The 72,089-nt window shown below is 36.6% G+C and overlaps 3 protein-coding genes and 2 pseudogenes across 3 annotated transcripts; 1 reads left to right on the forward strand and 4 right to left on the reverse strand.

Annotated features, from left to right (window-relative positions):
• Positions 1 to 23,256: 23,256 nt before the first annotated feature.
• On the reverse strand, positions 23,257 to 43,901 carry LOC109172820. The gene is made up of 6 exons (XM_019322048.1): positions 43,579 to 43,901; positions 25,451 to 25,637; positions 25,238 to 25,337; positions 24,627 to 24,726; positions 24,005 to 24,090; positions 23,257 to 23,776 (listed from the first exon to the last, which is right to left on the reverse strand). The coding sequence occupies exons 2-6, from the start codon at positions 25,617 to 25,619 to the stop codon at positions 23,572 to 23,574; spliced, it is 660 nt and encodes a 219-aa protein (XP_019177593.1). The 5' UTR covers positions 25,620 to 25,637; positions 43,579 to 43,901; the 3' UTR covers positions 23,257 to 23,571.
• LOC109172819 (zinc finger BED domain-containing protein RICESLEEPER 2-like) lies at positions 34,666 to 36,523 on the forward strand. Its single transcript, XM_019322047.1, has 2 exons — positions 34,666 to 36,228; positions 36,353 to 36,523. Exons 1-2 carry the CDS (start codon positions 34,669 to 34,671, stop codon positions 36,389 to 36,391), a joined length of 1,599 nt encoding a protein of 532 aa, XP_019177592.1. The 5' UTR covers positions 34,666 to 34,668; the 3' UTR covers positions 36,392 to 36,523.
• On the reverse strand, positions 40,777 to 43,730 carry LOC109172821. The gene is made up of 5 exons (XM_019322049.1): positions 43,389 to 43,730; positions 43,174 to 43,273; positions 42,537 to 42,636; positions 41,904 to 41,989; positions 40,777 to 41,240 (listed from the first exon to the last, which is right to left on the reverse strand). Exons 1-5 carry the CDS (start codon positions 43,558 to 43,560, stop codon positions 41,099 to 41,101), a joined length of 600 nt encoding a protein of 199 aa, XP_019177594.1. The 5' UTR covers positions 43,561 to 43,730; the 3' UTR covers positions 40,777 to 41,098.
• A 1,132-nt stretch (positions 43,902 to 45,033) lies between the features above and the next one.
• Positions 45,034 to 51,975, reverse strand: LOC109172804 (annotated as a pseudogene).
• A 2,886-nt stretch (positions 51,976 to 54,861) lies between these two features.
• On the reverse strand, positions 54,862 to 57,861 carry LOC109172818 (annotated as a pseudogene).
• Positions 57,862 to 72,089: the final 14,228 nt, after the last annotated feature.

Here is a 72,089-nt window from a genome sequence, read left to right on the forward strand (position 1 = left end):
TGTATGATGAATTGAAGAAGCTAGGTATAACACAAAAAGGGTGTGATTAAAACCTTCTATAAATAAACAAACAACATTGTATATCTATCAAAAGTCCCTTACAACAATTCACACAAAACAATGAAGAACATATTTAGCTAGGTTGTTTAGTTTTTCTGACTTGTATCTACAAATTTGGCCACCTGGATATTGCAAAATATTGGTGATAATTTACAAGTGAGGTAAGAATTTTTTTATATTGTTTAACTGAAACTTAAATTTTTTAGAAGAAATTTCAATTTTGATCATATGACAATAGGGGTCTTGTTAATTCCAGTCCTTGACTTTTAAAAGTGTCAATTTAATACCCTGAATATGCAATTTTTATCAATTTTGGTAACTTCGGCCAAATTGCCGGCCAAATTTTGTCGAAAAATATTAACGGTTAAAAAATTAAGGATATTTTAGTCATTTCATCCCTCTTCTATTCTTCTCCCACCGTCCATCTTTTCGACGGAAACTTTGCCGTTTGCCGCCATGGCGTGATTTTGTTTTTTCCGACGGAAACTTCACCAAAGTCTTGTTGCTCGATGCTTTCCGGATATATATATATATATATATATATATATATATATATATATATATATTAGCATAATGCATCCACTGCACCAGCTTGCAATGGTTGCATCTTATATGCATTGGTTTAATTATGTACAAAATTGCATTACAGTTGCTGAACATAAATTATACGATGAGAAAGAAGCTAAAAGTAGAGACACCCGGCACTTCACGGTTCCTAACGATTACTTAATTCCGAGCAAGTTCCTACCGGCGGGTCATGTTTGAAGTTTAAGATAAGTTACTTCTCTGTTTCATAGTTTGTGGAGTGTCTCATGCGTTAACCTACTTATCTAATGTGTTCGCTACAGACATTGTATCTATATACAAAGATTTTTATAGAATTTTAAACTTTAACTTTATTGAAATTTGAGTAAAGAAAATTACCTTTGTTTTGCTGTTCATGTATCCTCTTAGACTCAAAGTAACTGAAGATGTAATCTTCCTCTGTAAAACTTGGAGAGAGTGTTTACCCAGGATTTTTTTATGTTTGTTTTTTCCCGTAGTTGAAATTATCATCTTTGTATTGAAATCTCTGCTCCAATTTTGGGCCATTTATTTATATGGCCTGTTTTAGAGTGTTTGTATTTGTTTGATCAGAATAGAATAAGTTCCACTTGGTGTATATTCAAAATATTTTGAGTTGTAGATGGATTAATATCGTTATATTTGACATTTCGTAAATTGTTCTTGTAAACGCGAAAAACTTGAATTGTATATATTCAAAATTCAAAGTATCGGTTACAATGAAGTATCAAGTATATATCAAACAGGAAGGGGTACAATCTCTGTATATGAGAAGTCCTCTGATTCTCTACTAGCAGTATGCCTATTGGAAGTGTGCCGAATTTGGAATATGCCAAATTGGAAGTGTGCCGGGTTCAGAGTATGCTGAACTTGAAGTAGTTCTTTGTTGGAAGTATGCCGAATCCGGAATATGCCGAATTGGAAGTGTGCCTAGTTCAAAGTATATTGAACTGGAAGTATGCCAAGTTCGGGAGTATGCCGAACTGGAAGTATGCCGAGTTCGGGAGTATGCCGAACTGGAAGTAGTTCCTTGCTGAAGGGCCTCCAGAGTTATGTAGCTTGTTCTTCAATGAAGGGCTAATATGCGGCTTGATCTTCAAAGAAGGGCTTCCGGTGTTCAAGTGGCGTGTTCCTCAGCGCGGTATACGCAGTACAACTGCGGGCGTGTTCCAGACGATATCCTGGAGAGATTTCGGCAGAGCTTCGATATGCAGATTTCCAGAGCCCCTTCTTTGAAAATGAAACCACTATTTATAGTGGTGAGGGTGAGAGAAAATCTCCAACCAACTCTTAATTCCTTATTTAATTTAATTTCTTTAATTAAATTAAGGAATGTATCGGGACTCTATTGCATCCAGGTTCATGATTTCATTAAATTTCCAAATAATATCAAATATTCAAATTCCTCAAAATTATATAACCCACATATAATTTTAGTGGGCCAAGACCAAGTCAAGCCTGCTAATTAGGCAACCCAATTCATTCAAGCAGCCTGGTCCAACTCGATTAAATATTTCATCATCTCGGGCCAAACAATCCAACATCCAATTACATTTAATTAAGTAATTAAACCAACTAAATATTTAATGGGCCATTTAATTAACCGATTAAATAAATATTAGTCCAATTAGCTTAATTAAAGTAATTAATTTAGCAACCAATTATCCACCACGATCCAATAATATTATTTAAATTTTTCAATGCTTACAAATTGCCCCTTCGAGACTTGGTTGACGTGCCTTAAATGCAAAGGGAAGAATGTCTCGAAATTAGCTGTTGTCCGGATGTCCATATTTACAAATTGCAACCCAATAAATGACATTTTGAACACAAAGGTCTATATTTGCATGTAGAAGCCCCAATTTGGCAGTAGCCCAGATACAAGTTTGACAACAACCCAATATTCAAAGCCCATATTGTATCCAACATCACATTAAAGGGCCCATTTCTTTTCCTTCTCATTTCCTTAATTTTAACCAAATGTTTAATTTAAATTCTTTTAAACATCTGACAAATTAATGTTCAGCTACATCCTACTACTTCGCTCGAAATTCCATCAATTAGTTTTAGAATCTCATCAGATTATAATTTGCACCACACAGTTCGCAGTCCAATTTGGATTAACCAACAAAATTTGAATCCTAAGCACATCCGAACTCATAAGACTTCAAGACTCTGCATCTATAAATAGCTCTCATGATTTTACAATTCCTCCACGCCAAGAACTAGAGTTGCCAGCATTTGAACTTCGGCTGAGCTGCAATCTCATTCATAAGGTAATTTTTTTTTGCGGTATACTATCTTCTTGATTTTTCTTTTGACAGGAGAGAACAAACAATATCCGTGAGTCATTGGGTAAAGACACCTGGGGATTGACCTTCTGAGGTGACCTTCACCATCGCTTGATCTCGCCGTCGTCAAGACGTTGCTCCGGCACGTCCCCTGCGTCTCTATTCCTATCGCGCTAGGTGATGAAGAAGAACGCCTTGCACAACTGCTTGGGTTCATGCCGCCGACCGCCATCACCGGGGGCAAAAAGCTGCTGGTACGCCGCCGGACACATGCTCACGAACTGCCACGCACTTGCTGCGGGGAGTACCAATTTGATGCTTTTGTACTCCAATGTGTCGTAGTTGCAGTCACTCCATTCCTCTAAACTTTTGACTCCGAGCCTGCCCCAATGACCGTGGCCACGGTTGCGAATAGGATTTTCTCCTGACTTACCGACGAAGTCGTGTGCCCTGACTCTTGTCTTCGCTTTCACGTGTTCTAGGAGTTCGTCTGTGCACTGCAGGATCGTCGCCGGAGGACCGAGCGCTTGGACCGACCGCCGGCAAGCTCGACAGGGAGGAAAGCTTGTTGAGGACTCACTTCGTTCGTCGACAGAGGTACCAAAATGACGAGTCTTTACTCTAATCTATATTCTGCTTTGCATTTAAATAGAGAATGCATAGAGCCCTGTGCCATTACTCTTTCCCATGTATGCTATGCGTGTGTCAGTATATATGCAGCTTGTGTAGTAGGTAGAAACCACTGATTTGTTTTCTTATTTCCCCTTGCCACGTGGGTGTATATACATGAACATATATATGACACATCATTCTGGTCCATGTGAAAATAGATATGGGGTACATATATATATAATATGTGTTTTAATGCCTTTGCTTTTGCATGGATATACATATATATATAAATAACATTCCACTGCTAGCGTAAATGTACATATATTAATATATAATATGTTTAATTCACCAACTTGCTTGATTAAATGAATCACATATATAATGTATATACGTGGCGTGTGTTGGCTTCGTTCATTGCCCTTTGCCTTTTTTCTTCACTGTTTGCATGGGAGTATACATAGTACTCCACTTGGCGTGAGTACATCTCACACACACACTACTATACTATATACACATGCGTGGTCAATATTTGCTTTAACTTGCATATGACGCACACATAATATATAAAGGACTATTTAAGTAGTGTGCATGAACATGTACACATATGTAGCATGCGATTTGCTCCAATATTTCACGGCCATGTATTATGCACACACATAATATATACAATCTATATTCGCCTCATATATGTTCTGTGCGTATACTTGCTTCCCATAACACCGTGGTATGTATATACATATAATACATATTATATGGGTTGCCTTGTGCACATATCATCACGTGAAAAATTTCCTTGAATAGTTTCATGGCGACTTCAGACCTATAACTTTGTCCTTGCTTTATAAATTTTGGACAACTTTCGAACTTGACATCTTGGTCCTTAATGCAGATTCATACACCGCAAGCTATTTTTGAACGATGGTCGTGTTTTGGGAAACCGTGGGAGCCGATCAGAAGAGGAGGCTCAAAGTATCAAGCGACGAGACTGGAAAAGATAGCATGTCGTTCATCGTTTACCCACCAATGGCGTCGAGAACTCGTCTTTCCCAGATACCGCCATATAAAGTGGAAAATTGGACCCATGACACTGACACCCAGCCATCGAAAACATGGGTTCTGAAGACCGGCTTAAGTCATGTGGACTACACAGACACGCTCCCGACTTTAGGGAGATGGATACTTGAAGGTGAGGCTTCATGGAATCAGCACCCCAGCTTTAAAGGTGAATTTAGCTTCACAAAGGGGTATTGGGAATGGACTGAGGCTATACTCAGTCGGCATCGCAAACTTCTAGAGGATGTGACCATCTACGACGGCGTATATGCCTCCTTATTCACATATGACCGCTCGACGCCTATCGTCCAAGCATTCTGCGAAGCGTGGTGCCCCATGACAAATACCTTGCTTACATCCCTCGGTGAGCTTTCAATCTCACTTTGGGATATGCATGTACTTTGCGGTCTACCGATATCTGGCGACATCTACGATGAATATGTTCCAACTGCCTCGCAATTAACAGGGGAAGACATCAACTCCGCCCCTCAATGTTGTAAGTATTTGTTCCAAGCATACTATCACCTTGGTAACCGAATTAGGCAACGAGGTGGTCGCCGTGGGCAACAGGAGAAAAGTCGTTCAGTTCACGTTGTTGAGTGGATAGAATTCTGGAGCAGAAGACCGCAAGTTTATGACAGGCCACCGCCTAGGAAGGAGGATAAGAAGAAGACTCGCCCGAGGAACACCCATAATCCAAGTGGCAAGATCCCCGCATTCGGGGGTTGGACCAGAACGACCAAAGCGCCTTTTGCTGAGCTTGGAATTCCCTCCGAATACGAGGAGGAGACCCATTTGGCGGCATACCTAAGTTGTTGGCTGTGCGTATTCGTGCTCCCCATCAAAGCAACGCGACTCATTCGAGCCCAAACATTCAAAATGGCTAGTCTAATGGCGACGGGCAAAACACTGAACCTCGGGATCCCCATACTTGCGAGCATTTACAATGGATTGAATGTAATATCGCACTCTAGTACGCCGGGGTCAGTTGATAGTCACTTTCCCATTCACTATGTGTATGGATGGCTGTCGTTCTACTTCGACACTCATTTCGCAAATGATCAAACGTCCGCCTCCCCGCTGATGATTGCCTACTCTGGAGAGGGTGGCGCGAGGTATTATGGACCAGTAGAGGCTCGTCGTAAGATGTTCAAAGCCGACAGCGCCAATTGGCTCTGCACGACACGCCGCCTAACTAAGGATATCCACTTCCTCGATAATGGGGACGCACACTCTACCGACCACGAGTACCTCATGTGTCTTCGTTCTAACCACCTCATATTGCGATGGGCAGATGCATGTATCGCAGAGCCTTACACTCCACATCGATTCAGCCGACAGTTCGGCTACTACCAAGACGGCAGCTCTGGCATACTGGGCAATGATGAACGTGAGGTCACGCTTCCGGAGGGTTTCCAACGTTGGCGCCACTCTACACTTAGGAGTTCAGGGTCGCGAGTGTCATTTCCCGCGACTCGAGTTACTGTCACCATGAAGAAGTATTTCTCGCCGGGCTATAAAGATTGGTGGGCCCAAGTCCATGGGGACTACCTCGAGCGCAATATCAAGGGTTTAGCTCCTGAGGATCCAGCCAACGTGCAGCAGGAGGCTGGCACCGCCAAGAAGAGCAAACATCCAGTCCAGGGAGATGAACCACCACCCAAGAAGAGAAAGGAGCATATCATCTCGAAAAACAGGGCCGACGTGGTACGGTCGGACTCGGGTGATGAGGAAAGCCATGAACGTCACTGGAAACGGCGACGAGACAGACGTTCGCCTTCTCCAGTGGAGGTAAATCATTGTTCTCGCTTGTCCCAATGATTGCCGGTAGCACTTAATTTACCCTCTTTTACTTCTTGACAGGAAAATGTGGCGATACCTGCTAGTGGAGGGGCTGAGTCATCATAAAAGGGTGGCAGCCAGCAATACTGGAGAAAGTGGACATTCAAACAATGCCTCAGCATCAAGCACGCACCAATCGGGGAATTCCCTCGACGAGCCACGCGTAGGTCAGCAAGATAGACCTGAGGTCTCTGTCTTTGATGGGAAAGACCTCGTACTGGAAGAATTTAAGGTGGTTGTCATAAATGTCTGGAACAAGCTTCGCAAAAAGTTGGACGACGCCTCGGTAGAACAGATTTCATCTTTGCAAGAGAGCTTTTTGAACGCTTTTGCAAATCTGCGGAAGTTAGACATTGATATCTCTCCCTTGGAAACAACGGTTGCAGACATTTTCACGAAAGCTCAAGCCTTTGATAACTTAAGGTCCACAATTTCTGACAAAACGTCGAGCGAGTCTCAGTCTTTATCCCTGGCGAAGGATGCGCTTAAGAATGCACAAGACAAGTTTAGGAAACTCAAGAAAGATCTATTGGGCCAACACAAGATGCTTAAGGCCACAAAAGATCGGGAAGAGGAATTGGAGAAAGAACTGAAGTTAGTTCGTGCCAAGGCAGAGGAATGCGACACTGCGATTGCCAAAATTACAGATGACCTGGGCAATGCTAAGACTGCCGTTTCGGAGGCTAGGGCAGAGGTCACCCGCATTAAGGACCTGACTGTACTGACGCCAGAAGATGAAACGAGCTTAAAGGAGGCAAAGAGAGGCTTAGAAGCGTGCAAAGATGATATGCTTAGCTTTAGGCTTTTTTATTGACTGATACTCTTTGTCATTTAGTTTCTCTTTTGATTGCAAGAACTTTTGTTGTTTCGTTTCTAACTTTTGATAATTGAATGCTTCTCATTTATGTGCCGGTCCTTTAGCGATAATATATACAACTTTTCTTTCACCCGTTGAAGGATTGTCTCCACTCTTGCAACATGAATTGGATTTGATTTTGTTATGACTGAACTTAGATAATTTGATTCTAAGCTGCCTACGTACTCCTATCACGGAGATCAAGTCAAACGTAGTTCAAATGATTTTTTTTTTTTTTTTTTTTTTTACAAAGTAGAGCCGTTCACAGTTTAGACTCATGCGGGCCATGAGCGTCTATGATTTGGGCCCACCCATAGACAAAGCGAGATGCATTAGCAGTTTAACCACGTGCTGCATTTTTGGTGGATGAGTCATTCATCAGATCTTCATGACTTGTGTTGACACCCCAAGTTTAAGGGTGGTAAAGCTTTAGGAACCTTCCATTAATTGGACCGATCTTCAAACCATCTTCACTAATCAGCTTGTAAGCCCCACCGGTGTAAACTTCTAAAATCACGTAGGGACCATCCCACCTTGAAGTGAACTTGTGACCGGTTTTTCTCGTGACGATGATGGGCCTGCGAACAGCTAGGACTTTGTCCCCAATTTGAAAGGAACGGGTCCTTACCCTTTTGTTAAAAGCTCTAGACATACGAGCTTGATAGCACTCCAAGCTTTGTTGTGCTTGCAGACGTTTTTCATCCAAGGCTTCTAACTCAGCCAAGCGTAACTTGGCATTCTCTTCATCAGTAAGACCCTCCTGTATAGCCAACCTTAAGGAAGGTATTTGGCGCTCTAGAGGCAAGACCGCTTCCACACCATACACCAAAGAATATGGAGTGCTTTGAGTAGGTGTGCGATATGTGGTTCTATACGCCCACAAAGCTTCTTCCATTCTGTCATGCCAGTCCCTTTTCGATTTTGAGACCACTTTCTTCAACAAATTGCATAGGGTTTTGTTAAAAGCTTCAGCAAGCCCATTTGCAGCTGCATAGTAAGCTGATGAGTTTCGCTGCTTAAAGTCAAAAAGCTTGCAGATCTTGTCCATCAACTTGTTGTCAAAGGGCTTCCCGTTATCTGTTAAGATATATCGCGGGATACCAAATCGATAGACGATGTGGACACGGAGAAAGTCTGCAACATTTTCTTTCTTCACCTCCTTTAATGCCACGGCTTCCGCCCATTTTGAAAAGTAATCGGTGGCAGCTAGTATGTAGGCATGCCCTGCAGAGGACTTAGGCGTAATTGGGCCAACCACATCAAGTCCCCAAGCATCAAATGGCCAAGATGCAACTGTTGGGTGCAGAGGTTCTGGTGGTTGATGAATAAAGTTTGCATGATATTGACAAGCTTGGCACCTTCGAGCATAGTCTATGCAATCCTTTACCATTGTAGGCCAATAATATCCCATTCGCTTAATGTGGAAATGTAACTTGGGACCGGATTGATGTGCACCGCAAACCCCAGAATGAGCTTCTTGCATAGCTTGTAAAGCTTCCTCTTCCCCTAGACATCGGAGAAATATTCCATCAAAGGAACGACGATACAATGTTTCTTTATAGTAGATGAAGCGAGGAGTTCTGCGCTTTATATCCACCCTTTTACGGGGATCTTCAGGTAACTTTTGATCAGTGAGGTAGTCAATTAACGGTTGCCTCCAGTCGTCTTTGCCTATATCATAAACTGAGGCAGTAGGGAGCTCAACAGTTTCATCAACTGAGCCGTCTTCATTAAAGATTGGTGGAACCACCCACCTTTGACATACTTGTATTTGGGCTGCAGGATGAGTAATAGTTGAAGCCAATGCGGCTAAGGCGTCAGCCTGCTTGTTTTCTTTCCTCGGTACATGTTCAATTGTGACGTCCCCTAACCATTGCATGAGTATCTTTGCATAGTTGTTATATGGGACTAACTCCGCCTTTTTCACTTCATATAGACCCAACACTTGGTTTATGATCAACTTTGAATCTCCATAAATGTTAATTCTTAGTTGCTTCATGTCAGCCGCTATTTCGAGCCCAAGTATCAATGCTTGATACTCAGCAACGTTGTTTGAACATTGCTCGGTCAAGGTGAATGAATATGGCAACACCTCGCCTTCTGGAGTGACGAAGACAACTCCAGCGCCTGCCCCTTCTCTATGCGAAGCTCCATCAAAGTACATCTTCCATGGGGGTAGGACTTCAATGATAAGCACATCTTCATCAGGCAAATCGTCAGACAACTCCCATTCAGCAGGTATTGGGTGATCTGCGAGGAAATCGGCCAAGGCTTGCCCCTTGACAGACTTTTGCGGCACATATATAATTTCAAACTGTTGAAACAATAAGTACCACCTTGCGAGGCGGTCGGAGAGAACGACCTTCGCCATAACATATTTCACCGGGTTCGCTTTGGAAACAAGCCGGATGGTATGAGCCTCAAAGTAGTGCTTAAGTTTTTTGATGGCGAATACCAATGCCAAACATAGCTTTTCAATCGGGGAGTACTTTAACTCGTTCGGGGTCATCATTCTACTAAGATAGTAGAGAGCATTCTCCTTCCCCTTGTCATTTTCTTGAGCAAGCAAGGCGCCCACAGAACAATCTTGGGCGGAGATATAAAGGATCAGCGGGCGGCCATGGGCAAGAGCGGTTAACACAGGCGGCTTCATCAAGTACGACTTGATACTCTCAAATGCGCTCTTGCATGCCTCGTCCCATATGAACGGGATGCCCTTTTTCATCAACCGACTAAAAGGTTGACATCTTCCTGCTAGGTTTGATATGAACCTTCGGATGTAAGCCAACTTCCCTTGTAAGCTTTTAAGCTCATGAAGGTTTCTCGGCTCAGGCATCTTCATTATGGCGTCAATTTTTGCTTGCTCGATCTCGATGCCCCTGTGTCGAACAGTAAACCTGAGGAACTTTCCAGCAGCAACCCCAAAAGCACATTTCAGGGGGTTCATTTTCAGTTGAAACTTTCGTAGGCGGTCGAAGACTTGCCTTAAATGCACCAAGTGATTTGTGCGCAATTTCGACTTCACAACCAGGTCGTCTACGTAGCATTCGACCATTTTATGGAGCATATCATCAAATATTGTCTGCATAGCCCTTTGGTATGTAGCACCTGCATTTTTCAAACCAAAGGGCATTACTTTATAGCAGTAGATGCCTTTTGGCGTTCGGAATGCAGTTAGGTCTTCATCTTCCGGCGCCATGCGGATTTGATTGTAACCGGAGGAGCCATCCATGAATGACAGGGTCTCATGCCCAGTCACGGCATCTATCATTAACTCCGTGATAGGAAGCGGGAAGTCATCTTTCGGGCATGCCATATTGAGGTCCCGAAAATCTACGCAGACGCGGATCTGGCCGTTCTTCTTGCGCACAGGCACAATACTGGATATCCAGGTTGGATATTTAACTTCACGAATGAAGCCAGCCTCAATAAGCTTATTAACTTCTGTTTCAATCGAGGGAATGAGCTCAGGGCGGAAGCGTCGTTGGGCTTGCTTGACCGGGCGACACCCTTTCTTCACTGCTAAGCGGTGCACAGCTACCTTTGGGTCTAACCCTGGCATCTCCTTGTATGTCCATGCAAAGACATCAATATATTCTTTCAGCAATGTGACATAGATTTCTTCGTCTTCATCAGATAGGAGTGCGCTAATGAAGATAGGACGAGGATTTTCAGGCGTTCCCAGATCAACTTCTTTTAATTCGTCCACCGCGGCTCGTACCCCTTCTTCTAACTCATGGGGTGCATCTTCTGCATCTTCCCCCTCAATCGGGGTTTCATCACATAACGTGATATGGAACGACGATGCCACCTCTTCCTGAGTGGTTGGTGGTACGTCATCACTTGAGCCTACGCTTTCCTCATTTTCCTCTTTATGTACTCGAGTGTGTACAATGGTCTTCGGTTGGACTTTCAATACTTCACCGCATGTAATATGAATATATGTTTCTCGTCTCATACGAGAAGGAATCATGCTTCTAAGCCTTTTTGGAGGTTCCACTTCAGCAGGAACATTGGCACTGTCGTTAACAACTTGGACAGCTCCAAGTCGATCATGCATCGACTTTCTCTTTAGGGCTTTAGGACTTGACCCCAGTCTATCAAAGACTGAGCGTCGAGAGTCCGCTTTACCAATTCGGTCGAAGACTGACTTCTTTTTGTCTTGCCCATTACCATTGGTAGGAGTGAGTTTTGGGTCATACTCGCTTCCCTCCGCGGAGATACAATTACTTGCAGCCCTGTTTATAAGAATTCGCACTGGTTTAGGGGGAACATAGCCCAACCCTTTGCGCGTTTGAGGTTCTTGGTGATTTGCTTTGCCCTTACCACCGGCTTCTGGGATAAGCTTTCCCAATTTCTGTGGCTCGTTGGGGTTATAGCCAGCCTTGGCTAGAAGCTTATAAGCGTTAGGGTCGAAACCCTCAGTACACTTGGCGGGGAATGTTTGGCCCACTTTATCACCACCTTTATCTTCAGATAATTTTGCTGCATTTGCTTTGAGTGTATCAATCCTTGCGAGCGGGAAGATGAGTTTCATGTTATGCTGATCTCCCCCTACAACTTGTTTTCCCTTTGACTTTGATTGGGAAGGTGGATCGTCATGGCTTTCCTCAATATCTTCAACAATAACTTGCCTTTTAATGTAGAACTTTGCGTCTGCAAAATAAGACTCAGCCTCTGTGAAAGGGCTTTCGTCGGCGACAACCTTTTCAACTACGCCGTTCTTTTCAAACATGAGGCACTGATGCCAAGACGAGGGTACCACCCCATTTTCATGTATCCATGGCCTTCCAAGTAACAAGTTATAAGATGTCCTCGCATCTATGACATGGCAGAGGACACCTGAACTTAGGCTCCCAATTCTTAAGTCAAGTCTGATGATGCCAATTGCTCTTTGCCCTCCCTGGTTGAAGCCTTGTATCATTAGACGACTTTGGGCAAGCTCATCTGTAGATATACCAAGGTCCTTCACAGCTCGGAGGGATAGGATGTTGACAGCTGAGCCTTGATCAACCATAATTCTTTTGAGTTTTTGCCCACGGGTGTAGCCTTCAACAAACAATGGGCGATTGTGTGGCGTGCCTCCAAGTAACAAGTCTTCATCCTTGAAGGTAATTTCTGTGGAGTAGGAGGTAGCCTTATGCATTAACACTTCCTCATCCTCGGTGTGTTTAGGAGATGAACATTCACCTCCATCTTCTGGCTTGTCATTTGTATTTAGGCAGGAGCTAGAAGTGCCTGCCCCTTGAAGATCAAATCTTTTTGGCATATATTGAGCCAAAGAAACTGGTGCTCGTGGTTACTTGACATGCCCCTTCGTCTTTGATTTGCGGGCATGAGTACTTTTTGAGGTTTTCTCAACCCAACTTTTCACTATGTGCTTTTGATGCTTCACAGGCTCGAATTTCTTCTTTCTATGAGTGACAATCACCCATTTACCTTCGGATGCGTTATCATTCCGCTGCGGTTCTGAACTTTGACCAACAGCGTGCTTAACAATGAAGGGGAGTGGACGCTTCCGTTGTTTCCCATCTTCCTTTTCAGTGCACAGCGGAGCGAACCGTCCGGGTGTAATCGAGATTTGATTTGAGCTCGCTTTGGCATCGGCAAGCTCGATTTTTCCATCTCTGGCCAGTGCCATTACTTTATCTTTGAAGACAAAACACTTCTCAATCGGGTGACCAAGAAGACGATGGTACTTGCAGTAATATGGGTCATCCACCCTTGTAGCTTCATCGGGACGTTTCATTTCAGGCAACTCAATGAGCCTAAGTTTGAGTAGCTCATCAAACATGGGAGATACATCGGAATCCATGAAAGGATAAGTCTTCTCCTGCCTTTCTTCAATTGTCGGCCTTCTACCACCCCTTGACGGGCCAGAAAATGGTCTTGGCCTAGGCCTTTCAGTTGCCTTAGTGAAGACTGTCATAGGAGTGGCCTTCACATTCATCACTTCTTTCTTTTCCTGCTTTGGAAAAGGTTTGTTCCACTTTTTAACTTCTTGTTTTCCAGGTGCATTGGAGGAGCTAGGCAAGTTCAATATGTTGAGCCCTCCGCTGGCTTCGATACTCAATTCCATGTCATGAGCACGACTGGATAACTCCTCAAAGGACTTTGGCTTAATCCCTTGTAGGATATAGGAGAGTTCAAAGTGCATTCCTTGGATGCACATCTCAATTGCAGAACTTTGGGATATTCTTTCTTTGCAATTGAGGCATAGTTCCCTCCACCTTTCGATGTAGGTACCAGCGCGTTCACCCTTCCATTGGCGAGTAGTGGTGAGTTCCAAGAAGCTGACCGTTCTCCTTGTGCTATAGAAACGAGTTAAGAACTCACGTTCCATATCATGCCAGCTATCAATGCAGCCGGGTGCAAGGTCAGTGTACCAATCAAACGCAGTTCCCTTTAATGAACGGACAAACTGCTTTACCAAAAAGATCGCCATAAGTCCCTGCATCATTGCATGTTTCCACAAAGTGGGCAATGTGCTGTCGGGGATTTCCCTTGCCATCGAATTGCTGGAACTTAGGAGGTTGATAGCCGTAGGGCATCTTCAACTCCTCAATTCTTTGTGTGTAGGGCTTAGCATAGGAATATGAAGGTTGTCCTTCATCCAACTTGCCTTTGATGGCCCCCATTATGTAGTCCTTCAACTGATCCACCGGTATCATACCTTCGGTAACTGGAATAGTTTTCTCAGTTGCAGGTAAGTGGGAAGCAGCTTCTCCTACCACATGGCTAACATGAGGTGGTGGTGATTGCTGACCAACCTCTTCTTGCCCTTCAGGTTGCTTTCTTGGAGCACGGCTTCCTTGCTCCTCCATGATGCTTCCTACCCTATTATCGAGGGTGTTAAGCCGTTTCTCTTGATTTTGGAGAGTGACAGCCATTCCTTCCAGAGACTTAGCAATTCTAGCTAATTGCTCCTCCACAGACTCCGTGTTTGTCGCCATGGCAGGCATGACATTGTAGACATGCGACCACTCAGGTGCAGCCCTCCATAAGGGATGAGGCGGAGTTGCGGGGGAAGTGCTCCCGCTACTAGCGTTCCCTTGCATAGAAGTTGGACTACCACCATCGGTAGCTCCCTTGGGAGAGGGTGGACTTCCAGCAAAAGCAATTGCCTTTGAGGCCGCAGGGGCCTTGTCGAGCCTTCGAACCACACGTCGTGCCATGGACTGAGGTTCAGGTACTCGGACCCCCAAATCCTTTGCGCGGTTCCTTGTCAGCGGACCTTGCGTTTTCTGGGTTGTGCCAGGGCTAGCTACAGGCGTAGACTTGGACTTGGTAGCTTGGGCATAGGTCCTCCTGAACATGGGATTGTTCGATGCCATTTGATGCGCAGGTAGAGGTATAGTAGTAGAGAGATGAGAGGCAGAGCGGTCCCACTGGGCGTGCCAAAATATGTAAATGCGAAAAACTTGAATTGTATATATTCAAAATTCAAAGTATCGGTTACAATGAAGTATCAAGTATATATCAAACAGGAAGGGGTACAATCTCTGTATATGAGAAGTCCTCTGATTCTCTACTAGCAGTATGCCTATTGGAAGTGTGCCGAATTTGGAATATGCCAAATTGGAAGTGTGCTGGGTTCAGAGTATGCTGAACTTGAAGTAGTTCTTTGTTGGAAGTATGCCGAATCCGGAATATGCCGAATTGGAAGTGTGCCTAGTTCAAAGTATATTGAACTGGAAGTATGCCAAGTTCGGGAGTATGCCGAACTGGAAGTATGCCGAGTTCGGGAGTATGCCGAACTGGAAGTAGTTCCTTGCTGAAGGGCCTCCGGAGTTATGTAGCTTGTTCTTCAATGAAGGGCTAATATGCGGCTTGATCTTCAAAGAAGGGCTTCCGGTGTTCAAGTGGCGTGTTCCTCAGCGCGGTATACGCAGTACAACTGCGGGCGTGTTCCAGACGATATCCTGGAGAGATTTCGGCAGAGCTTCGATATGCAGATTTTCAGAGCCCCTTCTTTGAAAATGAAACCACTATTTATAGTGGTGAGGGTGAGAGAAAATCTCCAACCAACTCTTAATTCCTTATTTAATTTAATTTCTTTAATTAAATTAAGGAATGTATCGGGACTCTATTGCATCCAGGTTCATGATTTCATTAAATTTCCAAATAATATCAAATATTCAAATTCCTCAAAATTATATAACCCACATATAATTTTAGTGGGCCAAGACCAAGTCAAGCCTGCTAATTAGGCAACCCAATTCATTCAAGCAGTCTGGTCCAACTCGATTAAATATTTCATCATCTCGGGCCAAACAATCCAACATCCAATTACATTTAATTAAGTAATTAAACCAACTAAATATTTAATGGGCCATTTAATTAACCGATTAAATAAATATTAGTCCAATTAGCTTAATTAAAGTAATTAATTTAGCAACCAATTATCCACCACGATCCAATAATATTATTTAAATTTTTCAATGCTTACAGTTCTTTAGTTGTATTTAAAAATAAATAAATAAATAAATAAAATCATAGGGCATAAAGGTAGATTATAAATTTGGCCTGCTTGTGAGGTACCTTATGAACAAATTTAATTTGAGTATGAAGTTTGAAATACCCCCTTACTTTATTTTTATTCCTATACTCATATTTTATATATATTTTCAATCAAAAGTGCAGACTTGGCATTTTGTGTCATGCCAAAAGTAAATGGAATCTTTTGAATAAAAATAATGGCACCTGAAAAGGCCATAATTCATTGTGTATTATTGATAGCACATAAAATATTGTTCACAAATAAATAATTATAACACAAATTATTCATGAAAATGGTCACAACAATTTGGTAAAAATAATAAGTTTAATTTATTTTACCATCAAAACTTAGAGAATAAATTCAATTACGTAAATTATATAAAAAAAAATTAGAAACAATAATATATGAATAAATAAATAAATAAATAAATATATTCGTTGCGAGTTCGCTGTGTCACTCGGGGGTTTCAAGATTAGCGGAGTGGAAACCACTCTGGGACCGCCGTGGACCACCGCGGAATGGTGGCCCAAGTGCACCGTGCTTGAGGCGTTCAGATTTGACAGGGGAACTAAGCAGTAGGAGAATCTGGCGCCGCCCATTTGATTTATGAGCGAATATGGCGACGATCCAAGAATGTTGTCGGGGAACGACGCGTTTTGTCCGATGAAAACTACATCTAACGTAAACGTATTCGTTGCGAGTTCGCCGTAACTGAACGACCCGTCGTTATACGTAGCAGAATACAGACAGGTGGTGTTATCAGCGGCGGTGGCGGCGCACCGACTTCCAGGTAGACTTGAGCACGCCTTGGAATCACAGGGACTGGTTTATACGTTAAGGAACCTTTGGGATTAAAAATGGGAGTTCATTGCATTCGTAAAAAACGGGAGACTCGCCGGAGAAGAAGAAAAGAGATGTGAAATGACTAAAATACCCTTATTATTTTAACTATTAAAATTTTTCGACGAAATTTGGCCAGCAATTTGGCCGGAGTGACCAAAATTGACAAAAATTGCATAGTTAAGGTACTAAATTGACACTTTTGAAAGTCATGACTGAGATTAACAATACTCCTATAGTTACAGGACAAAAATTGAAATTTCCTCTATAAATAGACATGCATTTGTCCTATACGGATTAATACAATATTTTGTCATTGTTTTATCCTTATTATCCATTTGTTATTTCCTTTATTTATCGGGTTTAATAATTCGGACTATCCGGGTTAATTAAATCCATCAGGTTCAAATATCTTGAATTTATACTTGGGCAAAAAAGAACATATCATCAAATATAATGAAGGAGGATTAGAGAATAGACTTCTAGCCCATAAAATTCTCTAACTCCACACCTGACATGAGAGTGAAGTAAATTAAGGTGACTCATCAGTCCATTAAGTGCAGTGAGTGAACTATTGTCTGGTGCCTATAAAGATACATGGGTCTCACACTATGACTAACAGGGCTTGATCTTGTATTCTTAACTACAATTTATCACCTAGAAATTAAATCAACTGAGTTGTCTGTGCGGACTAAAGACACTAGGGGTCAAATCTTAGACATGCAAAATTAACAATGAGTACGATGACAACCAGTTAGTCCACCTTATCTGTTGATAGACTTCTAATCTAACATGAATAAAACTCACTTGCACTGCACTAAAAAGGTTATTTAGTGGCAGTTATTTTGTTATTTAGCGGCGATTGGGAACCGCCACTAAATTGTTTAGAGGCAGTTCTCCAACCGTGACTAAATAGTGTGTCACGAAGGAATTAGCGGCGGTTTTAGACAACCCCACCGCTAAAAATGAGGTACTTTACTTTTGTTTTTAGCGGTGATTTTGTAACCGCCGCTAAATATATCTATCTATTTGTTCCTTTAAATCTTAGTGGTGGTTTATTAAGTGTCATTAATTATTTTTTATTTATTTTTAAAAATTCTAGTGGTGGTTATTAAATTTCGCTAAATACTTGTTTTTATTTATTTTTTTAAAACAGGCAGTTATTTAAGTGTGGCTAAATAATCTTTTGTGTTCATAATTAAGTGTCGTTAAATATTTTATAATTACATTATTATATCTTTATAATTATCATTTAATTATATTTCTTTAAAAAAATTTATATTCAAATGCGTATTGCAATTACAGATAAATTCTATGTACACGTTTAATTAAAAAAAAAATCAATTGTAACTAATATTTGTCAATTTGCCGAACCAGCAGAAAAGAAGAAAATCACATGCATGCATTCATGGCATGCCATCAAGATTGGAAGCAAAAGGCAGTTCCACCAGTTGGCTATTAATAATTACCATCACAAAATGGGGATGGAGGCTTAGGAAGGGCCCCATATATGAAAGAACAAATCCGGCCAGAAAGCTAATGTATATGAATGGACACCAGTCGATCCTGCTCTCCCATATTCATCTATCAATGCCAGCAATCCATGGCCCTCTGGTCATCAAATTAATTGAGATTTGGATGGTTGATGTGTACCTCAAAGAGTGGAGTTTGGACTAAGAAAATGTTGTACAAATTACCTAGCTAGACCCGGAAATGCACCAAGTTTAAATTTGTAAAAACTATATGTACATGATAGTAGTTAACCTGAATAGTTTAGAGAATATTTAAATTTCTAGAAAAACTTAGACATTTCAGAATGTCGGATGTTACAACCTATGTGTCCCTTTTGTTGGAAAGCGGGCAACAATGACTGGCGCAGAATTCTCTCACTAGGGTGTGTTTGAAAATTTAAAAAATAATTTTTGAAAATCATTTTTTGAGTTTTCAGTGCTTAGATGCGTTTGGAAAATCTGGTCAACGAAAAAATATTTTTAGATTCGGATTGAAGTTTTTAGAACATGTGAGCAAAAGTTTGAGAGTAGAGAGACAGAGTTTTTGAATGCAAGGAATTCATTCGTATGTAAAAACATCTGCTCAACACCATAGTATTTATAGGAGAGGTAGTCAAAAATTAGTAGTAGTAGTGCGCGCGGCAATTAATCTAATTTAAAAGCAATTTGTAGCCTCTCCATAACAGACTATTAAAGTTAGAAATAAAAGTCGAGGTTAGGATAGTTCATAAAAAGTACTTTTTTCAAATGTTACTTAGAGAAACACTTTTAAATTTGACTTTTTGGATTAAATATGCTAATAGAAAATGTTGTTTAACAAACATTTACCTTATCAGTTTGATTAAGTCAAACTCTTGAAGTGATCAAATTAATCAACTTTTGGTAGAAACATTATTTACAAAACAATCCCAATAGTACCCCTGTCCTTCATTTGAAAATGGTTGCTTTTATAGTCATCAAAAGACCTTTAGATAGGCAAAATGGCGAGAATGGAAACAGGGTGAAGGAAGTGGACAAATTGAATTAAATTGATCGAAATTATTACTCTAGTATTAGCAATATACAAAATAAAAATAAAAAAATTGAAACAACAAGAATAATATATGACTCAAATTGATATTTAAAAAAAAAAAAACAAAAAAACAAAAAACAACAAAATAGACTTTTTTTAGTACTATATATTGACAATGTAGTATCTGTTTTATATTTTTTCTATCGAGCAAATACCACGAGTATTAGCAAAATTACACTTTTAGTCTACATGTTTAATTCCTACTAATTTTCATCCACGACTATTGTTTTAGTACCAATTTTCATCCACAATAATTGTTTTTAGTGCCAAAATTGATCACGCAGGTCATCCCTTTGTTTAAGACATGCCGAAATATGAAATTATTAAGGGTAATTTCATCTTTTTCAAATAAGATCCTAATTTGAACATAAATAAAGGGATTTAAACCCTAAGATCGATCTTAGTTCGCAAATCTCCTCCTCAAATTAAGGTAGGATGAGGAGGAGAATTGCGAATTGAGATCGATCTTTGGGCTTAAATCCATTTATTCATGCTCAAATTGGGATCTTAAGTTTAAAATGACGAAAATACCCTTAAAATTTTATGATTCAGCATGGGTTACCAACGTGATGAATTTTGACACTAAAACAATAGTCGTAGATGAAAATTGGTAGGAATTAAACATGTGGACCAAAATTGTCATTTTGCTAATACTCGTCGGACTAAAATTGGTATTTGCTCTTTTTCTATTGTAGTCCAAAGAGTCAAGGATCCTATGATATTCCCTCAAGGAGAGCCACAAATGTGTAATCTAAGCACAAGGTGCTATGATATTCCCTCAAGGAGAGCCACAAATGTGTAATCTAAGCACAAGGTGTTTGGCAACAACAAAATAGACTTAATCTTTAAGAGTTACGCTTTTGTATGATCCACCGATGAATCCTTAGCCGTCCTACTGAAGCACAAAGAGCCAATAACGCCTCCACTAAGGTTCGAACTGACAACCTCTTCCATATGGAAGTCCAACCTGGATGCCATCTGAGCACAAGGCGTTTGGCTCTATTGATTAAAGTATTGTCAAGTATTATGTAGTTTGATGTCACCTCTATTGCCATTCTAAATTTTTTTTTTGGTTGCCCAAAAGGTATTCCTCTAGCCGAATCCTCCGTCGCTACTGTCAGCACACTAATGGGCTGTTTGGTTCACGGAATAGGCCTGGAATGGCATAGCATTCCAAGTAATAGGCCTATTCCTCTATTTGGTAACCACTTGTATTCCCAGGAACATTGTTCCCGGGATGTTCTCGGGAATCATGACCTATTCCCCTTGCAAGGGGAATAGAGATTCTTGGGACCCCCTTAGTATTAGGTTATTCCTGAGTTCTCCAGAATAGCCTAAAGTTTCTATTTCCTATTTTACCCCCTAATTAAATTTATTTCTTAAAACATATTTCATTTCTATTCATTAAATCAACCAAACACTATAATGTAATCCTAATAGAATACAATTCCTATTCTCCGTAACCTCATACTTAAAGGACGTAGTGTTGAACTTCCACACCAACCATGTTGGTTATTACAATTCTAAATGAGTGATCGGATTATATTAAATCCCAAAAAAAATAATATTTTAAAAAGTATCACATTTTGAGACAACACACACCAATTTTTACAAATCTCCGGATAGAGTAGGGTATAAAATGGGAGTATGCTAATTACACACCAATGAAATTGAATAAATTTATGAAAAGAATACATACACTAACTACAATATAAGCAATGAAATATGAGCAAAGAAATAGGCAGCTATACAGAGCCATGGAACAATGGTGGAGGGGCTGTTGTTTGATGGATGGCTTCCATGAGGATACACCGGTACCGGACGCACTCCACTTCCGCCGCCGCTTCTGCTCCCCGTCGTATCTCCGCCGCCAACAGTGCCTCTATCACTTGCGCCGCCGCCGCTCCTCCCTCCACTCCTAGAGCTCCCACCGCCCTTGGAACCTCCCCCACCGCCTCCTCTAAACCCGCCGCCTTTCGCCCATCCGCCGCTTACAAGGAGGCATACGATGCAAAACACAAGAATAGCCTTCATTTTTCTCTGTCAATTTTCTGAGATTTTTTTTTGTTTTTTTTTTTTTTTCTAAGCTCTTATCCTTCAGGTTAGAGTTATAATCTTCTGTGTATATATATTGGGAGATCGTCTGATCTCTAATATGATAAGAACGTTGAATACACGGTCAACACAAAGTTTCAAAGAAAGTTTCTATCATACGCTCTGAAACTTTCGTATTAGTCGTGAATTAATTATAAAATGAATATATATATAATGGTGAACAAGCTAAGGACCCATTCACCCATCAATGATTGAGTGTAATATTATCTTTGAATTCTTTAAACTAATGTATGCTGTAAGCTATTAGTTTTAAAGATTTTTTTTTTTTTAATTAATTGGATAAGGGCAAAAAGTGTTAATTTGATTTCTATAATACCTCAATGTCGTCAAATTTGTATATGCTTATGTTCTGTTTAATTAAAATTTCAATAATTTGTCTTGGACTTAGCATGTTAGATACAAATAATCTTAACTATATTGAACAATAGTATACGAAAAATCTAACCTTGTATGGGAGCGGAAGCGTAGTCGTGTTGATCCCCAGCCACAGTTGATGTTTTTGTTGTGTTGCTTCTGAACGGTAAACCGTTAGCCATATTTTGCTTCATACCTGACTCAGACCCCTAGATGGTGTATTAGTGTCTACTGAGCAGTATGAGTACCATAACTGAATGTGTTATATCATCCATCATCTTGCATCCCATCAATCCAGGATTATATTTTACCCGCATGGACAGCTCAACTGGTCACAGAGGTGAAACTTTGGAAGAATGATCAGCAACAGTGTGGGAGCAACCTCTCAAAGTGAGGGGGGTTCCTTGTGCACAGTGAGCACAGGTTTAGCCACATCGGCAATTTATATCCTACACCACAGCGCGCGTTGCACTATGCGCCCAGATGCAAAACGACGTCGTTTTAATTATTTTTTTTTTTGAAATTTTCCGCCCCAGTGAATGGCAGTAGTTTTTTCTTAAAAAAAAAAACCCGCTGTTCAAGAATGTACATAATGTTATATTAGAATACACATAATGTTATACATGAATGTACATAATTATATAACAAAATATACATACTCTTTTTAAAAGATAATACACATAATCTAACATAATACATAATAAACATAAACTTTTAACATCATACACATCAACTCGTAACATAATACACACAAATTTTCTGATCCGGATGTACATAATTGTATAAAAAGAACGTACATAATTGTATAAAAAATACACATAACTGTATGAATCAATACACATAACGTTGTGAACAAATACACATAATCTCAGCAACTTCCTACCGCGCCTCCCAACACTACCCCAAAACGACGTCGTTTTGGGAGGCGCGCGGCGCACAGTGCTATGTGCGCCGTGGTGTAGGATATAACGATTGAGCCACATCCTCCCAAATGCTCTGTCGGGTCGGGTTAGGGTTCAGCCTTTCGAAGAAGGATTATATTATTAGACCTTGTCCACTTGCACCACTTAATTAAGGCCCTTATTAGGCCTTGTCCACTTGCACCACTTAATTAAGGCTCATATATATTATCAAGGAAAAATCTTACATTCTCTCACTCATAGTGACATGTCCTCTATTTAATCAAAGTAGTACCATTATGGTCACATGCAATTTAATATAAACCTCAATATTAAATTAAAATTCAAATAGCAAATTTAAAACTTAATATTTGTCCAAAATTGAATGATAATTTAATAATAACTGAAAGAGGAATTAATTTGATCAATAAGCTAGAAGAAGTCTAAATATGATGATGGAGAACTAAACTACTAAACCCCTCGTTTTCTTTCTTGAAAACATCTAAACTAATAAAAATAGCAACTTTAAAATCAACAAAATGTACTGTAAAATACAAAAAACTAACATGCATTAATTATTTTTGAATTGCTCATGTTTATCACAAGTTTTTAAGATAATACCAAATAAGATGCTGCAAAATTTGATTAAAAAATAATAATAATAACATTACCCTCTAGTAGACCAAATTTTGGGCAAATTGAATAACAATTCTCATTGCTTATTGTTTTCTTGACTTTGATTCCAATGTAATCAATAACTATTCTTTACAAATATTCCAATTAACCCAAAACCATACTGCAGAATCACTGATGCATATTAGAGTTTCAGAAATGTACATGACTAGTTTGAGCAGGCAGCATCAGAATTTAGATGCCAGATTCTCAAAATCTTCCCAATCTGCCTTCCAAGTCTCGTTCCAATTCAGGTTTAACATCGTCGTGTAACTGTACTTTTCCAGAACTCGCTATGACTCCATCAGCTAGTCTTTTTACATTGCTCTATCATCCCTTTCGTGACTCTGATCTAGAAAATCTCCGGTACGAGAACCACTTCCTCAGCGAGGGAACCGACCTGCATTCATAGTTGCTTGCAACAGTAACACAGTCTTCCTCATCGTTGTTGATATCTATGCAATGGTAATCTAGCTTTCCCTGATGATTATTTTCTTCTTTGCATTCCGGCTGCCTATCTCCGTTGCCTTTAGATCTGCATAATGCATTTTATTGCCAAAAGTTTAGGCAGCACCCGTTAGTTGATATATGAATGGATGTCAACTATTTCTGGATGCTTATAATCTAATAATGGTGCTGTTAAGAGTCCAACGTTGATGAGTAAGAGAGAAACATGTGTTTATAAGAAACAAATATTTTTAACGAGAAAATGATTTTCCGCCATGATCTCACATACAAGAATGCAAGTGAAAAAGGAACTTACTGTCTGGGCTCATCCATACAGGTGTCCTCTCTTTCTGATCGTGTTTTTACAGGGTAACTAATGGAGACATGTCGCAAAAATTCAAGCTGCAAATATTAAGCAAGGAAAACACAGACACACACAAAAGAACATTTGAAAAATTGTTATTAATGCAATTTTTGAAGATATATTTAAAATATCAAAGGTTAGCATAAGGTCAGAAATGAGAAACTGGGGAAAGTGTGAACAAGGTGTAATGCTTTTGCCTCAACTCGATTTTCATTTCTAGCATTTAATGTGTACTTGGACATAGAATTTGTAACCAAAGGACATTAATACTTTAAACTCATAAATCACATATTATTCACAATCAAGACAACGCTAATTATTATTTGGTTTCACCTGCAATGAGAGAGAACAGAAATATGTTCAATTGTAGAAGTAGAAAACTAACATCATGATCCAAAATCATTCAACTGCTTGGAGTCTGTAATGCTCAAAGGTTTAATCTATACTTGCATTCTTAAAGCTATCCTAATGTCTCATTTTCCCGATTACAAAATGTTTTTGATTTCCAGCAACCACAGTCAAAAGGAAACAACGCATTAGATCGGGAAGGCCTAGCTAGCTATTGACAGCATACCTGATCACCTTCCTTGATTCCATAATTTCCTATAGAATCAGAGTCGGTGAGAAGCTTCTGACCATCATAACTCAAGCAAAAATTTCCCCATACATGCGACCTGAATAAGATCAAAACCAAAGTTCATAAAAGTTAGAAAGAGCTCCTCAAGACAATCCGATCACATCTAGCAAATATATAGATGACCTTTAAGACAGTTCAAGTCTAATCAGGATTCAAGAGAATTAAGTAACATCAACTGCTCAGGAAAACGACAACTACAGTAAATTAATTCACTATGGCAAATACCCTCAAGTTCAAGAACCAAACAGTGAACTGAAAGAACAAAAGAGCCAATATAATAATAGCATAACATCTAAACCAAGTGGCAAAGAGAATGTTTTAGCTAGTGTCTTAACAAGATGAATAAAACAATGGGGATCAAGGACTTCAAACTCCATTATCTTCTGCACATGAACCATCCAAATTAGAGAATTTCGACGGATCTTTTTAGCATGAAATACAGAAATTCCTACTCTGCTAGTATGGATACAAAACCAAATATTTGAAAATTCACTAAAGATGCAAATTTGATCCCACTTTTCCCTGTAACATACAATATAAGCACATACCATGAGACTGTGCCCGGACCATTCTTGGGCAAATGACGGAACGCCGCCTCCACCCCTTTTTTCAGGTTAACCACAGTCCCATTCCTCGCTACATAGATCTCTACAAAACCCCACAAGAACCAATTGTCAAAAATTACTACATGTACGAATGTTCATATACATTTAAACAAACAGCTTATAAGCAGAGATAGAGGGAGTTATATGAAAGGATACCGAAACAAGTGCCGTCCAATTTAAGAACGGTGAGCCTGATGGGCTCCTGCGGGAGCTTGTTGTAAACGCTTTTCCTGGAAATTTTATCGCGCAGCGAGAATGGGACTCCACAGGAAGACAATGAGACCCTTGGGCTTTCTTTATAGGTTTTCGCTCCGTGAACTTCCATACTTAAAGACTAGAAAACCACAGCCACCACCGACTCAACGTTCATCACCATTTATAAGAACACCATTTTTTTCCCTTATTATTATTAGTGTTCTCTCTTTTTTTCTACTTGGAAAAGCATAGAGAAAACCTTCTCGAAGGGCTTTCGTATTGATTTCAGAGATTCTTTGGTGAAGAGTTGAAGGCAGGGTCTGACTTGTGTTTGGAGAGATTCTAGACAGAGAACGGGAGAAGAAGAGGAGAGAGATAGGGATCTCTCACCTCTTCTGCCTCACGCAGACACGCAACTTTCCCTGTGTGTTTTGGGTGATTTCTTCCAAACTTTCGCATCCATGACCAGCTACCCAGGTTGGGTGATTTCTTCATCTGCACGAAGGAAGTGACGCCGAGGCTAATTTAATCCCAATTCTATTTTAAATTCAAAAGTGGATTATTATCTTTATTTCAAGATTTTTTTTAAAAAATATCATATCAACACATTATTAAAAAAGAGTATAAAAAATTAATTATACATTTTATTTTTGCAAATGTATAAGCGACACCGTTCGCAGATCGCTTAACAAAAAAATTCAAACTATCAAACATAGATGTAATTTCTTTAATATCTTTCACAATCGATCTAAACACACCATTCTCGAAATCACCCCGAATAGCATCCACCACTTGTTGTGCCTCCCGTTTCACATCAACACACTTCGTCCGTAGCCCCTTGATCCAACTAAGACCTTCCCTAATCCCCACCACCCTTGCCTCTCAGGCCATAAAAATCCTGTTGTGACAATTGTTGAAAATATTTTAGAATTAGTTATATTAATTAATTAGGATGGTTATCTTTAAACTATTTTAGATTTATTTTGTTAGAATTATATTATTATTTAAGTTTATCTTAGTTTGTTGGTTAGGAATACTTTATTATATTTTTAATAATTATCTCATTTACAATTTATGTGGTTGTAGTATGTTTGTTAATGACTATTTAAGGTCATTGCATGCCAAATAAAATATAGAGTTCAGAATTTTTGAACTAGAAAACTAAGGGGCCGTTTACTAACTGGAAATTTCTGGGAATTTCCGGAAACTGAAAAACAGAAAACAGAAAACATGTTTACTAACACTGTTTTCATTTTCAAAACTGAAAATAATTTCTGAAAATTTCTGGAAAACTGAAACACACTTAAAAACTGTTTTCAAAATAGAAAACAGAATCATCTATCATCTATTTAGTTATATGTCACTATAACCACATTACAATGATTACATTCATTATCATCTTATTTTACTTATCACTATTTTATATCTTTTCTACTTACTTTAGTTATTTAAACATAATTTATTTGCTTACACTTTAAAGTTAGACATTATTTACATTATCAAAATTAAGAATTAAACTCTATATAATGTTTTAGATTTTGATTGAACTCAATATATTATTAGTTCGAATATTTTTAATTATGTTACATCATAATACAAGTTCAGTCTAGATATCGGATATTGAAATCTCACATATATTAGAATTCAGAAAACAGAGAACAGTTTTATGTTAGTAAACAAGTTTTCTAAACCGAAAACAGAGAATGAAAACTGAAAAATTAGAAAATGAAAACAGAGAACAGTTTTCTGTTAGTAAACGGACCCTAAGTGTTTTCTAAGACTCGGAATGAGTTCGGCCGTGAGTTGGTCATGGCAAACTTGACTTATCAAGTGCAAAACCTCACTTGTGCCGTCATCCCAAATCCTACGTATAACCGTATAACCCGATGTGGTCGAGGACTTATCAAAACCCAAAAATCAGCCCATTTTCCCACCTAAATCAAGCCTTCAATTCAAATTCACCCAACTGAATAAATTATCCTACAATATTTTATGTAATTCGAGTGTGAAGAGAAAATCGGGGCAACCAGGTTCGTATCATTTGGTATCAGAGCCCACGATTGTCTCTTCATGAAGACTCATGGAGCTTCAACGACGCGTGGAACGTGGATTCGAGGACGAATCCCCCTAAAGAGAGAGGGAATGTTGTGGCCACGTGAATTGTTTGAAAATATTTTAGAATTAGTTATATTAATTAATTAATTAGGATGATTATCTTTAAAATATTTTAGATTTATTTTGTTAGAATTATATTAATATTTAAGTTTATCTTAGTTTGTTGATTAGGATTAGTTTATTATATTTTTAATTATTATCTCATTTATGATTTATGTGGTTGTAGTATGTTTGTTATTGGCTATTTAAGGTCATTGCTTGCCAAATAAAATATAGAGTTCAGAATTTTTGAACTAGAAAACTGAGTGTTTTCTGGGACTCGGAATGAGTTCGGCCGTGAGTTAGTCATGGCAAACTTGACTTATCAAGTGCAAAACTCCACTTGTAGCGTCATCCCAAATCCTACGTATCACCGTATAACTCGGTGTGGTCGAGGACTTATCAAAACCCAAAAATTAGTCCATTTTCCAACTTAAATCAAATCTTCAATTCAAATTCACCCAACCGAATAAACTATCCTACAATATTTTATGTAATTCGAGTGTGAAGAGAAGATCGGGTAAACCAAGTTCGCATCAAACCCCCTCCCAAATTGTCCCATCAGCCGCTACAAAACATCTAATTGCATTACGAAGCTCCTACCCAAAACCCATACACCGCCATCCACATTCAATCGCAACATTCACGTTCAATTTCACTTGGTCCCACACCGTTCTCACCCATCTCTCATGTTCACGTACACCCCTCCTCCCCTTGCCTAACTTAGCACCATGAGTCATCCTCTATGCATGCAAGAAAGGCAAACCTCCTTACAAATTCTGCCAACCTCCACTCTACTCTCATTCCACATAATAGCATTCCGACAACCCCACGCCCCCCACAAACTCGAGCATATAACGACAAAACTACAAAGCTCATTTGTCGTCAACACTAAGAAACACCTCTCCACCCACTACTACAAACCACCACTCTCATCCGCAAAAACAACCACCCCCACTGTCTGATGTCACTATCGTGCTATAGCATAGTCCAAAAAAAATTGGAAAGTAGTCTCCCTCCCCCTATCGCACAGCACACACTCCAACCATAATCCTCCTATCCCGCAACCTATCTTTCGTATGAAGACAAGAACTACTCAACTGCACACAAACACACACACGCACACACACACACAAAAACCTTGGTTTTAGGCAGTCTTTGAAACCCCCAAAGCTCATCCCCCCCCCCCCCCCCCCCCCAATCGACACCTCCATTGCTCTTTCCCCTACTAAAAAACGGTAATAACTTCGAACTGTATACCTACTTGTACGATCAAACACAAAAAACTTCTCATCAAGAACTTGACGTGCGGACAAAGGGAGTGCCATAATACACTCTCTATCTCGATCACTAAATAAATCACGCAACACGTCCGTATCCCATCTAGTAGGAACCCCTATCATCAAAGAACTAACTTTAATACCCATCAACTCCTTGAACTGCTCCAACTAAATAAAAGGATGTACCTCATCAGGAATCCATCATTCCCCCTAAACCTAAATCGACTCCTTCACTTGCTACCAACACCCACCACCACCCCTTATGCTTTCAACAAATTTTGACAAACGTAGGGCATATTATTGCCCTATAACAGCTTTAAGAAAAGAAGTCCGAGGAAAATACCTGCCACCAAAGAGTTCGGCCTCATCAGGAGCTTCCACAGCAATGCTACATTAAACTCACGCACCCTCCGAAGGCACATTGTTGAAACTGGGCTCACTTTAGTGGCTCATGCGTCTGTCCCATCTCATTTTTTGGATTTTGCATTTGAGTCTGTCATTTACTTTATTAATAAAGTGCCTACGTCTGTTCCGCAAGGTTCTAGTCCACACTTTCTATTACATAAGTATCCTACGTGTTTTTGGTTGTCTGTGTTATCATCATCTTCGTCCGTACAACAATCACAAAATGAGTTTTAGGCCTGTTTCGTGTGTCTTGTTGAGTATCCTGAGTCTTTTAGCAGGTATCGTTGTATGGATCTTAACACTAACAAGGTCTTTATCTGTAGGCATGTTCATTTTGACGAGCATGTTTTTCCTTTTGCTAAGCCTGTTTTGCATAATTCTATTGGTGTGCCGGAGTAGTCGTGGGCTGTTTCTCGTGTTCAGGCTCTGTGTGTTCCTTCGGTTGTGCCTTCTAAACCTGTTCGGCCTGTTGCTCGTACTCGGGCACCTCGGACTACATCTCAGCCTCCTGCTCGGGCGCCTGTTATGACGAGGAGTCAATCCCGAGCTGAGGGTGCGATTCTGGTTGCTTTGTCTTCTAAGGTATATGTCCGACTGAGCCTACTTGCTATACACATGCGGTAATGTTTCCAGAGTGGAGGGAGGCTATGGACGCGGAGTTTAATGCGCTGATGCAGAATCAGAGTTAGTGGCTTGTGCTATATCGTGCATGTATGAATGTCGTTGGGTGTAAGTGGGTTTTTTGCACCAAGTGTAAGGCCAATGGCTTTATTGAAAGGCACAAGGTGCGACAGGTGGCTAAGGGATTTAACCAGGTGGCTGGCTAGGAATTTTTTGACACGTTCAGCCTCGTGGTTAAGCCAACCATGGTCTAGTTATTGTTGTCCTTGGCGTTGAACTCGTGATAGGTCATTCGCCAGCTGGATGTGCACAATGCATTTCTTAATGGGACGCTGGTTGAGACGGTATATATGCATCAGCTGCCTGGGTATGCGGACAAGGAGTTTCCCGATGATGTTTGTTTCTTACAAAAATCTTTGTACGGGTTCAACCAGGCTCCTCGGGCCTGGTTTACTAGACTGCATAACTTTCTCTTGTCTATTGGTTTTCGGGCGTCGAAAACAGATGTTTCTTTGTTTATTTTTTTCATAGGGGGAGATGCAAGTATATTTGTTTGTTTATGTGGATGACATCCTGGTTATGGGCAGTGATTCGGCACTCGTCTCTACACTCATTTCGAAGTTGTCTACTGCCTTCAGGATTCGTGATTTGTGTGCCCCCCGGCTTCTTCTTACGCATTGAAACAGTTCGTTGTCCCATAAGAATGCTCCTCTCTAAAAAATGATATATGATTGATATTCTCAAGCGTGCAGGCATGTTTGAGTGCAAAATATTGGCGACCCTAGTGCCTGTTTCTTGCCCTATTGCTGGCTTGGATGAGCCTTTTGCCGATCCCACGAAGTATAGGAGTCTGGCTGGTGCTTTGCAGTATCTCACAGTAACTCGTCCCGACTTATCCTACGCAGTTAACTTGTTGTGCCAGCACATGCATGCTCCCATATAGTCGCATTCGGCTCATCTTAAGAGGGTGTTGCGATATGTTAAGGGGACTTTACACTATGGTTTGCAGTTGCATAAGTCTTCTAATACTGACATTCATGTGTTCTCTGATTCGGATTGGGCTGGCTGTCCTACGGACCGAAAATCTACGAGTGGCTTTGCTGTTTTCCTGGGCTCTAATCTTGTTTCTTGGGTTTGTAAGAAGCAGCGTACGGTGCTAAGGTCCTCTAATGAAGCTGAGTACAAGGCTCTTGCTGATGTCTGTGATGAGGTAACTTGGCTTGTGGCTTTTCTGCGTGAGTTAGGTGTGTCTTCTGTGACTGTTCCAAAGCTTTGGTGTGATAATCTAGGCGCTACTTACATGTGTGCCAATCGCGTTTTCTATGCCCGTACGAAGCATTGAGATAGATTATCACTTTGTTCGTGACAAGGTGGCTGCAAGTGATCTACAGGTCAATTTTATCTCTACGAAGGACCAGTTGGCAGATATATTTACAAAACCGCTGCTGCTCCGCGGTTTGCGTTTCTGCGCGACAAGTTGCAGGTTGTTGCTCCCAACTAAGCTTGAGGGGGAGTGTTAGGGCTCTTAGCAGTTTACAATCCTAGTCCAGTTATATCTCTATTCTATGTTTATATTCAATCTATGTAACTTTGTGTAGTTTTGAACCATTCAATAATACAAATCCTAATCAGAAGACCAATGCCTAGCGTCCACAATAAACTCATCACATTAGGTATAAATCCACACTACGACTGCTCGATTTTGATTCTGCATTCTTATCCATGATTTACCATCTAAATTCCCCGTGTAAGTGTCACTCAAATAACTTGAGTGCCCCACATGATATATTTATTACAGTCCAATTAAATATGCATCCTTATTATTTGCAACCCAAAGTGCTTCAAAACTTTAATTGCAACAGAATAGATGAATTTTTTGTCCAAATCCATCACAGAATGGTAAGTAATACGAGAGAAATAAAGAAGTGTATGAATACTAAATAGTGTATGAAACAAGATGCTAGGCAATTAGTGTGTTTGGTTAATTGGTTAAACATGGGAATCAAAATTTTATACGAATTAAATACTTGGTACTTGTAATGGGTTTTGGTGAAAGTATTTTGCATGTTTGGTAGTAGGGTGAGATTGAAATGATTTTCAATATTGATGTTTGGTTATGTATGACCATATAATCAGAATAAAGATTTTGAAAATACAAAATGAAAAAATCAAGGCAATTGGTCTTAAGAATGACCATGAAGTGAGTAGGCAATTCCTTCGAGAAATCGATGAAGTGAGGAGCAATGAAATGAGGAGGGATAAAGCTAAATTAATGGGATGATACCTTATTTAAATTAGGTAATGAGTTTTGTAATTATAGGAGTAATCAAATCTATACCTATGTTTTAAAAATTTATCAACCAAACAATATATATGACTTTCATTCATAATCCTTGTATCTAATCCCATGAACGGGTGTGTTTGGAAATCCGAAAATTGATTTCTGGAAATCATTTTTCGGATTTCTAGTGTTTGGCTAGGCAAAGAAAAGAGGAGTCAAAGGAAAATAACTCAAAGTCAATGAAAAATCACTCCACTTTTCCAAAAAATGTCTTACCCTTTTTTTGGGGGGAAGTCAATTTCCATCGTCATCATATGCATACGGAACTTGCAATCTACACGCCTCCATCTGCGAGCTTCAGCTTCCATCAACACAAAAACAGACTCCACCAACAAATCCATCACCAGAAAATCTCCACCCTCCACCGGAGACTTCCTCATCACTAGTTTTCGATGCGGAAACCAGTGAGAACTGGTTTCCGTAGTCGGAAATCACTTGCAACTGGTTTCTAACCGCGAACGGAAACCAGTAATGAATTGGGAAGATGTTTGTGATATTTTTTTTTTATCTCTTAGTATTTATTTATTTTTTTTGAATTGTGAAATCAATTTCTCTTATTTGTGTAGTGGTTGTTTTGGGTTCATGTGTTTATTTGTTTTGACTGTACTACTGTATTTTTTTTGAATTGCAAGCTAGGGAAGAACACAGCTAGGGGTGGGAATAGGCCAGGCCCCTACCAGGGGCCTATGGCCTGGCCTGTTTAGGGCCTGGCCTGGCCTGGCCTGTTTAGTTAAAAGGCCAGGCTTAGGCCTAGTTAATAGCCTATTTAGTTAAATAGGCTTAGGCTTATATGTGAAAGCCTGGCCTACGAGCCTGCAGGCCTGGCCTGTTTATGTATATAATATATATAAAATATATATTTAATATTAATTATTTTATATTATATTTTATAACTAATATTTTGTAATAATTACAATATAACCCAGTATATATATATAAGTATAAAGTCAATATCTGATAACCCTAGGACTGTCTGCGTTTGTGGCTTTGTGGACACAAACTGTCCTGTACTCGTTTCTTCTCCAAAAATCGAAATCTTCGAATCGACTAACGCGACTCCGGCGAGGCTGCGGGCGGTGAGGCGGCGTGGCGAGGTGGCGACCGGAGTTGGACAAGCGGCGACCGCAGTTGGACGACTCAGACTGCTTTTCTGCTATCTGCTTGGTGGCGACCGGCGACCGGCGATCGGAGGTTAGTTTTATTAATATACGTTTGTTTGTTTAATTGTTTATTGAAGTAGACACTCAGACCTGCGTTTCATCACCTGTTTATTGAAGTAATATGCATACTGCCTTGACTGTTATTTAATATACACAGGCCTGAGTGTTGTTTAAGCAGAAATATGTGGCCACGATTATCAATTTATCACACACACTCTGACAATTATCAGAATAATAAAAACCAATAGCATGAACTCATACACGTAATAAACCTATTGAAAGCAAAGATCAAGTAATGAATCTGCTAATTAAAGGACACAGTGATTGTATATGGTCAACAAAGTAATTGACAGTAGTTATTATTTAGTTCAAATAACTAAATAAATAAATAAATAACTAAATAAATAATGTTATGCACTTATGCACTAATAAATTGATTAGTTATACACTAATAAGGAACTGCAAGTCTGCAATGAGCAATTTAATTAGTTTATTACTATAAACAATTATTACTCAGTTTATTGATTAGTTAAGCAGACTAATAAATTGATTAGTTATAATATTAATTATTATAAACAACTAAACATAATTAGTTTTTTTTTTTACTATAATTAGTTTATTACTATAAAGTTTATAGTTTAGTTGTTTATAATAATTAATATTAGATACTTAGATGTTACTTTGTTTATGTGTTTTAATGGCTGAATAATTATAAAATTATATAGGATGACAAGTAACAATACAAATGAATCTATTCCTGAAGAAGTGAATGTGCAAGTTACAACTACAACTCCATCAATTTCTTCAAGTCAACCAATTGAAAGTAACAATTCTGAAGAAGTCAATAGGGTTGATAATGATTCAATCTTAACAAAAAAGCGGAAAAAAACATCTCCGGTATGGAATGATTTTGAAGAAATTGAACTTGCTAATGGTACAAAGAAAGCAGTGTGTTTGTATTGTAAGGAAAAATACTCTACTGGTGGAAAGGGTGCAAGCACTAGCCATCTTAAGAGGCACTCAGAGATTTGCCTGCAACGGAAGTTGCATATCTCTCGAGAAAATAAACAAACAACGATACAATTTCGGCCGCCTAGTGAATGTGGTGGTAATCCCTTTATTGTTCCTAATGCTAAATACTCCAATGAAAAGATGAGAGAGATTATTGCTAGTGGAATTATGGTGCATGAGCGACCATTTAGCATCGTAGAGGATGACATGTTCATGTGGGCTTTTGAATATGCAAATCCAAATTTTAGAAGAGTCAGTCGTAAAACAACAAGAAGTGATTGTTTGCAATTGTATGAAGCTGAAAAGAATACTTTGAAAAGGATTTTGAATAATGTGAGTAAGGTTAGCATTACAACAGACATGTGGAAGTCAAGTCACCAAGTAGTTGAGTACATGGTTGTGACAGGTCATTTTGTTGATGCAAGTTGGAACCTTCAGAAGAGAGTTTTGAATTTTGTCAAAGTGCCTCCTCCTCGACGAGGAACAGATATAGCAAATGCTATTTTCAAGTGTTTGAGAGGATGGGGCATTGAGAATAAAATATTCTCAGTAACTGTTGACAATGCATCTTACAATGACTCTTGTGTTAGAAGTTTGAAAGAAAACATGTCATTGAGCAGTAAGTTAGTACTTGATGGTCAACTTTTTCATGTTAGATGTTGTGCTCACATTCTGAATTTGTTGGTGCAAGATGGCCTTAACACTATTAAAGATGTCATTCATAATGTTCGTGAAAGTGTGAAATTTATAAATTCTTCAGATGCAAGGCTAAAGTCATTCCATGAAGTTGTTGAATTAAAAGGATTGAAAGAAAGGAAACTTATTCTTGATTGTCCAACAAGATGGAACTCCACATTCTTGATGTTGTGTACTGCAAGTAAATTTAAGCATGCATTTTCAGATTACAATGAAAAAGAGCCCCATTATAAGTATGCACCATCATTTGAGGATTGGGACAAGATTGAGAAGGTTTGTAAACTTTTGGAGGTTTTTAATGATGCAACTCATGTCATCTCAGGTAGTGATTACCCTACTTCTAACTTGTATCTTGCTGAAATTCAAAGGGTGAAAAAGGTTATTGATAATACAGCTGAGTGTTTTGACATGTTCATGCGTGAGATGACAAAACCTATGAAAGCAAAATTTGACAAATATTGGGGGGAGTGTAATTTGTTAATGTCTATTGCATGTGTTTTAGATCCAAGGATGAAATTAAATGGTATTAAGATAACTTTTCCCTTATTGTATAAAACACCAAGTGATGTTGAAAAGAATGTGGAGAAGGTGAAAAGGGCATTAGAAGATTTATATCTTGATTATGTGAACTTGTATAGTCAAGATGCTTCTTCTACTAGTGGACATAGTGAAGTCAATGTTGAAAGCAGCACTCTGGTTGATGGTGGACAACAAATGGATAAAGGGATGCAAGAATTATTGAGTATGGTCTACCAAAGTCAATCAATTCCTCTTACGAAATCAGAGTTGGAGACTTATCTTGAGGAAAATCTTTTTATTCCTTCTTCTACTTCATCCTTTTGTGCCTTGGCGTGGTGGAAAAATAATAGTCCAAAGTTTAAAGTTTTATCAAAGATGGCTTCTGATATACTAGCTGTTCCTATTTCAAGTGTGGCATCTGAATCCACATTTAGTGCCGGGGGAAGAGTCATTGATGAATATCGTGCTAGCTTAAATGAGGAATCTATTGAAGCTCTTATTTGTGGTGGGGATTGGCTTCGTAACAAGTACGGGCTGAAGAAAAAACAAAAGGTAAGAATGTACTTGTTACTTTAATATTTTATATTATTTTATATTACTGCTTGTTACTTTAATTATGAGAACTTGAACTTGTAATTGACTTCATTATTTATTCTCAATTTTTTTCATTGTGTAGGGAGATTCTGGACAACAGGAGATTATGTTGAAGCCATGACTTGTTTCATTTTATGTTTGAATGCTATTGTTGTTATTATGTTTAATGTTTCATGTTTGTATTGTGAACTTATGATTTCTGTTGTTGTTAAACTTGTGAGTTGTGAATTTGTGATGGACTTTTGTATTATGGACATGTAGACTTGATGTTATCAAACTTGTATGGTTTTTGTATTATGAACTCGTACTTATTAAACTTGTAGGTGTTGTTTGACATTTTATTATAAAATATGAACTTAGTTTTGTCATTTATGAATATTGGTTGATTCACTTGATTGTAACTTAATAATATAATTATTTTTTATAGGTATATTCATATATATATAATATTTAAAAGGCTTTAAAATGTAGGCTTTAAATAGGCTTTGAGCCTATTTAAATAGACTAAAAGCCTATTTAGAACCTATTTTGAAGCCTTTTTAAAAGCCTTTTTACTAAATAGGCTTTTAAAAAGGCTTCAGGCCAGGCCAGGCCTACTGTAGGCTCAGGCTTGAGCCTAAAAAAAGCCTACATACAGGCCTAGGCCCAGGCCCAGGCTTTAAGTTTTCCTAACAGGCCCAGGCCTAATTTTAAAAAGCCTGGCTCGGCCTGGCCTATTTCCACCCCTAAACACAGCAAAGCATAAAATTTTAGGGAAGAAGAACAAGCAAAGCATAAAATTAAAAAAAAAAATAAACTTATCAAATAATATAAAAAGTAAAAAATAATGGAAGAAATAAAAATAATTGAATCATACAATTCTGGTCATTTTTTTATTCATTTTCTGGAAAATGAACCAAACATAGACAGATAGTTTTTCGTTGTGCAGCCAAATACCAGAAAAGAAAATGTTTTTTAAAAAATAACTCATTTTCCAGAAATCATTTTCCTACTTTCCAAACAGACCCTTAGTGTTGGTCCAAGCAAGCAGTCCAAAAGGGAAATGGGTTTAAAGTTTTTAAAACATTTTAGATTAAAAATATAATTGAGTAAGAGAATGGGCTTAAAGTTTTTAAAACATTTTAGATTAAAAATGTAATTGAGTAAGATAATGTGCAACCAGGGGCGGATCCAAAAGATTATGTGAGTGTGGGTATATTTAAAGCGACTTTAGAATTGTTAATGCTAAAATACCAAACACATATAATATGCTTCAAATACATTATAAATTATAATAAAATGTTTATGATAGACTACATGATAGTTAGGGGTGGAGTCAAAACTATACTTGGGTATGGTGAAATTTTAAAACACTTTGAAATGTTATAAAAATATTTATAGCAAAATAGAAAACACAATCAATTAGATAAAATAGTTTGAATAGAAAACAAATTATATTCATAAATACTTTAATTTTAATTTTTTTTTTAATTAGATCAACTTTAAAATTTTCTAAATTAATCTGAATACGATGAAGTATATAATATAAACTTGTGGACTACATTAACTAAATGATTCACAAAAAGAATAGACTTTGAGAAGAGCTAAAATAAAGAAAAGAAACTAAAATATACAAAAATGTTATAAGTAAGATTCAAACCCACAACATTTCATATCATATCATATCATAATCAAGGTTCAACCAACTAAGCCACTGAATTATTTAATCATCTTTACATATAAATATATATTAAGCGATTGGAGAGGGGTGAGTGGGGGTCCATTGTGGCTCCAGCACTGTGTGCAACAAAAGTTTTTTTTTTTTTTCTTTTTTTTTTTTTGAATATTGCTTTCTCAACCTAATGAAACATAAAGAGTTAATATCACATTCACTGAAACTCAAACTCACAACCTCCCTTATAAAAGAGCAACTTAGTGTCATTGGACCAGAAGGTCCAGAAGGTCCTTGGCTGCAACAAAAGTCTTTGCTTGCATATAAAGTAATTACAAGTTGGTTTGAATAAAGTTGTTTGCGTGAAAGCTAGTGTGTATGTAAATGTTTTATGGTTGGCATTGTAAACGCGAAAAATTTGAACTATATATATTCAAGTTCAAAGTGTCGGTTACAAGTAGTATGAATCAAATAGGAAGGGGTATTACAATCTCTGAATATGAGAAGTCTTCTGATTCTCTACTAGAAGTATGCATATTAGAAGTGTGCTGAATTGGAAGTATGTCGAATTCGGAGTATGCTGAACTAGAAGTATACCGAGTTCGGAATATGCCGAACTGAAAGTATGCCGAGTTCGGAGTATGCTGAACTGGAAGTATGCCGAGTTCGGAGTATGCCGAACTGGAAGTAGTTCCTTACTGAAGGGCCTCCGGAGTTAAGTAGCTTGTTCTTGAATGAAGGGCTAATATGCAGCTTGATCTTCAAAGAAGGGCTTCCGGTAATCAAATGGCGTGTTCCTCAGCACAGTATAACTGCGTGCTTGTTCCAAATGATATTCTGGCGAGATTCCGGCAGAACTTCGGTATGCAGATCTTCTGAGCTCCCTTTCCTTGAAATGAAACCACTATTTATAGTGGTGAGTGTAGAGAAAATCTTTCCAAAAGGTTGAACCCCAACCATAAGGGCCCCCACACCCCGGCCCGACAGAGCATCTAGGAGGATGTAAATCATGATAACTCAACTGAACATGAACCACAAAGGCTAGACCTTTGCTTACTGCGCACAAGGAGCCCCCTCACTTTGAGAGGTTGCTCCCACACTACCGCTGGTGAGACTCGATCCTAACCCTATCACTTTGGATAATTCTTACATTTAATTTAATTATTTAAATTAAATTAAGAAATGTATCAGAACACCATTATGTCCAGGTTCATGATCCCATCTAATTTCCAAGCAATTTATAATATCCACAATTTCCAAAATTATGCATTCCACATATAATTTTGATGGGGCAAAACCAATTCAATTATGCAGCCCAATTAATCCAGAGAGCCTAATCCAATTCCATTAAATACTACATCATCTTGAGCTAAATAATCCAACATCCAATTACATTTAGTTAAGTAATTAGACTAATTAATTATTTAATGGGTCATTTAATTAACTCAATTAAATAAATATCAGTCCAATTAACCCAATTAAAGTAATTAATTTAATAATTAAATATTCAGCACAGCCCAATAGCACACAAATCAATCCAATTAAATTTTCAATAATAACAAAAATTTCACCTTCGAGACTTGCTTACGTGCCTTAAAGCAGGGTAAATTATGCCCTGGAAACGTGTTCACCATGAATGGTGAATACGGGTCCAAACGGCGCCATTTTTACGTTAAAAAAAAAAAATTCTCTAATATGGTGTTAACGGCGCGCGTTTGGTCAGATTATGAATTTTCTGTTATGAGATTATGAATGTACTGTAAATTCATAATCTCATAACAGAAAATTCATAATCGCATAAAAGAAAAACATTTATTAAATTATGAATTTTCTGTTATGAGATTATGAATTTACTGTAAATTCATAATCTCATAACAGAAAATTCATAATCTCATAACAGAAAATTCATAATCTCATAACAGAAAATTCATAATTTATGAATGTTGAAGAAGCTTGCGCTACAGAGGAGCAGCCATGGTTTCAGACAGGAATGTGTAGGCATGGTTCCAAAGTGAATGTGCAGGCATGGATTCATAATTTATGAATGTCCGAAATCATTGCTCACCTCAAATTAAAGTGAAACCGCGAAATGTGAAAATGAAGAAGAAAAGTCACGCGATTAATTAAGGAAAAAAAAAAAAGATAACGTTGCACTAACACCGTTGGGACCGTGTTCACCATGATGGTGAACACGGTTCCATGGCATAACGATTGTTAAAGCAGAGGGAAGGTAATCTTGAAATTAACCGTAGTAGTCCAAGAGTACGTATTTGTAGATAGCAACCCAATAAATGTCATTTTGACCACAAAAGCCCAACAAAACCATATCCAAAAGCCAAAGTACGTCCGCAATCACATTAAAGGGTCGTTTGGTTCACGGAATATCAGATTACCTTTGGGAATGTGCTGAGAATCTTAGATTCCTGTGTTTAGTTAAAATTGGAGTATGTAATATAATCATGTTTGGTTTAGAGTTATCTTTAATACACACACTATAATATCCCTAACATAACCAATGTTATCTTACATAACCTAAGAAATTGAAGGGAATCACATTCCCTTCAAAATTCTATGTGGAGGGAATGTTATCTCTAAGATAATATAAACCAAACATAGGAATGTGGGTTTTGGAATGTCACATTCCCTTGGTTATGTTATATAACCTGAACCAAACACCCCTAAAGGTACATCTTATTTGTTCTCTCTTAACTTTAGCCAAAATTATTTTTTTTCCTTCAAAATCAGAAAATTGAACACAGCTCATGCACGCCCAATCTGGTCACATTCACTTTTAGAGACACAATCCTTATCCCATTGTTAATAATAATAATAACATTGCCCTCTAGTAGACCAAATTTTGGGCAAATTGAATAACAATTCTCATTGTTTATTGTTTTCTTGACTTTGATTCCAATGTAATCAACAATTATTCTTTACAAATATTCTAATGAACCCAAAACCATACTGCAGAATAACTGATGCATATTAGAGTTTCAGAAATGTACATTACTAGTTTGAGCAGGCAGCGTCAGAATTCAGATGCCAGATTCTCAAAATCTTACCGATCTGCCTTCCAAGTCTTGTTACAATTCAGGTTTAACATCGTCGTGTAACTGTACTTTTCCAAAACTTGCTATGACTCCATCAGCTAGTCTTTTTTCATTGCTCTGTCATCCCTTACGTGACTCTGATCTGAAAAATCTGCGGTACGAGAACCACTTCCACATCATTGTCAATATCTATGCAATGGTAATCTAGCTTTCCCTGATGATTATTTTCTTCTTTGCATTCCAGCTGCCTATCTCCGTTGCCTTTAGATCTGCATAATGCAATTTATTGCCAAACGTTTAGGCAATTCAAGTAAAATTCAGAGCTGTTTCAAATTCATCTAAACATTGCAGCACCTGTTAGTTCATATATGAATGGATGTCAACTATTTCTTGATGCTTATAATCTAATAATGGTGCTGTTAAGAGTCCCACGTTGATGAGTAAGAGAGAAAAATATGTGTTTATAAGGCCATGAGTTAGACTTGCTAATTGATTGGACTGTCTTTTAGTGTAGTTTAGCCATGTGCATTATAGCCCAATTGAGTGGTCCTTGACCTAATCCTAGATTATAAGATGAGCCAAGACAAGCAAATTTTTATGTGGACAATAAAAAATTACATTTTTAATATATTAAAAGTACATTATTTGTGTACTGAATGTACATTATACAAAATAATGTACTTTATGTACACAAATAATGTACTTTTTATTTATGAGTCCATGATCCACACAATAATGATTGGCCAAGACAATTCGGATTAAATGGCAATGATACAGGCAAGGTACAGTTTATAGGCCACAAATTTAATTAAATTATGACAAAGCAATATTTTTATATTGCTCAACAATTATGGCAAAGCAATATTTTTAATGAGAAAATGATTTTCTGCCATGATCTCACAGGCAAGAATGCAAGTGAAGAAGGAACTTACTCTCTGGGCTCATCCATATAGGTGTCCTCTCTTTCTGATAGCGTTTTTACAGGGTAACTAATGGAGACATGTCGGACAAATTCAAGCTGCAAATATTAAACAAGGGAAACACAGACAGAACATTTTAAAAAATTTTATTAATGCAATTTTTAAAGATATATTTCAAATATCAAAGGTTAGCATAAGGTCAGAAATGAGAAACTGGGGAAAGTGTGAGCACGATGTAATGATTTTGTCTCAACTAGCTTTTCATTTCTATTTAATGTGTACTTGGACATAAAATTTGTAACCAAAGGACATTAATACTTTAAACTCATAAATCACATTATTCACAATCAAGACATCGCTAATTAGTATGTGGTTTTACCTGCAATGAGAGGGAACATTCCAAATAGGGCTAGGAATCCAACAGAAATAAATTCAATTGTAGAAGTAGAAAACTAACTTCATGATCCAAAATCATTCAATTGCTTGGAGTCTGTAATGCTCAAAGGTTTAATCTTTACTTGCATTCTTAAAGCTACCCTAAGGTCTCATTTTCCCGATTACAAAATGTTTTTTATTTCCAGCAACCACACTCAAAAGGAAACAACGAATTAGATCGGGAAGGCCTAGCTACTATTGACAGCATACCTGATCACCCTCCTTGATTCCATAATTTCCTATAGAATCAGAGTCGGTGAGAAGCTTCTGACCATCATAACTCAAGCAAAAATTTCCCCATACATGCGACCTGTATAAGATTAAAACCAAATTTCATAAAAGTTAGAAAGAGCTCCTCAAGACAATCTGATCACATCTTGCAAATACATAGATGACCTTTGAGACAGCTTAACTCTAATCAGGATTCAAGAAAATTAACTAACATCAACTGCTCAGAAAAACACAACTACAGTAAATTAATTCACTATGGCAAACACCCACAAGTTCAGGAGCTAAACAGTGAACTGAAAGAACAAAAGAGCCAATATAATAGCATAACATCTAAACCAAGTGGGGTTATTCATCAATGCAAGCCAAAATAAGCATAAACAGAGTGTTTTAGCTAGTGTCTTAACAAGATGAATAAAACAATGGGGATCAAGGACTTCAAACTCCATTATCTTCTGCACACGAACCATCCAAATCAGAGAATTTCGATGGATCTTTTTAGCATGAAACACAGAAATTCCTACTATGCTAGTATGGATACAAAACCAAAAATTTGAAATTCACTAAAGATGCAAATTTGATCCCACTTTTCCCTATAACATACAATATAAGCACATACCATGAGACTGTGCCCGGACCATTCTTGGGCAAATGACGGAACGCCGCCTCCACCCCTTTTTTCAGGTTAACCACGGTCCCATTCCTCGCTACATAGATCTCTACAAAACCCCACAAGAACCAATTGTTAAAAATTACTACATGTACGAATGTTCATATACACATTTAAACAAACACCTTATAAGCAGAGATAGGGGGAGTTATACGAAAAAATACCGAAACAAGTGCCGTCCAATTTAAGAACGGCGAGCCAGATGGCATCCTGCGGGCGCTTGTTGTAGAAAACGCTTTTCCTGGAAATTTGATCGCGCAGCGAGAATGGGACTCCACTGGAGGACAATGAGACCATTGGGCTTTCTTTATAGGCTTTCGCCCCGTGAACTTCCATAGTTAAAGACTAGAAAACCACAGCCGCCACCGCCTCAACGTTCATCACCATTTATAAGAACAACATTATTGTTCTCTCTTTTTTTCCTGCTTGAAATAACATAGAGAAAACCTTCTCGAAGGGCTTTCGTATTGATTCCAGAGATTCTTTGGTGAAGAGTTGAAGGCAGGGTTAGGCATGTGTTTGGAGAGATTCTAGACGGAGAACGGGAGAAGAAGAGGAGAGAGAGAGGGATCTCTCACCTCTTCTGTCTCACGCAGTCACGCAACTTTTCCTCTGTGTTTTGGGTGATTTCTTCTTCTGCACAGAGGAAGTGAAGCCGAGGCTAACTTTATCCTAGATAATAGGTTCTATTTCAAATTCAAAAGTGGATTATTATCTTTATTTCAACATTTTTTTTTTGAAAATCATATCAACATATTAAATAAAAAACACGAGTATAAGAAAGGGAAAATGACACTTTTTCCCCTGAGTTATATACTTATAGCACTTTTTCCCCTCAATTATTCAAGTGGCTGTTTTTCTCCTTAAAATGTTAAATGGACATATTTACCCTTAAAATAAATATTTTATTTATTTTTCTTCTCCAACAAATTATGACCATAATTTGCTTCAAACCAAATAAACACTATAGCAACCAAACCGAAATATTCCAATTACAATTTAGAATCGAACTCGATATTTAGAGTTTATTAAAATTCCGGAACGGACGGTTCATGTTCCGAACTGAAAAAATAAAATACATTTATTGTTGAATTTAGACTATTTTTAAAATAAAAATAAAATTTTAAAATAAAAACGATTCAAAATCGCGAATCGGGTCCGGAACCGCCAGCTCACGGTTCAGGATCCAATTTTTTTGATTCATAATTTTAATAAATTGAAATCCAAATATTGGGTTCTAGATCTGAATTATAACCGGAAACTTTTAATTCGATTGCTATAGTGTCCGATTCAGTTCGAACCGAATCGTAGTCATCCCTACGTATACGCAATAATTTGTTGGAGAAGTAAAATAAATAAAATGTTTATTTTAAGGGTATAAATGTCAATTTAATATATTAGGGGGTAAAACAACCACTTTTAGAATAATTGAAGGGGCTAATGTGCTTACCTAAATAATTAAGGAGAAAAAAGTGCTATAAGTATATAACTCAGGGGAAAAAGTGTCATTTTCCCTATAAGAAATTAATTATACATTTTATTTTTGTCAATGTATGAGTGATACAGTTCACAGGTCACTTAACAAAAGAAAATTTCAAACTATTAAACGTAGATGTAATTTCTTTAACATCTTTCACAATCTATTCAAACACACTGTTGTGCTATAACATAGTCTACAAAAAAAATGAAAGGTAGTCTGCCTCCCCCTACCGCATAGCACCTACTCCTCCCTAGGCTATCTTTCGTATAGGAGGGACCCTAGCCATGGCCCTCCTATCCCGCAACCTATCTTTCGTATGAAGACAAGAACTACTTAGCTACAAACAAAAACAAAAACAAAAACAAAAAAACAAAAACAAAAAAACAAAAACAAAAAAACAAAAAAAAAACAAAAACAAAAAAAAACAAAAAAAAAAACAAAAACAAAAAGCAAAAACAAAAACAAAAATTAGAAAAAAAAAAAAAAAACAAAAACAAAAGGGTAACATTTGTAATGTTCTAAGTAGTCCAGGTAATTCTCAAGAGTCCCATAGACTTTTCTTATACGGGTATTGTCACGGCGGTTGTCGTCTTCTTTCTTTATTTTAGACGGAGTTAATTCCACCAGTGGTCCTTTGACTTTGGTGGTAATTCTAAGTTTAGTCTCAGACTATTGTTTTTATCACTTTACATCCCAGACTATCATTTTACATTCCAGACTATTGGTGGTAATCCTTTGTTTTTATCATTTGGTAGGTCATTAATTTGTTTTTGGACTTCATTGCACTTAAATGAATTGTTGAGGGGTGTAATTGCACCTTTAAAAAGTTTAGGGGCCTAATTGACTTTTAAGCTAAAGTTCGAGGGCCTATTTGACCCTTTTCCCTTATTATTAAGTATTATTATTGTATAGGGACATTTAGGTCTTTATACACATTATTCCTTACAATCACAAATCCAACCAATAGAATCCATATTCCCAGTAACTCATTTTCCACCAACCAAACAATGGAATCCATATTCCCAAATAACTACTTTTCCATGGAATTTCAATTCCATTTCCTTTCAAATATTTTCCGCGAGCCAAACGAGCCCTTAGTCCTTCTCATGATTTTTTCTATCTTTAGTAAGGGCATTTTTGTCTCTTCATATTTTTATTTTTTTATTTTTCCGGTTTCAACCAGTTTAATTGGTTTAGGACTTTACTAAAACTTGGTTGAAAAATATGATTACTAAAAATAAGAGGTTACCTATATTTCTAAACCAATTAAACTGGTTGAAACTGGAAAAAATAACAAAAGAAAAATATGAAAAGACAAAAATGTCCTAATTAAAAATAGAAAAAAATCATGAGAATGACTAAAATTAAAGTGTCCAAAAAACAATAGCCTGGGATGTAAAATGACAAAAATGATAGTTTGGGACTAAATTTAGAATTGCCACCAAAGACAAGGGACCTCTGGTGGAATTAACTCTTTTAGACGAGTAGTTTGTTTGAATTTTTAGCATAAAATGATATTTTAGTGGCTATTTGTGGTACAAATATATGTGGTTCCACTTCCAATTTAGGTCGGATCAAAGTGGATTCATACTCTTCATATTGAGACGAAGAAATTGATATATTGTACATTCAAAACGGATAATGAGTGAATGAGAAATTGATTCTTAAAATAGATTCATTTGAGTTGGAAAATGAAGATTTAAGGGTGCGTTTGGTTCACGGAATCTTGGATTACCCCAAGTAATAGAATTACCTCCTGGAAGGTAATGTGAGATTTTGGGAATGTAAGATTAGTAGATTACCTTGTGTGTTTGGTTTGTATGGTGTAATATAATATTACCTTGTTTGGTTCATGGTTATATTTTAGGTTATATGGATCAATTTATAATAATGTCATCAATAATATATATATATATATATATATATATATATATATATATATATATATATATATATATATATATTATGTGTGTGTATTTGAATGTATATCAAAGCTTAAATATTAAAAAAACTAAATATATAAATATACACATATGTATATTTGATTATATAAACATATATTAATTTCATTATTATTATTATTATTATTATTATTATTATTATTATATAAGGATTAGTTAACAGGGCAAGGTTGAAATAATTCAACGTAATATAAGCTTACCTAAAAAAATGAGGGTAATCACATTACCTTGAAACATTACCGCCACATCAGCTTTCAGGTAATATAACATTACATGGTAATCTCATAACTTGAACGAAACAAGGTAATGTAACATTGTCAGACTCAGATTACCTAGGTAATCTAAGATGACCTGAACCAAACGCCCCCTAAAGGCTTTGGAAAAGAACTTGTCCCACATTGATTTGGAAAATAAATTTGCACTATTATATATACAAGAAATCTTTTAGAAAAGGTTGACTTATATAGTATAGAATATTTAGAATCTCTCTTTTATTTCGGGATTGTCCATGTACTCCTTGATGTTAGTATTTTCCCTTTTGTAATGAGTAGTTGGCTTTGGCTTTTTCTTTAAGGGTATATTTGGAAACTAAGAAAATAATTTCTGAAAATAATTTTTCGAGTTTTCAATATTTGAATATGTCTAGAAAATCAAGTGAACATAAATTATTTTCCGTTGACTTTGAAAAACATGCTTGCTTTGGAGGGAAATGACTTCCCTTCTCTTTTTGAGGAAGTCATTTTCCAACTTTTACACCAACACCACACCACCACCACTACCACCACTAGTACTACCACCACCAACATACCACCGCAACCACCACCACCACCACCGCTATACCACCAATTATTATTATTATTATTATTATTATTATTATTATTATTATTATAACAAATAACACCACCACCACCATTACCATCACCAACACCACCATTACTATACCACTTATTATTGTTGTTGTTGTTGTTGTTGTTGTTGTTGTTGTTGTTGTTGTTGTTATTATTATTATTATTATTATTATTATTATTATTATAACAAATAACACCACTACTACTACCACTGTACTACACCACCACCACTAACATCACCAACACCACCACCACCACTACTATACTACTTATTATTATTATTATTATTATTATTATTATTATTATTATTGTTGTTGTTGTTGTTGTTGTTATTGTTTTGAATTACAAGACTTTGGTTAGTTATTTTGATATCTTATTAGTTATATTATATTATATTTAAAATTATTATTATATTATTATACATGTTATATTTTTAATAAAACAATTAAAATGTTTAATTTTACTCATTTTTCAGAAAATGAACCAAACACACCAAAGATAGTTTTTCATAATGCAACCAAACACTTGAAAGGAAAATATTATTTAAAAAATGACTTATTTTTCAAAAAACATTTTTTAGAAGTCATTTTCCTACTTTCTAAATGGTCCCTAAAAAAACAAGTTAAAAAAACAACTTTATGCTTACGTATTCAAATAACAATGCATATTTAATTTGTTATATTATATTTATACGCAATTTGGAATTTGGACATGTTAATTACCAAATCCCTCATGGGGCTCTCTAATTAAAGAAGTGAAATAACCTATTAATTGAAACCAAATTAAATATGAATATTTCATCTGAAATGCATGAAATATTAAGGAGAACACCATACATTATTATATTGCCACAAGGATCTATGTGATATATATACGATATGTACAAGGTTTCTGCCTCCCTTCTTCATTACAAATTGCATAATACAGATTAGAGTGAATACACTAAAAAAAAAAAAAAAAAAAAAAAAAAAAAAAAACAGATATAGTATAAGTAATAATACAAATACAATAGAAGCCATGGTAACTTAGATTTCAAAGGACCGATTAAAAGGGCAATGATATAACGCTTCACATCTTTCTCAGGGTAAGTATAGCCATCTTGCCTTTGCGCATATACCACTTCATTCATGCGAGCATGGTTGATAATACGCATAAGAACCTCGGTCGTAACAGCTGGTGGAGTTGGTTGAAGAATCTCATTGTTGGTATCTTTCCAGGCGTTCTCAGTCATTTCTTGAAACTTGTCCATTGCTTCTTCAACAGATACACCATAATCATTCACGTAATAATCAATCCCTGTTGCAATTGGTCGGGTGCTTTTCTCACGCTACATAGGTAAACGGCGATGGAACTTATTAGAAAAATCAACTGTAAATAATATAAAATGTACAGGAGTGTACGTCATCACACTACATAGTTGTTCGCATATTATCTCTTATTTAATTAGGTGTACATATTCTAGCTTTATAAATAAATTTTTGTATATTTATATACATACCTCATAGTTTTTCAAAAAAAAAAAATATACATACCTCATAGGAAGCTATGTCATTTACCACACGACCCAACAAGGCATTTGCCTCAATAATTCTAGGGTTTTGACTCAACCATTCAAATGCTTCTCTTGTAACAGATTTCATGCCAAGGAAAGAAGCAGTGATAAGCAAGTAGAGGGTGCTACTAACTTGACCATTTTTTAGATAGTCTTCAACCGATGGTGGCATGCATCCTCCAATAATAGACCATTTTAGTTCAATGTTGTAAGCCCTCACAAGTTCCTTAATCTATTTCTCAAGAAAGAAAGAAAAATTATATTAGAACAACTTCACAAATTTTTTTAAAGTGACAATTTAAAGACCAATACCATCATCTTTTATAAATAATAATAACAATAACAACAACAATAATAATTAACTAGACATACTCGCTCTTTGGTGTAATAAAGAGCAAAAGATCTTCCTTCTTTCGATAGTTCTTTATCGTACTCTTCGCAAAGATCTATAAGAGCTTTATAGAGTATCTTCATATAATCAGGGAGATGGTTCATTTGACTTATGTCCCACCTAATAAACAATTAACTTTTAGTTATTTATAGGATAAATTAATATATATTGGAGAGAAAAGACATTATATTGGGAGATGGAACTATACATACTTTTGTACCACATCGTAAAAATATCCAATTCATCGGGCAAACCAAAAGCATCATATGTGTCATCTATAATAGAAGCCATTGCTATAATTTTGGAAAGCATGAGCCGAGCCTTAGAATATTTTGCCTCAAAATATACTCCTAGCGTCCAAAAGTACACTCCACAGTCCTATCCCTTGCATAAGGAAGTGTAGTGACAAAGTCCAAATCCTTCCACCACCTTTCAAATTTGATGCAATGTTAATGTCAATTGAAAAATCAAATGGGTTTATATATATATATATATATATATATATATATATATATATATATATATATATATATATATATGGTGATGTTCCAACGAGACCAGCTCCTCCCGCGGGACTATGCGAGTCAACATGGATGCACACAAACTACTCCCGGGTAGATTGTGTTCATTGTATGGCTAGAATTTTTTATTTTCTGCATTCATGTACAAGTTTGCACGGTCTCACGGGATGATGTGGTCTCATTTGATCACTAAAATGTACACACACACACACACACACACACACACACACACACACACACACACACACACACACACACACATATATATATATATATATATATATATATATATATATATATATAATAAGGTTCAAATGCAGTTGGTGTGCACATGTATGTGCGATTGTGCGGTTAAATCTGAGCCATTGAACTTGCTTAAATCAACGTTCAGATTACCAAAACAAAAAAAAAAAAAAGAAAAAAAAAAAGAAACGCGATGGCAATTTGGTAAGTTTTGCATCTAGTTCAAATTTAAGGTGTTTTTTTCTTCTTACGGTGTGTGATTTTTGTGTGCTTATGGTGCGTGAGTTTTGTGCTTAACGTGTGTGAGTTTCCTTCTAAAGGTGCGTGAGTTTTCTGCTTAATGTGAGTAGTTGTTGAAACTTAATGTGCATGATTTTTTTTTTCTTAAAGGTGCGTTGTTTTCCTTCTTAAGGTGCGTGATTTGTATGCTTAAGGTGCGTCAGTTGTGTGAAACTTAAGGTGAGCCATTTTAAAACCTTAGGTGCGTGATTTGTGTTCTTAAGGTGCTTTGTTGTGTGCTTAAGGTGCGTGGTTTGTGTACTTAAGGTATGTGATTTGTGTTCTTAAGGTGCTTTGTTTGTGTGTTTAAGGTGCGTGGTTTGTAAGTGTACTTACGGTTCGCCAACCGCACGGGAAGCCTTCCCCGCACCTGAATCTTTCCCTATATATATATATAGAGAGAGAGAGAGAGAGTAATAATTTTGACAAGCAATTAAATAAAAAAACTCACATAAATAGAATTAAATTACTCTCAATGAGAGTCATTTGTTAACATTTTGGGTAATTTGTCACCGCATCTAAGCTCTTGGCCTACTAGGAAATGTTTTGAACTTTGAAGTTATTGGCAAAAGAAATATTTAATTTAGTTCTTTTATTTACCTCATCAATTCGCCGACTTCTTGCCTGTGATGCATTTGTAATAAATTAAAATCCAACTTTGCAAATCGAAGTAGAACATCATTCTTGGACTCATCTTCTTCATATACTTTGATGAAGTAGCTAATCTCTACTCTAGGGATCCCCTTGTGCAAGGGTTGCTCAAGGGCACGTCTCACTTGCTTTCCCAAACTAGAGTTGAGCATTATTGGACTAACAGCCTCCAAATGAGTTCTTGAAAAGGTATAAGCATCATTTAAGGTATGCTCGTTATGCCATTGTAGGTGCGAAGCTTCATATAAATTCAACAATCCCTTAATATTGTCAGAAAGCGTGTCTTTGAATTTTTCGTTCTCTTGAAAATTTTTGAAGATTCCTAGTAATTTATTTAAACAATCACAAAATCAGTACCCATCATACAAGTGAAGAAATTAATATTGAATTCATTGAGTCTATAAATTAAATGCACAATCTAAACGTATGATGACTAACCTGAAGAGATACTGTAGCCATGTTGCCTTAGCAACCGAAACATAAGCGCAGAAGTGCACAAATCATCTCCCAGCTTGAAATTGGGAGTGACGTTATAAATCTTTTCTAACATCTCATCGATCTCTTCGTTAAAGTGATATGAAATGCCGAGGCGTTCGAGGGTGTCAATAAAGTTGAGCTTTTCAGCTAATTTGGAGTTCCTAATACTTACTAGCATGCTCCTCACTCGTTCCTTCAACACCTCAATCTCCTGAGTGTACGTTTTTGCAACTTCATTATCGAAGACGAAGTGCCGGAATTGGTCTCCCCACAGGCTTGGTGGGTAGTTTGTGACGGGACGGACAACCTCGTTGCATGTTGCCATTTCTAATTTTCTAGTATTGAGTTTGGTTTCTTAAGTTGTTGGTGTAATGAGATTTTGTAGTTGAAAATTTTCCTTTAAAAAAGGCAGGATCGGAGTATCGGACAATGATTGTTCAGATAGAAACAAATTAATACGTCTCTTGGGAGTTTAGTCGTGTTGTCTTTTATTTATCCACCTAACAATGAATATAACCACTTCTGTAGGTTTATTATTAAGTTTAGGTTTATTAATTCATAAAGTGTAGGTTAATCAAATCACTACTCCATGTTAATAAAACCACTTGGGTAGGTTTATTAAGTTATTACTACAATAGATCATTAAATAATTATTGTAGGTCCATCTATATTTAAATAAATAAACTATAGGGCATGGACAATGAAATTGATACAATAATATAATTTCAATTCGAGTAAACACTCAATATAGTCCTCTACTATAGTGGTTTTACTCAATTTAGTTCTAAATAATTTTTTTGTGCTTAATTTAGTCCTCGACTTTGATGGTTTTACACAAGTTAGTCATTTGTTACAAATTCTTTTAGTTGATTGTTAGAAATAGGGTCTTAATGGTAATTTTTCATCTTTCATCTCATTTGGAATGATTTATTCTAATCTTCTTCCCCTTATTAAGCTCCACGCAGAAATGGAGATCTTCATCCCTAAATCAAATTCAACCCTAAATAAATAAATATTTGCCTATAATTTTTTTTTTTAAAAATAGCTTTTTAGTTGGATTTGGGTACACAGCCCTTAGAGAAGCAGTAGAGAAGTAGCAGGGAAGCAGCAGTAATGAGAAATTACCATTATGACTCTATTTCTAACATTCAACTAACAAAATTTTAAATAAAGGACTAAATTGTGTAAAATTATCAAAGTCGATGACTAAATTAAGCATAAAAAGTCATTTAGGACTAAATTGAGTAAAACCACTATAATTAATGGTTATATTGGGTATTAACTCATTTCAGTTCCTTCTAAAATCTACCTTCCAATAAAAAAAATTAATTATTAAAATCCAATATAACACTTGACCAAATGAAATTACTACATGGATCTAGCCATAGACCTTGTTTGGTAAATGGCTGTTAGCTGATAGCTGTTAGTTAATTGAGTTAATTAGGTGGTATAGTTACTAGTTGATAACATTAGTTGATTGTAGAAAGCTAGGTGTTTGGTAAATTAACTGTTAGCTGATAGCTGTTTGGTATAATTTCCTTTCTAAACAAGCTAATTGAAAAAGCTACTTTGAACAACTTTTTGAATTTTAGCATTTTGGAGTTACAAAAAGCTAATTAACCAAACACTTATATTGATTTTTTAACCAAATCAAAAAGCTAATAGTGGTCAAATAAGCCAAAATTGGCCTATAGGCTAACTATTTTACCAAACAGGGATATATCTTTGCCCTGTTTGGTAAAATGGCGGTTAGTTGTTAGCTATTAGCTGATTGTGTTAATTAGATGGTATAAATAGTTGATAACATTAGCTGATTGTAGAAAAGTGTTTGGTAAATTAGTTGTTAGCTGATAACTGTTTGGTATAATTTCTTTTCTAAAAAAGCTAATTGAAAAATTTGCTTGGAGTAACTTTTTGAATTTTAGCCTTTTGGAGTTGCAAAAATCTAATTAACCAAACATTTATATTGATATTTTAACTAAATTAAACAATTAATAGTGGTCAAATAAGCTAAAATTGTCCTATAGGCCAATTTTTTTCTAAACATGGCCAAGTCTTTTTTTAATTGTTTCTGTACAAATAAAACTAATGTATTAAAAAAATATGACTTGACTATTGATATCGCTACATTTTGCACCTAAGAACATCTCCAACTCTTTGCACCAAATTGTGCATCAAATTTTACATCAAAAGGAATATTCATAGCATATTCTTACACCAATTTTTTTTTTTTCATCCCCAACCCATTACACCAAATTCTGCACCAAATTTTATTCCTACTCTAAAATAATTTATATTATCATAAATTAGAAGTTTATATTTATACTTTTATTATTTTAATATAACTAAAGTTGTAATTTAATAACTTAAACTTTAATTATGTTGTATGTAATTTTATTTCTAATTAAATTATATTCAATATTATTTGTCTTGTTTTAATCGTCTTGATAAGATCTTTCAAATGATATAATTTTATTTTAATAATATACAATTTATGACATCTTCTTTCTTTATTTTAGACGAGTAGTTTGTTTGAATTTTTAGTATAAAATGACATTTAAAAGTGACTATTTGTGGTACAGATATATGTGGTTTCAATTTCAATTTGGGTCGGATCAAAGTGGATTCACACTCTTCGTATTGAGACGAAGAAATCGATATATTGTATGCTCAAAATGAATAATGGGTGAATGAGAAATTGATTCTCAAAGTAGATCCATTTGAGTTGAAAAATGAAGGTTTAGAGACTTTGGAAAAGCACATGTTCCACATTGGTTTGGGAAATGAATTTACACTATTATATATACAAGAATCTTTTAGAAGATAGTTGACTTGTATAGTATAGAGGCTCTCTCTCATTTTGTGATTGGCACAAGGTGCTTGGCTACTTATGTAGTATTCAATTAATAATGCATATTTTATTTGTTATATTATATTTATACTCAATTTGGCCTGTTAATTACCAAATCCCCCATGGGGCTCCCTAATTAAAGAATTAATAAGTGAAATAACCTATTAATTAAAAACAAATTAAATATGAATATTTCATCTGAAATGCAAGAAATATTAAGGAGAACACCCATACATTATTGCCACAAGGATCTATGTGATATACATACAATATGTACAAGGTTTGTGCCTCCCTTCTTCATTACAAATTGCGTAATACAGATATAGTGAATACACTCAAAAAAAAAAAAAAAAACAAAACAAAAAACAAAAAACACAGATATAGTGAATACATATATAGATAAGTAATAAAACAAATACAAATACAATAGAAGCCATATATGGTAACTTAGATTTCAAAGGAGTCGATTAAAATGGCAATGATATAACGCTTCGCATCTTTCTCAGGGTAAGTATAGCCATCTAGCCTTTGTGTATATGTCACTTCATCCATTCGAGCATGGTTGATAATACGCATAAGAATTTCAGTCGTAACAACTGGTGGAGTTGGTTGGAGAATCTCATTGTTGGTATCTTTCCAAGCATTCTCAGCCATTTCTTGAAATTTGTCCATTGCTTCTTCAACAGATACACCATAATCATTCATGTAATAGTCAATCCCTGTTGCAATTGGCCGGGTGCTTTTCTCACGCTACATAAGTAAACATCAATAAAACTTATTAGAAAAATCAATTGTAAATAATATAAAATGTACATAAGTACCATCACACTGCATAGCAGTTGACATATTATCTCTAATTTTAAGTGTACATATTCTTTATAGATATAAATATTGTATTTATATACATACCTCATAGGAAGCTATGTCATTTACCACACGACCCAACAAGGCATTTGCCTCAATAATTTTAGGGTTTTGACTCAACCATTCAAATGCTTCTCTTGTAACAGATTTCATGCCAAGGAAAGTAGCAGTGATGAGCAAGTAGAGGGTGCTACTAGCTTGAGCATTTTTTAGATAGTCTTCAACCGGCGGCGGCATGCATCCTCCAATAGACCATTTTTGTTCAATGTTGTAAGCCCTCACAAGTTCTTTAATCTATTTCTCAAGAAAGAAAGAAAAATTAGAACAACTTCACAATTTCTTTTTAAAAGTATGTAGCAATTTAAAGACCAATACCATCATTTTCTGTAAATAATAATAATAATAACAACAACAGTAATAATTAACTAGACATACTCGTTCTTTTGTATAATAAAGAGCAAAAGATCTTCCTTCTTTTGATAGTTCTTTATCGTACTCTTCGCAAAGATCTATAAGAGTTTGGTAGAGTATCTTCATATAATCAGGGAGATGGTTCATTTGACTTATGTCCCACCTAATAAACAATTAACTTTTAGTTAATAATAGGATATATATTGAAGAGAAAAGACATTATCTTGAGAGATGGTACTATACATACTTTTGTATGGCATCCGTAAAAATATCCAATTCATCAGGCATACCAAAAGCATCGTATGTGTCGTCTATAATAGAAGCCATTGCTATGATTTTGGAGAGCATGACCCGAGCCTTAGAATATTTTGCCTCAAAATATACTCCTACCGCCCAAAAGTAGCACTCCACAGTCCTATCTCTTGCATAAGGAAGTGCAGTGACTAAGTCCAAATCCTTCCACCACCTTTCCAATTTGATGCAACGTTAATGTCAATTGACAAATTAAATCAAATAGGTTATATATATATATATATATATATATATATATATATATATATATATATATATATATATATATATATATAGAATAAAGTTCAAATGCGGCGGGGTCTTCCCGTGCGGTCGTGCGGCGGAATTCCAGAATACACCAATAGTGTTAATAATATGCACCAACAGTGTAATAAAAACACACCCCAATGAAATGCAATAAAACATCACAAAATACACAACAGACTCAAAAAAATACACCATATAACTCACCACCCCAATGGTGTATTTCCGAACAGTGTATGGTGTTTTTACTCACACCTAATGGTGTGTGTTTGGTGATGCGGGGCTCTGTCGTTTACTCTGTTTTGTGTGGTGTATTTTCCTAACGTTGATGATGCATATTTGTTGAACTATTGGTGTTGCCGCATCATAAGAAATCGCCGCACCGTAAGACACTGTCGCACCTGGACTCGCCTCTCTCTCTCTCTCTCTCTCTCTCTCTCTCTCTCTATATATATATATATATATATATATATATATATATATATATATATATATATATATATATATATATATATATATATATATATATATATATATATATATATATATATATAAAGAAATATAATGTTTTGAAGTTATTGGCAAAAGAAATATATAGTTAATTCAATTTTTAATTTAGTTCTTTTATTTACCTCATCAATTCGCTGACTTCTTGCCTGTGATGCATTTGTAATAAATTAAAATCCAACTTTGCAAGTCGAAGTAGAACATCATTCTTGGACTCATCTTCTTCATACACTTTGATGAAGTAACTAATCTCTACTCTAGGGATACCCTTGTGCAAGGGTTGCTCAAGGGCACGTCTCACTTGCTTTCCCAAACTAGAGTTGAGCTGTGGACTAACAGCCTCCAAATGAGTTCTTGAAAAGGTATAGGCATCAGGTAAGGTATTATCATATGCGCTTGTACGTGTGAAGCTTCATATAAATTCAACAATCCCTTAACGTTGCAAGAGAGTGTGTCTTTGAATTTTCCATTCTCTTGAAAATTTTCGAAAATTCCTAATCAGTTATTTAAACAATCACAAAATCAGTACCCACCCATGCAAGTGGAGAAATATTGAATTCATTTAATCTATAAATGCACAATTCAAGCATTTAAGACTAACATGAACCGATACTACAATGTAATAAAGTCAGTAACATTAAAAAAAAGACTAACCTGAAGAGATATTGTAGCCATGTTGCCTTAGCAACCGAAACATAAGCGCAGAAGTGCACAAATCATCTCCCAACTCGAAATTGGGAATGATTTTGTAAATCTTTTCTAATATCTCATCAATCTCTTCGTTAAAGTGATATGAAATGCCGAGACGTTCGAGGGTGTCAATAAAGTTGAGCTTTTCAGCTAATTTGGAGTTCCCAATACTTAGTAGCATGCTCCTCACTCGTTCCTTCAACACCTCAATCTCCTGAGCGTACGTTTTTGCAACTTCATTATCGAAGACGATTTGCCGGAATTGGTCTCCCCACAGGCTTGGTGGGTAGTTTGTGACGGGACGGACAACCTCGTTGCATGTCGCCATTTCTAGTATTGAGTTTGGTTTCTTAGGTTGTTGGAGTAATGAGATTTTGGAGTTGAAAATTTTCCTTTTAAAAAGGCAGGATCGGACAATGATTCTTCAGATTGAAACAAATTAAGTTTAGGTTTACCAAATTAGGTGTTGTCTTTTATTTATCCAACTAATTAACAATGAATATAATAACCGGCCACTTGTGTAGGTTTATTAAGTTAATGTTTATTAATTCATAAAGTTTAGGTTAATAAAATCAGTACAGTATGTTGATAAAATCACTTCTGTAGCTTTATTAAGTTATTAGTTTATTATTACTACTATAGATCATTAAATAATTATTGTAGGTCCATCTATATATATAATAAACGATAGGGCATGGAAAATGAAATTGATCGATACAATATAATTTCAATTCCTTCCAAACACTACCTTCCAATAAAAAAAAATATAAAATTAATTATTAAAATCCAATATAACACTTGATCAAATGAAATTATTGCATGGATCAAGCTAATTAACGCATACTCATTTTTTCTTTCTTATATCTTTTTTTTTTTTTCTGTAAATATTAAAGTCAAAATGTGAAAATGAACAGAGGTTTAAAACCTTGAACTAAGGTTTTATTTGGGATGAAGTTTGGAGGAGTAAATGTATGGGATGAGGTTTGCTTGGGCATAGGTTTGAATAAGACAAAAGTTTGGGCATAAGTTTGCCTAAGGGGAAAATCATGGGCATAAGACAAAAGTTTGGGCATAAGTTTGCCTAAGGGGAAAATCATGGGCATAAGTTTGCCTAAGGGGAAAATTTGCCTAAGGGGAAAATCATGGGCATAGGTTTGCTTAAGGGGAAAAGCATGGGCATAGGTTTTGCTTGGGGAAAATTTGCGGGAGTAGATTTTCATATCTTGCAAATCTTTAGGCATTTAATGCTTTGCAAATCTCTAGGCATTTAGGTTGCTATATATAAGCAACATCTCTGCATTTACTCGTATTATCCCATTCGAAATACAGAGAGTAGTATAGCAAAATACATAGAGTAGTATAGCAAAATATGGAGAGTAAAAATAGAGAGTTATATTTGTAATTCCTATTGTAATATCCTTTTGCCAATACAGAAAATCCTTCTTCAAATTGTCTTATTCTGTATATGATTTATTTTAAATCTTACACTAGAAATTTATTCTCAATATTTTCAGTTCAAGTTGCTATTGTAAATTTGGTGTTGTGAACCCGTATCGATCCTAACAAAATGGTATCAGAGCTTCAGGTTGGTTCATAGATATATCTTTTTTGTATCGTTTATGTTAGAATAAATACTGGTAAATTCACAAGGCCGGTATTATTCTATTATACGATACTATTTAGATATATTGTTCAGAATTTGAATCAAGAACACCACTTACAATGGCGGTAAAATATGAGATTGAAAAGTTCAAAGGAAAAATTTCTCTTTGTGGAAAATGAGAATGAAAGCAGTTCTCAGAAAAGATAACTGCGTAGCAGCAATTGAAGAAAGACCAGACGATTTCACCGACGTTGCGAAGTGGACAGAAATGGATAACAACGCTATGGCCAATCTTCACTTAGCACTTTCAAGGGACCATTTTGGTAATTAACTTTAGGGGTGGGCAATTCGGTTTAGTTTTCTCGAATCGAACCGAACAAGTTTGGTTCGGTAATATACCGAACAACCGAATGATATTGGATTCTTGTATACCGAACGGTTTGATAAAAAACTGATCCGATCCGATCCGAATTGTTCGGTAAAAAATTGAACTGAACCGAATACCGTTTGTTTGTTTGTTTTTTTTTTTTTTTTTTAAATATAATAATAATAGTAATAATAATAATAATAATAATAATAATAAATAAATAAATAAATAAATAAATAAATAAATGATAAAAAGTAAATCCAAGTCCCTTGCTGCTTGCTCTGCCGTTCAGCTCATATTCTCACGAGTATCTCTCGTAAATGTTTTATTTGATTTCTTTATGGTTTGTTATCAAAATTAAAGTTCTATATTATGTGTTATGGTGTTTACATAGTCCATATCCAAAGTCTAATATATAAAAAGATATCAATCCAAAGTTCAAACTGTATTCGGTTCGGTTTGGTTTTTACCGAACAATTCAGTTTGGTTCGAGTTTTTACGGAACCGTTCTGTATACAAGAATCTATTACTGTTCGGTTGTTCGGTATATTACCGAATCTAACTAGTTTGGTACGGTTCGGTTCGAGAAAACTTAACCGAATTGCTCACCCTTAAAGTTAATTACCAAAATGGTCCATTGACTATAGCGAATTACCAATTTGGTCCCAAGTTAACGGTTGGCTAACGGTCAAACAAACGGAGGACCAAATTGGTTAAGATTTTTAAAGTCGAAGGACTTAATTGGTTAAAAAAAATAGTCAAGGACGAAATTGATAATTTCACTATAGTCAAGGGACCATTTCGGTAATTAACTCAAAAATATATAGCCTAATAATATATACTTAATAATTCCTAAAATTCGAAACACATTAATAAATAATTCCAAATATATAATAATTCTAGAAATTGAAATAATAATCAAAAAAAAAAAAAATTACAATGTCGCTCGGTGATGCGGTGGTGGTTCGGAACGGTGGCGGCTGTGCTGTGGTGGCTGGGCAGGGGAGGCTGTGTGTCTGCGGCTGTGGCTGTGCGATTGGGAAGAAGAAGCCACCGGAGGGCGGAAAATCCAGGTAAGAAGGGGGCGGCAAATCAGCATAATTAAAGAAGGAGGAGGAAGTGGAAGAGGAAGCGGCGGTGTGGGATTGGCGGTGGCGTAGAAAGCGAGGTGGGCTCTGGCGAGGACGAGATCATTCCCAGCTCGGCCATGCGGCGCTGGAGGGAAGCAATGGCGCCAATGTAGCCATAGACAGGGTCCCTGAGGCGGACCTCGGCCTCGTAGACGAGGGAGTTGACGGTGTCCTCGCGCTGCTCCTCCGGGACCTCGTGGAGGATCTTGCTCACATTGCTGGCGCCGAACACCTTGTGAACTTTGGCGAATTTCTTGGGCTCGTCGGAGCGGAAGTAGGGCAAACACCTTGTGAACCGCCGCTTCAAGAACTTGCAGTGTGCGGAATGAAGCCAGTGGGTAAATTTAATAACCCTACGACGTCGACTAATAAGAAAGCCGATGTCGTAGGATTTTTTTATTTTGGAATAAGGTTCAAATTGGCCACTGAACGTAACCTGAAAATGCAATTAAGTCACAGAACGAACAAAAAGTGCAATTAGGCCACTGAACACTCCAAAAACGTGCAATTAGGCCACTGAACTCTCCAAACGTATGCAATTTCACAGGATAGCAAGTTACCATCAATTTTAGCAGGTTACCTGCTTACGTGGCAGCTGAGTTGGCATTTTTAATAATTTTTAAATAATTTTTATTAATTAATTTTAATAATAAATTTTATAAAAAAATTGAAAAAATTAAATAAAAAATAAAATAAAGTCATTTTTATTTTTTTAAAATAAAAATTTATTATTAAAATTTATTTAAAATGATTTAAAATTTATTAAAAATGTCAACTCAGCTGCCACGTAAGCAGATAACCTGCTAAAATTGAGGGTAACCTGCTATCAGGTGAAATTGCACATTTTTGGAGTGTTCAGTGGCCTAATTGCACTTTTTTTTTTCATTCAGTGGCCTAATTGCATTTTCAGGTTACGTTCAGTGGCCAATTTGAACCTTATTCCTTTTATTTTTTAAAAATAGCTTACGACGTGGCTATATATATAGCTGATGTCATATTATATTTAATTTTTATTTTTTATTTATTTTTTATTTATGACGTTGGTTATTTACAGATAGCCGACTTTATATGTTTTTTTTTAAAAAATTAAATAAGCTTTAACGTCGGCTAAATAAATAGCCGTTAAAGGACCGATGTTATATGTGAATTCTGTAGTAGTGGATATAATACAATTAATCTTTAACACGCCCCCACAAGATGGAGGATTCATCGGAGACGCCAATCTTGGAGCGAAAACGCTAAAATAACAAAGGTCCAAGCGGTTTGTCTTTGGATGCATTTAGTGTCCAATTTGGGATTATATTTTCTTAATTTGTGCTTGAAATGTTTTGAAATGTGATAAATTATGTTGAATGACTAACTATGATGTATATTTGTGTTTTGTAGGAAAATATGGCCAAATCAAGGGTAAATTGGACAAATGGAGCAAAAATATGATAGAAGCAAAAATCTACTATTAGGAACTGTCTTACGCTCGTAACAAAGGCATGTAGTGCTCAGGATGAGAAAGGCCATAAGTCTACTATTACGAGCTACCTTACGCTTGTAACAAAGGCTCGTAGTGCTCATGATTAGAAAGGTTATTCCTGCTATTACGAGCGCTATTAAGTTCGTAATAGAGGTTCTTAGTAAGAAGCATCAAAAAGTCAGTTATACTATTACGAGCTGCATTGCACTCATAATAGATTGTGTAACAAGGAGTATATGCGAGCCATTTCTACGACTACAAAGGACATACACTCATAATGTGTCGCGTAACAGGAAGCCTTAGAATACCATACCTGCTATTATGAGACACGTTACACTTGTAAAGTAGGTGTTTTTGATAGCTATAATTCTATAAAGGGAGAAGTTAGATTTCTATACTAGGTTTTTTTGTTTTTGTTTTGTTTTTTGTTTTTTGTTTTTTAGCAGGAAAAACCAAACTTTTATTAGCAAATAAAGCGGTGGGAAGCCAAGCCCCTAAAATCACACAAGAGGGTCAATCTGACCAGTTCCGGCAAAGAATTTAAATAATAAAAAATTTGAGAAGTGACACTAAGACCATGCGTCGCTAGAGCATCTGCAACTTTATTAGCCTCCCGATAGACATGAAGAATTGAGGAGACCCATGAAGCGAGCCAAGAGCGAATGTAGAGAATGACATCCATGAATCTCCATGGGATACGATCAGTGTTGGTGGCAATTAAAGTGACCAACCGGAGAGAATCCACTTCGATAATGGAGGGGCGCTTGACCATTGCTTCGCACCATTGGATAGCCATTTGTAAGGAGCGTGTTTCAGCTTCAAGAACTGATAAGACAGTAAGCTGATAAGATAAACCAACGAGCAACTGGCTAGTGGAGTCGCGCAAACAAGCACCGCCCGCTGCCTTCAATTTAGAGAAATTCGCATTCGTGTTAAGCTTCAATCTCCCTGTCGGAGGGGCAAGCCATTTGATCCAAATTAATTTAGATCGTGGAGGAGGCTTAAATTTAGCAATCAAACCATCTGCAATGAGAAAATCATCGTGAGGACCCGAGGAACGGAGTGAGTGGGAAAGGGAAATGAGATAAGACTCTCGTTTGATTCTCCTTATACTAGGTTAAACTACTTTTTTCCCTTTTACTTTTCTAATGCCTTTAGATTCAAATACTTGTTAATTTCATTTCCAAATTACAATCAATACATAGAGTTTCTTTCAATTGTATCATTGGATCAAGGATTGAAGATTTCAATTTCAATTTCAATATAGAGAAGTTCTTCATTTTCATTTCTTACAATAATTAATGAGTTAATACCCAAAATCGTCCTCGACTATAGTAGTTTTTCTCAATTTCGTCCTAAACGACTTTGGTGACCTAATATCGTCCCACACTTTTGTGTTTCGCTCAATTTAATCCTCCATTTGTTATTCTGTCAAATTGGTGTTAAATAAAGGGACAATTTAGTATGTCAATATTGATCTCTCTTTACTTTCAACTTGTGAAGTGCGAAATTCCTCTTTCTTGTACGAATTACACCCAGAATTACTCCCGGACCTGCAAATCAAATTTTATATTCGCAGTTTTAGGAGTAATTCTGGGAGTAATTCGTAAAAAAAAAAAGATTTCGCAGTTCACATGTCTATGAGTAAAGAGATGCCAATATTAAAATTACTGAATTGTCTATTTATTTAACACCAAATGGACAGAATAACAAATGAAGGACTAAATTGAGCAAAAACACAAAAGTCTAGGACTAAATTGAGCGAAACACAAAAGTCTGGGACGATATTAGGTCACCAAAGTCGTTTAGGACGAAATTGAGAAAAACCACTATAGTCGAGGACGATTTTGGGTATTAACTCAATAATTAATTTACCTTGTGTTGGTTTTATGACTTTTGGGCAATCAACGGTAGGCCAACACTACTGTTAGAATAACGAGAATATAGGAAAAATATAAGAAAAATATATGTAGAGAATATAGGAACTTTGTATTAATGAATATTGCTTATGAATCTTGAGAGTCCCCTCCTCCTCTATGTGAGGGGTCTATTTATGGGCAAATTATGCCGTGCATACGGATGCAAAAACGACGTCGTTTTAATAAAACGTGCGTCTCCCCTTAAAAAAAAAATCAGGTTCGATTCCCAGCAACAACATATGAACTAAAATTCCATAATCGATGAACTATAATTCCATAATCGATGAACTATAATTACATAATCTAATCTATGAACTAAAAATTCCTGAATGAATGAACTAAAATTCCATAATCTATAAACTAAAATTACAGAATCGATGAACTACAATTCCATAATTGATGAACTATAATTCCGTAATCAATGAACTATAGTTCCATAATCTATGAACTAAAATTCCAGAATGAATGAACAATATAATGTTGTTGCTGGGAATCGAACCTGAATTTTTTTTAAAGGGGAGACACGCGTTTTTTTAATAAAACGACGTCGTTTTGGCATCCGTATGCACCATGCATGGTGCATACGGATGCACAACATAACGATTGCTATTTATGCATATTTTGGGCCTAGAGCCCTAGAAGGAATAAGAATTATAGATTGCCTTATATTGGGAGTCTTAGTTACATAATGATACCTAATTCTATTATACTAGAAATAGTGAGCACAATTCTAATTATATTGGGAATAACAGACCTAATCTTTGACAAACTCTTGGGTTGCTCCGTGTCGTGTATCTTTATTAAGCTTCCTTGATCCAGTTGCTTTCCTTGAACTGGTCGTATGACCATGCCTAGTACGCTATCCATCACCTTGTGCTTTGATTAATGATTACTTTGATTTAATCTCTTGAGATAGTTTAGGTCAATAGAATCAGTACTCCATGTTGATAAAACCACTTCTGTATGTTTATTAAGTTATTAGTTTATTACTATCATAGATCATTAAATAATTATTGTAGGTCCATCTATACATATAATAAACTATGGGGCATGGATAATATTGAAATTGATCGATACAATATAATTTCAATTCCTTCCAAACACTACCTTCCAATAAAAAATATAAAATTATTTATTATTAAAATCCAATATAACACTTGATCAAATGAAATTATTGCATGGATCAAGCTTAACGCATACTCATTTTTTCTTCTTATATCTTTTTTTTTTTTTTTTTTTTTCAGCTTAAATTTTCTTGTCTTTTTGTTTGTGTACAAATAACACTAATGTATTAAAAAATGTCTTGACTACAAGTTGCACCTAATTAATACATCCTTATTTTTTCTTCTTTTACCTTTTGTTCAACTTGAATTTGTTTTAACTTTTTCTTTGTGTACAAACAAATTAATGTATAAAAAAATATATGATTAAAAATGAAATTAAGATATTTTAAATGATACCCATGTTGATATATTTTAATCTTTTTTAAAGAAATCTATAGATTAAAAAATATGACTTGACTACATGTTGCACCTAATACATCCTTATTTTTTCTTCTTTTACCTTTTGTTCAACTTGAATTTGTTTTAACTTTTTCTTTGAGTACAAACAAATTAATTTATAAAAAATATATGATTGAAAAGATCAAATTGAGACATTTTAAATGATACCCATATTGATATATTTTTAAAAATTATAGGTACATATAGTCATTACTTTAGTATAATGTTTATGTACATTAAACTTTGTTTTTATGAACATATAGAAAGAACATTATGAATTAAGAACCTACTATAGAGTGAATAGAAACACATATCATGTACACTTAGTTTAGCATTTATGGACAATAAAATTTATGTTTATGGAAATATAGAACAAATAACGTGAACATAGTACAAGATTAATGTCATTAAACATGATACGTCTGTAATATAATGTTTATATACGTTAAACATTGTTCTTATGAACATATAAAATAAAGAGAAAATTGTAATTTATGCACCTCCATAATATGTCAACTATTAATGTCACTCTTGAATTATTAGTGGTTTAAATGTTGCCCTCAATTTTCAAATGGTATATATAATGCCCCTCCTGTACCGTACATGAGGAAAATTGAGGGGCAACATTTACATTACGGGCAAGCAGTGTACACTGCCTGGTTGCCATCCTATGCACTACATCTATCTTTTAGGCACATTTTCACCCGGGGGTGAGTATCGTCGCCTACACACCAACTAATTAATTGTTTACCCTCCTCTGCCGTGTCATATGAATCACCGCACTTCCGTCTATATAAAACACCACCCCCATACACTTTCTTCCGTGTCTTCGGGTGTAAATGTTATCCGTATTTAAGGCCATACAATCGGCATAAAATCGAATATCGATCTACACCCTGTGTCTTCCTAGGTTACCCAGTTTCTTTTAGGGGATACCGCTGTATGGACTTAACGACGGGAAAGATATTTATCTGCCGTCATGTGCGTTTTGATGAAACAATCTTCCCTTTTTCTATACAGACTCCTGTGCAGGTTGATTCAGCTCCGGCCCCCGCTCCTACCCCTTGGGGAGCCGGGCCCGTAATGATAAATCCTATCAGCACCACGGTTCTAGATGAACCTCCGATTGCACAGCAGCCGGCCCCCATGGCCATAGAAGCACCACCTCAGACTGGTGCAAGACGGGGCCGCCCACCGGGCCGCACCAAAAGAACTCGTGCAGAGGTTGAGGACCATGTCATGCGCACCAGGGGTAAAACCCGGGGTCACGACGAGCAGTTCCACGCTCTTAACGTCACCGTGGACCCCACTTGCTACTCCCAGGCTGTAGGTCATCCGCAATGGCGAGATGCTATGGATCAAGAGTTCAATGCCCTTATGCATAACAACACGTGGCAACTCATCCCGGCATCTCCGAATATGAATATTATCGGCTGCAAATGGGTTTTTTCGTACCAAGCGCAAGGCTGATGGGACCGTAGAACGCTACAAAGCCCGATTAGTGGCCACGGGATTCAATCAGGTCGCTGGTGAAGACTTTTTTGACACCTTCAATCCCGTGGTCAAACCGACACTACTACAGAAAACGGTTTTAACGTCGGTTAAAATACCCCATTTAACGTCGGTTATCTTTCGACGTCGACTTTAGAGACGTCGTAAGTAAATGATACGACGTCGGCTTTTAGGGTAAAGCCGACGTCGTATAGTATTTATATTTTTTTAAAAAAAAAATAATTAACCTACGGCATCGGTTTTTAGGCAAAAGCTGACGCCGTATATATTTTTTATTTTTTTTAAAAAAAAATAATTAACCTACGGCGTCGGTTTTTAGGTAAAAGCCGACGCCGTATATATTTATTATTTTTTAAAAAAAAAATAATTAACATACGGCGTTGGCGTTTACCTAAAAACCGACGCCGTATATATTTATTTTTAAAAAAAAAAACTATACGACGTCGGCTTTACCCTAAAAGCCGACGTCGTATGTTATTATTATTTTTTTATTATTATATTCGTTTTATGGTTTCTATCCAACCTGTATCAATTTTCAAATCCTGCGCAGCTAGCAATTTAACATTCAACATTCAACATCAACTAATTTATTAAACTAATTCAAACTATTAAACATGAAACTAATATAAAGAACACAATTCATTAAAAGCTAATTCAAGCTACTAAACATAAAACTAATATAAGTACCACAATTCAACAAAACTACTAAACATTAAGCCAATAAACATAAACTAATTTTAAACGTAAAGTATCAAGCTATTAAACATGAAGCTAATATAAAGAACACAATTCATTAAGCTAATCCAACCTACTAAACATAAAACTAATATAAGTACCACAATTCAACAAAACTACTAAACATTAAGCCAATAAACATAAACTAATTTTAAACGTAAAGTATCAACTAAGAAGCGTTTTATTAACCCATTCATCAATAAGAAACTTAGACCATTTGTCTGTAACTTCATCAATCTCTTTTTTGTTGTAGGGCAATCTTCCTTGTCTTTACAAAGCCTACAAAGTTCAAAAGAAATTAAATTAATAAATAAGCAAGTATTTTTAAACATTTGAAGCAAAAAGATATATTATGAAATTACTTGTCTTATCAATTCCTTTGCTTAGGTTGTTGGAAACAATTTCCAACATGAACTTCATCACATAATAACCACATTCGGTGGTTCCCTTTTGTATAGCACACTACATTGAATTACAATAAAATTAAAATAAATTAATAAAAAAAAAACAATAAGTTTGCATGTTTTACAAAGTGAATGAAGTACTTACCGAACCATTTTGGTGGACGATTTTGTTTCTTTCTACTCATCATGTTTGTTGCAGTCATACACCTATTAATATAAGACATAGAATATATATATAAATACTTGGCATCACTAGTTTAATGATAACTACTAATTAATTATATAAATTTATATACGTTTCCATTATATGTTTAATGTCTTCGCGCGGCCCATGACCAAGTGAATCAAACCAAAATAATAGTTGATTCTATTAGTTGGGACTCAATTAACTAATGATTTTATCAAGGAATGCTAACCCATGAAAATCAAGCTTTATTTTATTGTTTTATTAGGATCAATATTTTATTTTATAGGTAGATTCCCTCTTGTCATAGCCATTTCACTATAAATAAATTGAGCTTTTAGGCATAGATATGATAAACAATTTCTAAGGCATAGACAAGATCAAAGCAATTCCCATCTGAGGCAAAACTTGGGAAAATTTTAGGGGAAAAAAATTAGTTTTTTTGCTTAGTTGCTAAATATTATAATGAAGCAAATTGGAGGTTTCCCACAGAAAAGGTTTATAAATATATACTAATTAACAGATAGCCATAAAAAAAGAATAACTACCCATTAGAGCTTTTAATCCTTACTAAAACTCTACACACAGTTCACTTGAAACACAGAGCATATAATAAATGCAATATTAAATGAATGTGTAATGCTTTAAAAGATTTCTTCTAACCCAATATGTCCTAAGAGTATATTCCAAATAGAGCAAGGTCCTATAATTACAGAACAAATATGCCAAATTAGTGACAATATAATTCAACTTCTTTCACAACTTAGTAACCACACTCAAATGAATGTAAATATAGAGCCACTGGTATTACACCCCACTTTAACACCAATTTCAAAACAACCCAACCCTCTTTCTTTAACTGGAAACTCAAGTTTTATGTATGCAATGATATAGTATAGGGCCATAGGGGACACCAACCATAAGATAGCACAATATCAAACCAAACAAACAAGATTTCAATACAAATATGTTGGAGATCACAGATCTTTTAAAAAAACCAATTCCAACATATTAAATGACTGAGGGAAATTAAACCATCTTACTGATGTTTGTTGGAGCATGAAAGATCCAATTGATGTTTAAATATAGCAGAATTCTTTTAAAAAATTTAAAATATATAAAAAACTAATTAAATAATAAAAATAAAAATAAATAAATAAATATATACATAGTACGTACCAGCGTAGAGAGTCGAAGGAGAGAGCGACCGGCGTCACGGCGTCCCCGGCGTCCGATCTGAGCAGCAGCGGAGAGAATGGCGTCCGATCTGAGCAGCGGTGGAGAGAATGGCGTCCGATCTGAGCAGCGGCGGAGAGGAGGGCGTTGGATCTGAGCAGCGGCGGAGAGGAGGTGTAGCGGCGTGGCGGTGCAGCGGTGAGGCGAACGGTGGTGAAGATGAAGATGAAGATGAAGATGAAGGGGAGGGAAGTGTGATGCGGTGAGATTTGGTGAGAAATGAAATGCTGAGTGTAAATTTTTTTTATCTGGCTGCAAAATAGGTACGGCACATACGGCGTCGGTTTTATAATAAACCGACACCGAATGTATTATAATAATTTCTTTTTTTTTTTTTAATACAATACGGCATCGGCGTTTTAATTAGCCGACGCCGTATAGTAATTATTTAATTTATTTCTTTTTTATATTAAGCATACGGCGTCGGCTACGTAATCAGCCGACGCCGTATGTATTATAATAATTATTATTTTTTATTTAAATAGAATGCGGCGTCGGCTTTTTTAATTAGCCGACGCCGTATCTTATTTTAATTCCTTTTTTTTTATTATTTAAATAGCTTACGACGTCGCTAATTAATTAGCCGACGTCGTATGTTATTTAAATTTCATTTTTTTTAAAAAAATTAGTTTACAACGTCGGTCAATTAAGTCGGCCGAAGTCGTAATTATTTTACTTTTTTTTTTTTTTTTTATTTTGATTATATATGACGTCGGTTATTTGTTATAACCGACGTCATATTTATTAAAATAATAATAATAATAATTTTAAATATTTAACGTCGGATTTTAGAAAATCCGACGTTAAAATGTTGACGTTAAAACCGTTTTCTGTAGTAGTGCGACTACTGTTCGTATTTTGTTCTCTCTTGCAGTATCACGCAAATGGGTGTTGCGGCAGCTGGATGTCCACAACGCCTTCTTGAATGGTCGTCTATCCGAAACAGTATACATGAAGCAAACTCCCGGCTACGAGGACCCGTCACATCTAGGTCTTGTCTGCCACTTGCAACGTTCCTTGTATGGCCTCAAACAGGCACCCCGGGCATGGTTCAACCGCTTACACGAGTTCCTGACATCTACTGGTTTCTTGGCATCCAAAACCGATGTCTCACTCTTTTACTATACAGCGGGCAACTCACGGGTCTACTTATTGGTCTACGTAGACGACATAATCATGATGGGCAACGACTCGACATTTATTGAAACTTTTCTCAGCCAGTTATCCACATCCTTTAAAATCCGTGATCTTGGGGCACCTCACTTTTTCTTAGGGATAGAAACAGTGTCTTCCGGTGATGGGCTTATCTTATCTCAGCGGCGGTATATGAAGGATATCCTGACGAGGTCAGGAATGACGGACTGTAAGGCTCTAGCTACTCCAGCGGCAGTAACGCAACCTGCCACGCCCTCCTTAACTTCTTTTGAGAACCCAACTCAGTATCGTAGGATTGTAGGGGCTTTGCAGTATCTAACCATCACCAGGCCTGATCTCTCCTACTCGGTAAATAGGTTGTGTCAGTTCATGCATTCTCCCATAGACGACCACTGGGCTCTACTCAAGCGAGTGCTGAGGTACATTAAGGGCACTCAGGACTACGGGCTACGTCTATCAGTGTCTTCCTCTTCTGACCTACATGCTCACTGACTCAGATTGGGCTGGATGTCCCATCGACCGCAAGTCTACTAGTGGCTACGCCGTGTTCTTAGGTGACAATCTTGTCTCATGGATCTCCCGCAAGCAGCGTACTGTCGCCAGGTCTTCCACAGAGGCGGAATACAAAGGGCTTGCTGATGTTGCCGCCGAAGTCACTTGGGTTGTCTCGTTACTCCGTGAACTAGGGCTGCACTCTGGCTCACCAGCCACCTTGTGGTGTGACAACCTAGGGGCCACTTACCTAGTAGCAAATCCAGTTTTTCACGCCCGCACGAAGCATGTTGAGATCGATTATCACTTCGTTCGGGACAAGGTCGCTTCTGGGGATTTCATTGTCAGTTTTTTCTCAACCAAAGACCAGCTAGCAGATATCTTCACTAAGCCACTACCAGCTCCACGCTATCAGGCTCTACGAGACAAGCTCAATGTTGTTGCCCTCCAACCTTGTGCTTGAGGGGGTGTGTTAGTAATGTTATATTATATAGTTTATTTGTTTATGGCTATTATTATAGTTGACTAGTCTTTACTATTGTATAGGAGCATTTAGTGGTAGCTTTCCTATAGGTCTCTATTGTGTAATCTCTTTCCATTCTGAATGTGATTTGCGTTGTTTCACTTATTCAACCCCCCCCCCCCCCCCCCCCCCCTCTAGACTCTCTTTCGACCCTACCGGGACTAACAAGTGGTATCAGAGCGGTTACCTTGAATGGTAAACGTTTTGCTTTTACTGCCTGGTAGATCCCTTTTGAAAATCTCTATAGAAAATCATTATTTTCGACTTTGCACACTTTTCTTGGTAGAAAAATGGAAAAGGATCATGCTAATCGATCTAGGTCTCTTGCCTTTAATCTGTCTAAGTTTGATGACT

The sequence above is a fragment of the Ipomoea nil genome, unplaced genomic scaffold, assembly GCF_001879475.1.
Source record: "Ipomoea nil cultivar Tokyo-kokei standard unplaced genomic scaffold, Asagao_1.1 scaffold0429, whole genome shotgun sequence".
In the NCBI taxonomy this organism is placed as follows: Eukaryota; Viridiplantae; Streptophyta; class Magnoliopsida; order Solanales; family Convolvulaceae; genus Ipomoea; species Ipomoea nil.

Coding starts and splice junctions, on each gene's coding strand:
- LOC109172820 (XM_019322048.1), bottom strand. CDS start 25,619: ATGGAAGTTCACGGAGCGAAAACCTATAAAGAAAGCCCAAGGGTCTCA. Junction 24,727..25,237: donor GGTCCGGGCACAGTCTCATG/GTATGTGCTTAT, acceptor GATCTTATTCAG/GTCGCATGTATGGGGAAATT. Junction 23,777..24,004: donor TGTATGGATGAGCCCAGACA/GTAAGTTCCTTT, acceptor TGCATTATGCAG/ATCTAAAGGCAACGGAGATA.
- LOC109172819 (XM_019322047.1), top strand. CDS start 34,669: ATGTTCATGTGGGCTTTTGAATATGCAAATCCAAATTTTAGAAGAGTC. Junction 36,229..36,352: donor GGCTGAAGAAAAAACAAAAG/GTAAGAATGTAC, acceptor TTCATTGTGTAG/GGAGATTCTGGACAACAGGA.
- LOC109172821 (XM_019322049.1), bottom strand. CDS start 43,560: ATGGAAGTTCACGGGGCGAAAGCCTATAAAGAAAGCCCAATGGTCTCA. Junction 43,274..43,388: donor ATTGGACGGCACTTGTTTCG/GTATTTTTTCGT, acceptor GGGGTTTTGTAG/AGATCTATGTAGCGAGGAAT. Junction 42,637..43,173: donor GGTCCGGGCACAGTCTCATG/GTATGTGCTTAT, acceptor AATCTTATACAG/GTCGCATGTATGGGGAAATT.